Here is a 70,602-nt window from a genome sequence, read left to right as displayed (position 1 = left end):
GCCAGAAGAGGCCATTGTCCCCTGGAACTGGAGTTAAAGATGGTTGTGAACTGCCATGTGGGTGCTGGGAACAGAACCTGGGTCCTGTGGAAAAGCAGCCAGTGCTCTTAACCGCTGAGTCATCTCTCTAGACCTGCCCTTTTATTTTCGAGTTGTATGTTTTGGTTATAATTGCTCCCTAGCCACTTGTAATACTTTTACTGTTGCTGTTTTGTCTTCATTTGTGATGAGCAGGAATTCTTCATTTTTAATTAGGTCACATAAGGGTCTTTTTTTTTTCCCTGAGGTTATGATTTTGTGTCCTGTTCTCAAAATCTCTTGGTTCCCAGATGTGCTGTTTTCTTGTCCAGACCCTTTTCACCTGGACTCTTCCCTTGTTTCCCATTTAGACCTCTGATCTACTTAGAATGAGTGCTTATGCCCTGTATGGCCACGTCCTGTATACATGGAACTAAGTTCCCCTTTATTGGGAAGACCACGCTATGCAATTGCAGCAGGGCCTTTGGTCAGTCACGTGTCCATAGCCTTGCACAAGTCTGGCCTGGGCTCCCTTTTGTACAGTTGGCTTCTTTATCTGTGTGCCAGCGCCACCCTGCCAGCTTAGGTTGTGAGACCTCGACACCACCTTCAAAGGAATCGCAGGAGCTGTCACCTCAGTGGAGACAGGTTGCTTGCAAACCGTTTCCTCATGCTAGGAAACAAGCACAGCTATGAGGCACAGGGAAGGTGAAGCTGGAAGATGGAGAGAGTAAGACACATCTAGATGCGGAAAGAGTTGTTCTGAAGAGCTAAAGATGCTGCTGTGTGCTTGTGTGTGTGTGTGTGTGCTTGTGTGTGCAGCTGCATGTGTGTGCATGGTCCACACACATGAGGTCAAACTTTGGGTGTTGCTCCTCAGATGCCAGCCACCTTTGATTTTTTTGGAGTTATTTTTGTTTTGAGATAGGCTCTCTTACTAGACTGAGGCTCTCCCACTTAAACAAGGCTGTCTGGCCAGTGAGCCTAGGTAGTCACCTGTCACTGCCTCCCAAAACTAGGATTATATGTGCACTCCATCATGCCTGGCTTTTGTGTGTGTGTAAATTCTTGGGGTTGGAACTCAGATCCTCATGTTCATACCACAAGCAAAATTTCACCAAAGGAGCTATCTACCCAGCCCCTGAAGCTTCTGTTTGTGAGGATTAGATGGGCTGAGGTCATTAAGGAGTGTGAATCAAACACATCTCATTGGAAAATGTTGGCAGGAAGCTGCCCATCTCCTCAGGATTAGTCGTGAGAATACTGAAATTTGGAAGGAGTCTGTGGTCATCTTCTGGCACTGGGCACATGGTGTACCCTCGGGAGCTGAGTGGCCAATTCGGAGAGCAGAGGTAGATGGAGGGAGTAGGTTGAACAGAAGGAGAAGTCAGGTGCAGAGCTGAGAGTTGGGGAGGCTAGGTCTGAAGTGCCTGGGGGAAGAAGCAGGAGGGCAGGTAGGAGCTGAGCCCTGTGCCAGATGGGGCCTCCAAAGGTGGGGAGGGGGGGGGCTGTCTAGGGCCAGCTTGTATGGACACAGAGGGGAAAGCTGGTTTTCTTTACCTTTCCTTCCTGGTAACCTCCTCCAGTGTTAATGGTTAGTGTAGAAAATTAAAAGCAGAAAACACCACCCAATGTCTCTCACATTCAGGGGGTACACCCGTGCCCCAATAAGGCCTTCCAGATTTGGGTCTGAGAACAATTTTCTCAAACAGTCAGAATAGCAGCACACACAGTTGCTTCATCTCCTGCCTCTTGCCTGGTGGATCAGCAAGTCTCACCGTAGGCATTCGACTTCCCTTTGAACCTCAAACCAGGAAAGTTCAGCCATTGGGGAGGGGTTCCTGAGTTTCCTCTGAGTGACCCAAGTGTCTGGGCTGGGTCTTCCTGAAGCTTAGGGTGTAGGTTTTCTCCCTCTTTCTTTCCAAGCTGTCAGTCTTCCTGAAAGGAAGGAGGTGTGACTTCCAGGGTCCTGGTTTCTCAAGCTGGTGACTATTCTTTTTAAAAGAATGGAGAGTGAGTTTCCTAACTGGTGCCAGGTGCAGGACCAGGCAAGAACGTCCAGACATGGCAGCCAGGCAGGGAAGAACACAAATGCTATAAGACAAGGCCTTAGGGCTCTCGGGGAGGATGCAGAAGGCAGGGTGGCAGCTGGCCAAGTGGAAAAGTACCTCAGCCATGAATCACTGGGGACAATGCTCCACTGGTGCCGTACCATTACACGTCTGGCATGCATACAGCTTACAGCTGAGAGTCACAGCAAAAATGGAATAAAGTTTGAGGAAAGAAACTAAATGAAAGTCAAGATGAACCTGGGCGGGGCCACGAGCATCTGTTAATACAGCAGCCTCAGACCAGAGCCTGCTGTATGACCAGCAGTGTGGACACATTGGGCAAGTCAGACTTCCATGTTGGGGGAGGACACAGATGGCTGAGTAAAGATGAGTGCTAATTTAAAACACCAAGTGTCCCAGAGTTCTAGACCTCTAAGCTCATTACCCTGGCTATAGAATAACTGGGTAAGGGGGATGGCTCAGTGGGTAAGAGTGCCTGCTCTGTTAGCATGAGGATCTGAGTTCAAATCCACAGCACTCATGATCAAAAAAAAAAAAAAAAAGTCAAACCTGGGTGTGGCTGGGTATTCCAATATCCCTAGCAATATGAAACAGAGATGGGTAGTTTCTGATAGCTTGATGGCCCGCCAACCTAGCCCAAATGAGAACTTCCAGTTCTACATTGTTGTCTCAAGGCAACAATGTAGATAGCACCAAACGAGGACTTCCTACCCTGGCCTCTGTATGCACTTGTACTCACATGGACGTGTGTACTCATACCCACACACTTGTATATATCACATATGTACACAAACAGAAAAGTGAGTGACTGAAATATATATGCATATGTTCCTACATGGTGTCAGTACACAGAATGGCCTGTCTGTGGCTCTCAGCATTGCTCTAGAGTTGGCTGAGTCTTCAGATGAGAAACATGGGATGCTCCGTCCCCACCCCAGTTCTTTCACACAGCTTCGCTGACAGCATTTTTAACAGCATGCACTCTCCCTGTTGAAGTTGTCCAGTTTGGTGTGTTTAGTAGATTCAGACACATATAACCACCACAGTGACTTTTTTTAGTATTGCTTTTGAGTTTTTGAGGCAGAGTGGCCCCAGACTGGCCTCAAACTTGACATGTATCAGAGGATGACCCTGCACTCTTGATACTCCTGCACGCTTCTCCCAAATGCTGAGACTACAGCCCACCATGCCTGGCAACCATCATAATTTTAAAACTCTTTCAGCCGGTTGGTGGTGGCACACACCTATAATCCCAACACTCAGGAGGAGACAGAGGCAGGCAAATCTCTGTGAGTTAGAGGCCAACCTAGTCTACAGAGTGAGTTTCAGGAGAGCCAGGGCTACACAGAGAAACACTGTCTCAAAAAACAAAAACAAAGCAAAAACCAAAAACAAAGACACTTCCTTTTTTTACCTTCAAGATGGTCTCATTGTATAAATTTGGCTGGCCTCAAACTCACAGAGATCCGCCTGCCTCTGTCTCCCCAGGGCTGGGATTAAAGGTGTGTACCTCCACACACAACTTTAAAACATTTTCTTTATCTGTAAAAGCAGCCCTGAACTGTGTGCTATTTAATCCCTAAGCAACCACTAGCCTTGGTCTCTAGTTTTCTCTGTTCTGAGTGTTTCTTAGGAATCATACAATGTGTTCTTTTGTGTCTGGCTTCTCCACTTTAGGATAGGGTTCAGTTTAGGGTTCATGTTGTAGCATGGGTCAGACCTTCATTCTTTTTATGGATGAATAATATTCCATTGTGGACATGCCACGTTTTGTTTACTTACTGATCGGTTGATAGATGTCTGGATTGCTTCCACTTTCTGACTGTTATGAATAATGCCACAATGGATGGTGACCACAACAAGCTTCTGTGTGGACATGTTTTCATTTTTCTTGGCTATATGTATGCTTAGGTGTAAAAAGTCTGGGTCATATGTGAGCTCTTCATTTAACTGAAGAAGGGCCGTCTATCCTCTGGAGCCATGGCACTATTTACACTCCCCCCAATCAGGACTCTGATTTTCCATACCCTTGCAATGTTGCTGTCTGACTTGCCCATCCTTTCATTCGAAGGTTCCGATTTGTTGGCTGCTGCTGCTTGGTGTAGCATCTTCTTGTGTATTGTTGGTGCCCCTAGAGTTTTTCATTCATTCATTGGGGTCCTTTCCCACCACACACACACACACACACACACACACTTTTTTTTTTTTTTTTTTTGAGACAGGGTTTCTCTGTGTAACCTGGCTATCTTGGAACTTGCTTTTGTACACCAGTCTAGCCTCAAATCCAGATCTGCCTGCTTCTGCTTCCCAAGTGCTACGATTAAAGCATGTGCTGCTGCCACACCTGGCTCCTCCCCCAACCCCTTAAAAGTTCATTAGTTTAGCCGAGCGGTGATGGCACATGCCTTTAATCCTAGCACTTGGGAGGCAGAGGCAGGTGAATCTTGGTGAGTTCAAGGCTAGCCTAGTCTACAAAGGGAGTTCAGGACAGCCAGGACTGTTACACAGAGAAACTCTGTCTTAAAAAAAAAAAAAAGTTCATTAGTTTGAAATAGTCCCAGGCCTAGACAGTCTGGACTCTCCAAACTGCCTTATGTCCTGTCTGTCTGTCTGTCTGGAATGTTTGTCTGAAACATTTGAAACAAACTGAGTTGCTGGCTGTGGTGGCACATGTCTGTATTCCACCACTTGGGCAAAGGCAAAGACAGGATGATCAGTTAAAGTTTGGGACTGGCCCGATTTATATAATGAATCCTGGGCTGTCTGGGGCTACATAGCCTCACTATTCTATCTCAAACAGACAGACAGACAGACAACCCAAACCAAAGTAAGTTATATAGACATATAGGCCCTTTGTATCTAAATGCTTGAGCAAGATTTTTCTTAAAACCCAAAATGGGCATGAATATAATCAGATGATATTCTATACATTTATAAAAAAAATCTCATAATGAGACTCATAATTTTATACAATTAACATATGTTAATAATGTATAAAAATACTAAACCAAAATTTTTCTCTTATGACATGATCAAAATGAGAAAACCAATCTTGATTAAGTACTATGATCTACCAAACTTAGTCAAGCCTGCCAAATTCCTGTCTATTAACTCTTTCTGGCACCAGGGACTTCCATCGTCTCCTGGAGCAGACAAGGACGCTGAGAGCTGGAGAAGAGGATGCTCACCCCAAGGTCACCCAGCAGTCCAGGACAGAATTGCCAGGGTGTCCTGATGCCTTTGTCTGATGCAGGGAAAGACATCATCAGGCTAACTCAGACAGTAAGCTGGCTTGGCAAGAGGACAGTGCCCTTGTCTCGGCCTCATGCTTCTGCACCCTGGCACAAGACACCCTTCCCTTCTAGGACCAAGTGGGCTGCGAGGAAGTGGGAGACAGATCAAGGAATCTCTTGGGGACCTGGGATGTTGGGGAATAGCCAAACGTGTACCCTCCATTTCTACCGTGGGAGGGTCTGTGCTCATCACAGAGCAGGAGGACACGGTGACAGGCAGGGGCAGCTGTGCCTTTGTTGCCTTCTTAGCCCAGCCGCTGGAGTCCGCACCTCCCCTTCTCCATTAGTGACTGTTTCATTGTGGTGATCTGGCAAAGCCACTTAAGGGAAAGCGGCTCCTGGCTTGAGAGGATGCACACCATCACAGTGGAGGAGGAGGAGCTAGTGGCGCTGTGGAGTGAGAGTGTGTGGCTGGGTGCATGACCTGGGGCTGTTTGGGAGGTTGTGGAAGCTTCGTTGGAGGAAGCAGGCCACTGAGAACCTCATGTGCGTGCTGTCATGCCGTCTCTGACATGATGGATGGATTCTAGCCCTTTGGAACTGAAGCCAAAGTCAACCCTTTCTCCCTTAAGGTGCTTTGGTCAGAGTATTTGCTCATAGCAACAGACGCGGAACCAGGGGAGAAATAATGTAAAATGGGGTCTTCTGGATAGCACTGGCAGACTCACAGCTGCTGTGGGTTACCTGCTACCTGCACAAGACTACCCTAGCAACATTCTAGCATGGATGCGTGCAAAGAGGTAGGGTATGGGGGAGTCACTGTTCTTCAGGGTGTGGCTACTGATGGGGTGCCCGTGCTCCTGTGGATAGCCCCGAACCCATGAGATATGGGCAACACTAACTGGGACTCAGTGGGTTTGTTCTTGTTGTTGTTGTTTTGTCTTTTGAGACAGGGTTTCTCTGTGTAGCCCTGGCTGTCCTGGAACTAGCTCTGTAAATCAGTTTGGCCTTGAATTCAGAAAATCCACCTGCCTCTGCCTCCCAGTGAAGTCCCAATTCTTTAGGTGGCAGTGAGAGCCCTTCACATCCTTCACCTGGGCAGCCCCACCCCTTCAGCCTTGTGCCCTGCCCTTTGCTGCACTTACTGTTCAGCTTGGGGACCCACAGCACTGCCCCCAGTGCGTGCCTCTGCCTGCCCAAACCCTCCCTGTCATTGGACATACAGCCCGATCTCTTCTTAAAAAGCTTTAGAATACTTTAGTAGCTATATATTTGTACATAATCATAGGTACAAGAGCATAATCCAATATGTGTACATGATGCGTTGTGCTAAAATCCAGTGTGAACAGCCTTTCTGTTGCCTCAAATGCTTATCGTTTCTAAATGTTGGGGACTTTCGGACTGGTCTAGCTATCTTTCTTTCTCTCTTTCTTCCTTCCTTCCTTTTCTTAAGTTTCTTGCTCTTTAAACAATTTTTAAAATAATTTTATGAGTATGTTTTTTTTTTCTGCATATATGTATGTGTACCACATGTGTGCAGTGCCCACAGAGGCCAGAAGGAGGCATCAGAGTCCTTAGACTCTGTAACTGGAGTTCCAGATGGTTTTGAGCCATGTGAGTTCTGGGAACAGAACTCTAGAGCCTCTGGAAGAGCAGCCAGTGCTCTTAACTGCTAAACCATCTCTCCAGCCCTCTTATACTTATCTTGAACTATATCATTATATTAGTCACTTTTCTTATTGTTGTGACTTATTTGACAAAAGCAGTTTAAGGAAGGACAGGTTTATATATTGGCTCCCTGTCTGAGGGCAGAGTCAGTCTGTCACAGCAGGATGGTGAGTGGTGGGTCACCTTGCACCCACAGTCAGGAAGCAGACAGACAAATGCTGGTTGGTGCTCAGCTCACTGTCTCCTTTTTCTGTAGCTGGCATCTCAAACCATGGGATGGTATTCCACTCCCACCCCTACCCCTCACCTCTACCCTACCCCACCACTGCACCGGCTCATGGTAGGTCTTCTCACCTCTGATGAACCTCTTTGGAAATGACCTCAAAGACACTCCCAGAAGTTTGTTTCCTGGGTGATCTGTAGAGTTGAAAATCAAGATTATCCATCAAGTGCTCCGATCTCCCCAACCCCCATCAGACACCCCCCCCCCCATCACCCGGCAGTTGGTTTCTTATGCTCCCTCTCTGCAATTAGACAGCTGCTGGCTTCCTTTGTTTGTTTGTTTGAGACAGGGTTTTACTGTGTATCCTGGCTATCCTGGAACTCACAGAGATCTGCCTGCCTCTGCCTCCCGAATGCTGGGATTAAAGGGGTGCACCACCACTGCCAGGCTTGGATGCTGGCTTCTTGAGGCTCATGGGACCAACTCGTGTGGCAGCTTTCATTTAAGTTAATTTAAACTTGGATAAAAATAAAAACCCAGTTTCTCATTTGCCCCAGTCACTCTTCAGCTACTTAGCTGCCATACTGGGGCAGCTAACATTTCCACTGTTGCAGGGAATGCTAGACTTTGAGCTCCTGGGGGCTGAGCTCAGTCACTCAATGCTACACACAGAATTTTGCGGAGGGCCTGCCTACCATGAGGCACACGCTGAAGAAATTGCTCTCACGGTGAACCAAACTGAACAGATACGGGATTGCTGCAGGGCAGATGGCCAGAGTGCATCTGTGTAACCTTTTGATGATGGAGCGTTGAGGGAGGGGTGTGCTCAAGAGAATGGAAGCCTAAACCAGCTCAGAAGTCGTCTCATCTGGTGGCAGGCTTCTGTTACTACAGGGTAGGGTGAGGTGGGGTGGGGTGGATGTGTCAAAAAGGTTGCCTGCTGCCCAGGGATTAGTGACAGCCCAGCTCAAGGGGCAATTTGGTGAGAGCCATAAGGACACTGGAAATATCCAGAAAAAGCAAATGGAGAAGCTTGGACTTAATACTGCTGGGACTGACCGAGGAGTGGAGTGCTCAGAGTACAGGAAGAGTCAAAATCACCAAGACAGTTCCTCTGATCCGGGGCCTTATGAAGTATAGGCATCCCGATCCCCCACCATTCTGGGTGTTTTGCACACACGAGTGAACTCACACACCAAGTGGATGACAGACCCTCCTCCCTAGCTGCTGGGGTCAGCTATGAAGCCAACTTTTGGCAGCCATGGAGTCTCATCATTCCTTATTCCCGAATAGACCAACTGTTCAGAACTGAAGCTTAAATGTGAGAAGTTGGGGTTGAGAAAGAATGGCAGGGAGCTTGCCTGTTTGGCATCAAAGCTGCCCTCTTCACTCTGGAAAAAAAACTTCCTGAGGACATGGTGCCAAGACCTGATGGATGAGAAATGAGTTTTCATGATGTATCAAAAATGCACTAAAAGAAAAAGGAACAGCCTCTATAAGTGGCTGCAGACGGCAAGACTCTAGAAGAGAGAAAACATAAAGCATTATGGTCAGGGGTCACCACAACATGAGGAACTGTAGTAAAGGGTCGAATCACTTCAGTGAGACTTTTTGGAAGGATTTATTGGGACCTGCTCTGTGGTTTGGATATGAGTTTGTTTTGTTTTTCGAGAAAGGATTTCTCTGTGCAGCCCTGGCTGTCCTAGAACTCACTCTATAGACCAGGCTGGCCTTGAACTCAGAGATCTGCCTGCCTCTGCCTCCTGAGTGCTGGGATTAAAGGCATGTGGCTTGGATGTGATTTGAGCGCAAGCCAGAAGTTTGGTCCAGTGTGGTAAAGATGGAATCCTTAAGAGGTGGGGCCCGCTATGAGGTGACAAGGTCAGCTTTGGAGGAGATGGGTTAGTTACCAAGAGAGTGGATGAGGCAGAGAGACAGAATGGAGGGCACTGTGAATAGCAGGGTGAAGGATGAGTGTGCAGCCCAAGGAGAGGGGAGCAAATGCAAATGTTGATGGGCTGGCCACTCAGGAAGACTTGTAGCCACTGCCATTTTCCTGGCGACATCCCCCAGATCCTCATTGTGCTAAGAGCCACAGAATTAAGAGCCAGAAATGTGATTCAAACTGTGGATGCAAAAACACAACTCTCACCTCAAAGAGGATAAGAGACAGTTTATTCCGGAGGCAAATATGAGTGGTCACAGCCTGGGAACACAGATGTTGTTTACCTCAGATTCCATGTTCCGGCATATTCTTAGCTCTTTGATTGGTGAAAAATCAGGTTTTGTCAAGTGAGTACTTTCCAAAGAGTTTTTATCTGACATAGAGGTGGGCAAGGGGTGGCTATTTAGGTGGCTCAAGCTAGCCCAAGATAAACTGTAATTAGGCTCTGGACCTGCAACATTCCAACCTCTCCTCATTAGTTAAGTTCTAATCAATCAGCCTTTGCAGGCACAGCTTCTTTCCAGAATTCTCTTTTACAGACCCAAATCCCTCAAGCAATTGCTCAGGTCACATCAAACCATGTGGAGGGCAGGAAGGGCGGGCACTGTGTCAGAGCGAAGAGCTGAGCAAAGACAGACAGACTCCCAGTAGACAGGAAGGCTCTGGAAGCCCTGGGTTGGTGGATGGGGGAAGCCTGATGTGGAATGAGAGGCAGGTGGGGAAGGAGGTGACTGGGAAGGAGCTCAGAGGTTCTTCAGCTCAGCAAGCCGAGGGGGAGCTGTAGCACACGTGTGTGTGTGTGTGTGTGTGTGTGTGTGTGTGTGTGTGTGTGTGTGCTTGAGCACAGGTCACAGCACAAATGTGGAAATCAGAGGACAACTTTCTTTTTTTTAATAGTTTTTTTGAGACAGGATTTCTCTGTGTAATAGCCTTGGCTGTCCTGGAACTCACTTTGTAGACCAGGCCGGCATCAAACTCAGAGATCCGCCTGCCTCTGCCTCCTGAGTGCTGGGATTAAAGGTGTGTGGCACCACCGCTGGGCTTCAGAGGACAGCTTTTAGTAATCATTTCTCACCTTCCACCACATGGGTCCCAAGGATTGAAGTCAGACCGTCATGCCTGGTGGCAAGCACCTTTACGATGAGCAGCCTCGCTGGCCCCACACTGTACTTTGACTCAGTGGGGTAAGGTGGGACTAGCAGGCACATACAAGATCGGAAGGTTTCTGGCTTCCTTTTTCTGAACTCGTGGCATGATTGATTCCCTGAGGGAATCATTTAGCCTTTCAAGTCTTCAATCTTACCTGAAAAATAGGGGGTTGGACAAAGAGGAGTTTCGTTATTTATCATCACATCTTTCCTTTTATGTCATCAGCCTGCTGGGATGGAACAAAGTTTGCTGATCGGCTGTCTTTATGATGTAGGGTCTCGTAGGGTCTAAGGATTCCAGCTGGGACACCAAAGTATTTCTCATGGGAGGCGCCTTTCTGCTGCCCCTTGGTGGGAGGGACCCTCTGGGACCTGGTCGCAGTTGAGACTTAATATGGGGGGCGGGGGACATGCTTTGAGCGGAGTTGCATTTGGGTTTTATTTTTTAAAAGTATTCTTACTGGAAAAGGAATTGTGCACAAGAGAACAACCCAGATGTAGATTAGAGCTTTATCAGCCGAATCAGTGACTCCTCCTTTCCCCAAGGTCAACAGCACTCCACCCACCAGTCTTGGGGTGTGTTGGAGGGGGGTAAGGGGGTAATTGAGGTGGGACGTGCCCAAACCGCTTAATTCTCTGGGCTTCCAATACAAGATTTATGTGTTCATTGTTGGCCAATAAGCGCCAGGCACAGAGACCCCCTTCCAGGGTCACAGTTGCTCTTCCAAATGATTCTTAGACTCATCTCTATCCCAAGAAAGTCACTGAGATCCTCACATGAGAGCTTAAAGACGAGTATTTTGTTTGAGATAGGGACCTGGTTGATTTGCCCAAGTGTTGGGATTGCAGGCGGGGGCTGGGCGCTTCCGTGTGGTAAAGACACATTCTCTAACAACTCAGGATGAACAACAACAACAAAACAAACCATACAAAGCCGGGCTGCCGCTGCACGCTCCCGGCAAGCCTTCCAGCTACCAACCCCGGTACCCACGCGTGCGCTGGCACGCACACTACCACAAACAACTTTAAAAAAAGAAACGTCAGGAAGGTTTATGCTATCAATTGCCTCCGCTTTTTGCTTTTCTCACTTAAAACTAGGTCTGGGCGCTGGGTTTCTGCCAGCCCCGCCGCCGACGCTGCCTTCCCACGGTGGGGTCAGATTCACGGCCACAGTCCCCCATGCTGGGCACTGGTCCATTCCAGCTGTGGCAAGGGGTCTATGTGACCGCCCTCCGCGCTGGACGACCTGCGGGAACTTCCCCAGGCGATCACACGAGGCTGGGCAGGTTTCTTTCTGTTGAGTATTTATTACTTTGGTTTTAAGGCCATCAATCTCTGAAGAAAAAGAAGCCTAGATTGGGAAACTGAGCCTGGCCCGAGGGCGGAGTCGCGCGCTGCCCCGCCTCGTCCCCGCGGGCGGTCCCCGATCGGCCCCCCTCCTAGGAGCGGTGCCCGTCCCCCTGGCGCCTCGTCACCGCCGCTAGGCCAATGGGCTGGGCCGCACGGCCGCGCGCACTCACACCCGCTGTCCCTAAGACCCCGACACGCCGTCCCCAGCGCGGTTCTTCGGCTCTGGTCCAGCCCGCAGCCGTCGGAGTCGCCATGCAGTCCCCAAGCACCGCGCTCTTCTCTTTACTGCTGCTGCTGCTGGCGGCGCCCTCCTTGGCGCTGCCGTCCAGGACCGGCCGCTCGGCCTCGGCTGCCAGCGTCTGCCCGGAGCGTTGCGATCCCACACGCTGCGCCCCACCGCCCACGGACTGTGAGGGCGGCCGCGTCCGGGACGCGTGCGGCTGCTGCGAGGTGTGCGGCGGGATTGAGGGTGCAGCATGCGGCCTGCAGGAGGGTCCCTGCGGCGAGGGGCTGCAGTGCGTGGTGCCCTTCGGGGTGCCCGCCTCGGCCACAGTACGACGGCGCGCTCAGGCCGGCGTGTGCGTGTGTGCCAGCAGCGAGCCGGTGTGCGGCAGCGACGCCAAGACCTACACCAACTTGTGCCAGCTGCGCGCCGCCAGCCGCCGCTCGGAGAAGCTTCGCCAGCCGCCGGTCATCGTCCTGCATCGCGGCGCCTGCGGCCAAGGTATCCGCCCCACCCTGCGCTGCACTCCTGGGTGGCTTCTCACCCTCGCCCTCCCAACCCGGCCTGTCCGGGCCAAGGGACGGCAAAGAACTGTGTGGTGTTCTGAGTATCCAGTTAGTGGGGGAGAGGGACAGGACTCGGGGTGGCTGTGTTTCATGGGCTCCCTTGGACCCAGTTTCTGCGCCCAGCATCGGGTCGTTCAGCGCAACGCCAAGCAGGTGCTTTGCACGCTTTGGTCCTCTCCTGGGTGACCCCGCAGGCGGTTGGGTAGAGCCGCATAACACCTGGATCTTGGCATGTTGATACACGTAGCTTTGGGACCACAAGAACTCTTGTCTGTCGCCTTCCCTTCCTTCTCCCTCTCTGCTGCTGCTTCCTTTCATCTTGGAATTAGCCAGGCAGTATTTTTCTCGTAGATCCCCTTAGTGAAAAACTTTCACTCTGGAGAGATGGGAAGAGGGAACAGCGCTGCCCAAGCCAGCCCGCACTTCCCTCCCCTGGTCTCCCAAGCAAAAACCGGCTTAGAACCCCACCCCGACCTTCTTGCTTCCATTGATTTGAGTTAACTTTACAGAAAACAAAGCCTCACAACTCGTTCTTTGGTTCTTTTGAATGAGGTCAGCCAGGTAGTGGACCACAAAATTTGCCGAGGTAGAGGTAGAGAGAGGCCCGCTAGGGATGATGAAAAATGTCCCCCCACCCCCTCCTTATGTGACCTTTCTGTACCAACAAGAGCTGGAGTGGCAGGGAGGTGGTTGGTGATGGGGTGAAGGAGGTTGGGGAAGTGCCCAGCTTCCTGCCGGACCTTCCAGAGAAATGCTTTGGTTAAATGCAGAGATACACTGTGGAAAAACAGTTAAGTTCAGACTGGCCACTCCAGCGGTGTGGGGACCAGCCAGCTGGGCTGGGTAGTATGCACTTGGCTTCAGTTATAGGGCTCCTGCCCAAACCTAGCACCTCCTCCCTCTGGGCATGTGGTGGGGAGGATAGGAAAGCACAGGACAGAGGGATTGATCTAGATTTTTCTTTATAGGAATATGGTCCCGTATGACCACTTGGGAGTTGGCAAAATTTAACTCACATAGAGTGGTTGGTGTAGGAAGAGGTGGACGCTTGTTTATATTCTTACCACCAGAGCACAGGGCTGGACTTCAGCCCCAGGAACTCAGCCTCATAAGAGAGAGGAAAGTTTTTCCAGAGAGGACTGATCCAGAAGGCTTCCTAACCTGCCCGGTGAGGAGGCATACCCACTAAGCCCCAGCCCGTGTGGCAGGTGAGTTACCTTTGGGCTGTATTTGATCTCACAGCCCCTAGAGGAGGAAGTTTGTGTCATCATTCTTGTCTTACACAAAGCGGAACTGAGGCTGAATAATTTGATCAAGGTCACTCAGCTGAAATTGGAACCCAGGCAGCCTCATTCAGATCAGACCAGAGCTTGACCCCAAGGCTGTAGGCAAGAGGCTTCCAAGGGACTGGAACGGCCATCTCACTCTGGGGAGAAGTGGGGAACAGTGCGGCTGAGGAGTGGACACTTCTTTGAAGTGGAGGATAGATTGGTGTTGCAGGAGACAACTAGAGATGCTCAGCAGTAATCCGGAGTAGTGGCTCAGTTCCCTGGGGAGGCAGGTGTGTCAGACAAGCGGATGTTCTTGAATAGTCGTCTATTTTTTTTTTTTTTTTTTTTCAAGACAGAGTTTCTCTGTGTAGCTTTGGTGCCTGTCCTGGAACTCTGTAGACCAGACTGGCCTCAAACTCACAGAGATGCGCGGGAATAAAGGCTAGCACCACCACTGCCTGACTTGAATAGTTCTTGAGTAGGTGATGCTTGGAGGAGGGTTGTTCTAGTACTGACCTAGAGGAGGAGTGTAGGAGGTAGGGAGTCTGGGTTCCTTCTTCAAGAACCTGAGTGTGTGGCGGTGATGTTAAAAAAGCACGTTTTGGTGAAAAACCCATCAGTTGTTACTGTTTGTAGCTTCACCTCGTGCCCCCCCCCCCCCCCCCCCCCCCCCCCCCCGAGTTACTAACACCATGTGAAGCTGAGTCAGTTAAGGCCTGGAGTTCACAGAGACCAAATACTTGGCTGGTTGAGTTGTCCCGAGGAGACAGGTCCCTCATTAGCCCAGGCCAGGGAAGAATGAGTGTGGTGGCTTTGGAAGGGAGTGTAGAGATGGAGGTCAGCCATCCTTCCTACTTTTTTAAATACTTGTTGCTCTGTATTACGTCTGACATAATATGTCTGCCTACCTGGTACTTAGGCACTGATAGTTATGTGGGTGGATGGATAGAGAGCTAGGAGATGCTTGGCACACACAGCTGACTCCATAGCTTTGCTTTGCCTTTAATTCCCAGCTGTGTCCTGAGGTACCTCCGGGACCAGACTCTGGGAGCCAGCTACCTTCATTCAGCCGGATCCTGGCTCCAGCTTTCAGCAGCTGGTGCCCAGAGCAGCTAGCTCATTTGATGTCACAACTGAATAAGGAGAATTGGCTGCCTGCTCCAGTGTGAACGGTAGATGGGAGTGCTGTTGTAGCTGGGTGGACATAGAGGCCTTTTTGGAGAAGTCCCACTGAGTAGAAGATGAGGGGAAGCACTGTGAGAACATGAGGTCAGAGAGGTTCTGTGAAGCAGGATCCAGGAGGAAAGCTCAGGAGCCAGGTGGGGATGTGGTGGGAGGAGATGTCCCAGGCATTGCTTTGGGAGTCCTGGTAGCCCTTTGGATGGAGAAAATGCCATCATGCCGAATGAAACTCTTGTTTTTAAGTCAATTAATGAAAACATCAGAGAACATCTCTTGCTTTGGAAATAGAGACAAATTATCAGTGCTGCTGCGTTTGGCTGAGAGGTACACAAGTATACAGAGGACAAGGGTCTGTTATTATGGACCAGGAATGTGCAAAAAGAAAGTGAGAATAAATAAATGGGTGTGCTGGTTCACGCCCGTGATTCCAGCAAGAGTTCCAAGGGTTCGAGGCCAGTTTGGGGCGACAGACCCTGTGTCAAATAAAAAAAGTTTTGATCACTATAGGGTAGCAGAACAGGGTGCTGTATAATTCATACTTCTGTACCAGGCGTCTATTTACCAAGCCTTTGGTCCTCCCAACACTGTCTGTGTTGTCGTTCCCCTGGTACAGCTGACCATCACACAGCAGCACATTGAGCCCATGCATGGATCCGGAGTCCATTCATAACCACCACTCTGTGCTGTGGACAGAGCGACGGAGATTATAAACCAGATCCAGCTAAGTAGCAGCTCATAGCTGAAATAAACCATGCTCCTGGTGGCCATGGCTGTGGGATAATGAGGGATGGATCTCTCCTTCTGTGGGCACAGGAGTCAGGGCAAGGTTGCCTTCAGTTACTGGCCGAGGAGGAGCACGGTGTTAGAGCGGTTGTAGTAAAGATGTGTCTCCAGCCAGAGTCCCAGACTGTAAACCGTTCTTGGGCAAGAAAGGGACATTCCAAAAGACCAACCACAGTGTGAGGTGCTGCAGAGGTCTGCTAAAGAGCCAGGAAGAGACTCCCCAGATAGGAGAAACCTAGTCCATCCATTCCTCCTGTTGTACCCTTCAGGAAAGTCCAAACATCCAAGACATCCCAAAGGGACAAGCCTAGAGCTTTCCAAACCTCAGGTGGGGGCCGAGAAGGCCTGGAAGGGGAAAGCTACAGCTTTTCAGAAGCTCTTACTCCTGGCTCACCCCAGAGCCTCTCTGAAGGCAGAGGCCGCAGAACAGAATTCTTGGAGGCATAAACTATTTGTAAAACTGACTTTATTTAGGTGGCTCTCTTATGTGAGCCTTGAGCAGATTGTCACCGTGAGTTTTAGTGCCTGGCCTTGCTGGACCGCAGAGATACAAGAAGTAGCCCAAAGTCCCTGCCTGAGGGAGCTCACAGTGAACACAGTGGGGATAAAGACAGTCATTCATTACTGGAGCTTGTTTCCTTTTGTCTAGTGAAGTTCACGAGAATCATTTCTGTCTGCTATTGGCAATTGGAGGTACCTCTTGTCACTTAAAAAATATGCATACAGTGTGGGGACTAGGCTCCACCTTAGGGCAGGGTTGGTAGAAAGAGTGTGTGGGATTCTGTCACCTGAAACTGTCTTCCTAGCCTTTATACAGCTTTTCTCCTGGGCTTTCCTTATTGCCCGATGGATGGTTTGCTAAAGTGTTAAATTAGTAAGGCTTGATAAAATTAGTAAGTTAACAGGATCAAAAGCCAGGCATTTGGTTTACTTTATCCCATCCCAGGGAGCAATAAATAGATTGCCTTGGAACTTAAAACCATGATTGGTCCGGGATGGCGGGGCTGTGAGCTATCTGGCCAGATGCCTCAGCACGGCGGGCCCAGTTCTGAGTTGGTTTGGAGCTGGGTGATGCTGGACAAATTTCGTGCCTTGGATTCAGACATCAGACTTTCCATGAGCTTACGTTTCTCACGAACAAATAGCTCTGGCCCTGCGTGCTGTGAGGGAGTGGTCACGCTTGGCAGTGATTTGAGGAAGCCTTGAGTACCGACCCCTGGCTCTGGCCTGTGTGGGTCCAGACTGACCAGTACCAGCCCCTTCAGGACCACAGCAATGAAGGGCCTGGATCCACGGCTTCTGAGATCCCTGTGAACTAGAATGGCTTACAGGTCTTATAAGGAAACTGGTCTATGAAGAGATTGTGGTCCTGTATCTATTTCAAAGGTTTGGATGCTCTAAGAGATGCGTTTTGCTGTCCCTTATATTATGATGGAAAAAGCCAAGGTTGGCGCTGAATGGATGCCCCCATCCTGTGCTTAGTACCTTCATGTCAGCTTTCTGCCAGCTCATGAATATTTCCGGGAGACAATGGGAGTTCCATGCCCACTCCCCAGAACCAATGCCAGAGAGTCTGGTAATTCTTTGTTCTTTTTCCGTGACTTTGAGCCCTGCCTCTTAGTCCTTAAGGTTGAGATCCCCACTGAGCTACTTCTTTTGCTTTTCCACTTTCTCTGCCATTAGAAAAGAAAAATGCTTCCAACAGAGAAACCGAGAGGGTAGTAGACATTCTGAATACTTTCCCTTAAAGGTTCTCAGAAACAGCTGGAAAGTTGGTGTGATTCGGCCCTGTTAAATGATGGGTGTCTAGAACCACAGGGGAACGTTAGTCAAGACAGCGTGCTTCAGAAACAGACATAAGCGGTAATGATGAGGGATGTGTATGGTGCTGGGGGGTTGCAGAATTCAGCTGTCAGAGTCAGTGATGTAAATTCTAAATTCATCCAGTGCGTTTACTGAACAACTACTGTGTATGCAGAAGTATACAAAATAAAGGGAACGAGAGGTCAGATCGACTGGCCTTTCCTATGGAGCAGCTTTTACGATGCCTGACTGTGGGCTCGGTTTCTTTCTGAACTTCTCTTTCTGGATGTGGGACGGGTGTCCTCACCAGTAAAACCATAATGGAAATAAGATTGTTTGCCCACACCTCTTGGAGCTATCAGCATGGAAGGACATTGTTTCATGAAGCGTTTGGCATCATCTGGTGCCCTTCTAGATAGAACTCCATCCTGTCAGCTGTAATGACAACCATTGACGTCATCGTCAAAGCTCCAATGAGGGAGTCATCTCAGAGGTAAAGTCTAGAATGTCTTTGGCCCATGGTGCTGCGAGCCACAGAAATATGAAGCAGGAATTCAGCTGACTATAGCAAAGGCTAATACTTGGAAGAAGCAGGGCTCTTCCAGAGGAAAAAGCCAAGCCTTAGGGAGTCTTGGTGACATTAGCCGATACCTGCAATGATTTTCTTGTGCCCTATGGCAGCTTTCCCAATTGATTCTTTCCCTAAGAACTTCTAAACAGTGTAGATTGATTATTCCTTGGGCATATACAACTAAGGTATTTGGATACAGTCATGCAGGCAAGGCTTCCTGCTTCCAGGCTTTCTGCTTCTTCTTTTTAGCATTAGAATTCAGATGTCTGCCTTCTGCAATTATCTCCTTTAGCAAGCACACAGAGCCAGGGCCAGCTCTGGGCAAAAGCATCCAAGGACAAATGGCAGACAGAATAAGCTCCCCAGACCACCTGCTAGGTAAATATCCATACGGAGACACCGCCTAGGCCAGGCTTCTTGTGCAAATTAAGCTCAGATTCCCCTTTCTCTCACAGCCCAAGTGGCACCCTTACTTAGAACAAAAGGGTTTTTACATACCAGGTGCATCAAGCTATGAGGCAGGCTTCCCATCTACCCAGCAGACTTACCCTGCCCGACCAGAAATCGGCAGGGCCTGAGTATGGACACGGGTCACTGGGTGGGGGTGGGGTGGGGTGGGGTGGGGTGGGGAGGTGGGAACGGGATGGAGAGAACTTAGAACTATGAGAGGACAGGAGGAGAAGGGACAGAGAGGAACTAAGTATGAGAATAGAATTGAAACTGTGTAGATAGAATTTTGTCTCAGAAGAATAAAGTGAATGGACCTAAAAGCTTCGTGTAATGAGATTCATTTGCTATCCCTCAGATTAGTAACCCCCACCACTCATGGGAGAAATCTCCTCAGGGCAGGCTCCTGAGGGGAATTTGATACCATGGGACACTTTGGGTTGGTGAGTGGGTGGGTTATGAAGGATGCACAGAAAAGGGGTGATGGAAGCATGTGTCATGAGGCTGACATGGAGTTTACTAGATTGGAAAGGTTCTCTGGGCTGAGGGAGTCAAGTGCCAATTTCCCATACCCTCTGATGGTTCCAGTCATTACCTAATCGTTGATCTTCTGAAAAGTATGCAGCTTCCTTTGAATTAAGAGCTGCATGTGTGGGAAACCTGAGATGGAGTATCTCCCTGAACCTGGAGCTCATAGACTCAGCTAGACTGCCTGGCCAGCGAGCCCCCCGGACCCTCCCCAGTGCTGGGATGACAGAGGTGTGCCACTGTGTCTGGCTTTGTCACCTGGGTGCAGGGGATGGAACTGGACCTCATGCTTGTGCTTCAGTTTACTGACCTGGGCATTTCCCCAGCCCTTAGGACATTGTCTTTACATACATTGTCTCATCTGCCCTTCATGGAGCTGGTGACATGCAGGACATGACAGTTGATCGACCCTCTAGGTCCTTTTTGGATCTGGCCTGGTTTTGTTTTTATGTTCTGGAAATCCTCATAGGGAAAAATGTGTCATGCCTTAAGAAAAGAGGGGGAAAAAATAACCCAAACAGTTTGGGAGTTTACAAATGCCCTATTATTTTGATTGCTAGGACAGTTTGTTGACTTAGCATATTTCATAAATGGTCCTGTACAGCATTGCTTGGCAGCAACTGCTCCCTAGCCACGGGACAGTCACATCTGTGCACTGAATTCTCTGGGGGCTGGTGTCGTGGTTGGAATTTCTGATAACTCCCAAATTTGAATAAGCCATGTCTTCATGAGTCAGAGCCTTGTGCAATATTCCAGACCTCAGGAACGTCTTCTCCCCTAGTTGTGCAATAAGCTCTCTAGATGCTATGCTGCGTGTGCAGTGAGCCGTGTTTGTCTCCGCGTGGATGAGATGTAGAATTCCCTTCCACACAGTCTTGGGCAAGACGCTACCTGCTCATCCAGCACTGTGGCACCTCACGCCCTGTGACCGGAGATGAGTTCTCTCTCTGGTGCTGGTACTCAAAGGGAGAGTCATCACTCTGTGTGGGCAGATGGACGCACAGCGCTGCTCTTGGGGGTTGCCTCAGTAGATGGCTGCCCACAGATGTGGGAGAGGGAGGGCTCATCCAAATCCGGCAGTTACAGCTGCTGCTTTCACACACACACACAGTGAGCCACCTGGAAGTGGAACATGATATTCTTGGGCCAGGATGGGGGAAATGTCACCAAACCACGGTGACCTAAAAAGTGACCACTATTGTTCTAATTGTGTAGCAGATCTTGTCTTCTTGTTCCTTCATGGACACCCAGGAAGACAGTGGCCTTAAACCCTGCCACCTAGCTGAGGAAACAGAAGAGGCTCCAAGAGATTTCATTCACCCAGGGCCACCCAGGAAGGAGGAGAGAGTCTGGATTTGAACTTGGCTCCGCTTCACTACCAAACTGTTTGGGGGACTTCCTTGACTCAAGTGTGTTGTTTAAGAGCATGCTGATTAATCTTCAAATATTTGGAGCCTTTTCCAGCCTCTTCCCTTTTATGACTTTCTGGTTTAGTTCCATTGTGGTCTGAGAACATGCTTTGTGATTTCTGTTCTCTTGAGTTCATTAGAGTGTATTTTCTGGCCTTGAATGTGGTCAGCCTTGGTAACTGCTCCACATGGGCTCGAAGAGCATGTGTTCAGCTGGTGTTGGCTGGAATCTTCCAGATAGATCTTCCAGCTATTAGTTAGATGGAGCGTGTTGGCAGTGATGTTCAGGTCAACCGGACACTGATGTTGTACCTCTGCTGGCTGGCAGGGTCTGAAAGTGGGATGGATGCTGAAGAGCCCTCAGCTGTGGTCTCTATTCTGGGACTCCGTTCTAGAAAACTGGATCTCCTGAGGCCCCGCCTCCACCCCTGGATGAGTTACTGACTCTGTGTGTTCTGTTTCCTGATGTGTCGCACAAGGACAAAGATACTGCCTGGGGGACATCAGCAGGATATTGTGAGGTCAGATAAAGTAATGAGATAGTGAAAGGGCTTTGTCAACCAGGAATACAAATGGGTGATAGATATCTGGGCTGCTAGTCAGCAGTTTCAGACTCTTCCAGATCTCCTGCTAGGAAAAAAAGGAAACAAACAAACAACAAACAAACAAAAAACCCACCAAGACCAAGGCAGAAAAGATGAAAAAGTAAGGTGCATACTTACTGGGTCTCTTCTGGCCATGGTCATTGTCAGGAAGTACCCGAGACTGGGTACTTTACAAAGAAGATAGGTTTATTCTGTTCACTTTTCCAGAGGTTCAGGCATATGCTTGACTCTGGTAGAGGCACCTTGGTGGGGGCACCATAATGGTGGGAGTGTGAACTAGAGAGATCATGAGACAACATGGAAGTCAGAGAGAGACCAACAGAGGCCAGGCTTGTTCTGCCATAACAACTCTCTTGTAGGAACTAACCAGGAACCCAGGAGAACTGCCTTAACTCCACCTAAGGGCCAATCACCCAGACCCCCAGTCATCCAGTTGTCCTGCCTCGTAAAGGTCCCACACTACCTCCTCACAGCAACGCCCAGGGGACATGTTCAAGCCACAGCCGCTCATCATTGCCAGCATGGGGATCTGCTGTGCTTTCTACTACACATCTCTAGCCACACCAGCTCCTCATTTTTACATTTCCTTGGCTCTTGTGGACCAAGACACTGCCTTGTGGAGATACCAGAGGCTGGCCAAAGCCACCAGCTGATTGTAGGGAAGACAGTCTCCCAGAGCATGCAGCCTGGAGCTGAAAGGTGCTACAGACCCTATAGTCCAGTTCTTCACTTCAGAGATGGGGAAACTGAGGCACCTAAAGGGAACTAGATTCTCACAAGTTGTGCTATTAGACTTGCTAGGGTCAGAGCCTGGGCCCTGGCAGCCCTAATGACCTAGCTTCTGCTGCATGCCCTCAGTAGGTCAAAAAAGTCACAATTAATAGTGAAACGCAGAAGTAAGCTATTCAATATGGCCACATTGGGAAGAGAGACAAAACAGTCCAGTGACCCTTCCTAAGCTTATGTCTGACATGAGGTCAGATTTAAATAGAGGGCAAGAGGTAGACAGCTCAGGCAGTCCAGGTCACGGTGTGGTCCCACCCATTACTCACCCATCACTGTCTCAGCTCCAGTCTCTCTTGCAGGATGCTCTGACATGTCAGAATTGTGCGAAATTTCTTTGCTGAAGACAGGTTCCTCCTCTGTCTGGCACCAGGCTTCTCCGTACCCCATCTTCGAGCATGAGATGCCTGGGGAAATTCTAACTCCTTGGGGACCATCCTTTCAATAGTCTGATAGCCAAAGGTAGGGACACAAGAGTCTCTTTAGAATATCGTCATATCTGGGGCAGGAGAGATGGCTCAGTAGTGTGAACTGCTCTTGCTGAGGACCCAAGTTGGGTTGTCATTATGCTGGGTGACTCACAACTGCCTGTAACTCCAGTCTGGGTAATCCAACACCCTCTTCTGGCCTTCACATGCACAAACCCGTACATACACACGTAATTAAAAATGAAAATAAAATCTTAAAAAAAATGTCTTCATCTGTCGGAACAGTTATTGTAACCATTGTGTATCTATGAGCTTGTTGGTGGGGGCTGATGCTATGAACCTGTCTCAGCCCTCTCCTTCCTCTGGAGCACTTGGGGGAGGCTGGGGTCCACATGAGGCATATCCCCTGAGGTCTGAGAAACAGTGGGTGTTTTCACTTAGTCTCACTTTTCAAAATGTCACTGAAGAGATTTTTTTCCCCCTCTCCTTAAAGAGAGACTACAAAGCAACCCGTGTGGTAACTGGTTTCTCCCCTGAAGCATTTTGAGGCCCTTGAATGCTAATTACAGTGCACTTGCCTCAGGGAAAAAGCTGCGTGAATATCCTAGTGAATGAATCAGGGCTGAGCTGCCTCAGTGTCTTAACCTGTGGTTTGAGCTTCTTCAGGATGAGCCTGCTTTCCCCTCCGCGGACAGACTTGTGCCTTTGCTGCGTATTGTTTAGCCATGGTCTGGCACCTTGGTGGGGGCACCATAATGGTGGGAGTGTGAACTAGAGAGATCATGAGACAACATGGAAGTCAGAGAGAGACCAACAGAGGCCAGGCTTGTTCTGCCATAACAACTCTCTTGTAGGAACTAACCAGGAACCCAGGAGAACTGCCTTAACTCCACCTAAGGGCCATCTAGACGTCTGATGATGATCCATTGCACTCTATCAGCTTTTGAAAATCAGAAGCATAAACACATCAAAATACACAAGGAAAGAGATTCGTGTTCCTGCATTCACCAGGGAACACAAGCTTGACCCCCTCCTCCCCTCACGGGGCAATGGTTGTTTTCACTTCTAGGATGGGCACTTTATGTTCTTGGGTGTTTTCCTGCCTTGAATTCTTTTAGGATACACGGTAACAAATACGGTAGCTGGAGAGGAGGGATCCGTGTGCTGTAGCCCATGGTGTTTATTGTTAAACTTTCTCCAAAGGGTTGCTATAGTATTTTGTCACCAATGATGGAATTTCTTTTTACTTCTTCTTTTTTAATGTGTATTGTGGGAGAGTATGAATGTGTTTGGGGGTGCATGTTTGTGTACCCATTTGTGGTGATCCAGAATACGGAGGTCAACCTCTGGTGTCCTTCCTAGGTGCCGTCTACCTTGTTTTTGTGAGACTTGGGTCTCATTGGCCTGGAGCTTGCCATGTAGGCTCGATTGGCTGGTCAGTGAGCCCCTGGGGTCCACTTATTTGAGCCTCCCAGGACAGGGATTACAAGCACCCACCACCAGGGTTCTTGTGGATTCTGGGGCTTGAACTCAGGTCCTTACTGCTTGTGTGGCAAGCACTTTACTGACTGAGATATTGTCCCAGCCCAGCTATGGAATGTCAGCCTCTCAAGTCACGGAAAGTCAACAAGAAATTCCCTCAAAGGAAATCTTCATGATAAATGGCAGACGTTGGTTCAGAGTCAGCTGTACTGCTCAGTGGGCAGGTTTTCCTGTTGCCAGTCGGGTGCCTTCAAGTTCATCTCCTGTAAGGGGAAGCAGTGTCTGGGGTGGAATGAGCACTTCAGAAATTTGGGTTGATCTGGGATAGGTGAGTCGCGATCACAGACCATCTAGGCTGAAAGGGCTTGGGACTGTCACAGCAGTCAGTCATCCGGCTCATCACTTGTGGTTTTGGTGAGGAGCCTGGAACAAGTGAGGGGTACAAAGGTCCAAGGGCATTAGCCCAGTATATGACAGAGAATGCAAGTCCCCAGATACCTAGCTCTGGGCTTACTACATGGAACCTTCCAGATGCCAGCTCTTTCCAGGATATGGATTAAGGCCAGACTGACTGTTCTGTTTTGAAAATCGAAGAATGTGTTTATTCAAATGTTTTGGACATATGTAGGAGTGTAATGTGAGCCACATAAATTCAGTTTTCTAGTTTGAGAGTTCTATTAAAAAAATAAAAATAGGACATTATTTTCATTTTAATGGCAACATTTTCAAGACATAATTCACATACACAGTTTTATATGTCCTTAGAGCTGTGGACTTTTCACCCCTAGTTCCAGGACTGTTGGTGTGTTGTATGTAACAAGGGTCGGTTGAAGAAAGAAGTCACACTTTTAAGGCCTATGTGGCAGCAGGAAGGTCCAGCCTCTTCTGATGGGCTGCACTCCGAACAGCCGTCCAAAGGTGTATTTATTAATAGTTACACAAAGTTGTTTTTTGGGTAAAGTATTTCTTCACACCAAGGTCCCTAATCTAATCTAGATGTCTCTCTAAAGGAAGCATCACAGGCCCTTATGACTACTCCTTTATGGTGTGTCGTTTGCAATACACAATAACCCAAGAGCCTCAGAGGTGTGCTAGGGTCATCTTGTGACCAAAGTCATGGGATGGCTGCAACACCTCTTCAGTAAAACAATTCTACAAATCACAGAAAACAATCACTGTTTTCTACAAAGATTCTTTCCTGTTTACCACAATGATTCTTCAAGGTCAAAGTACTTATAGAAAACAGCTATTCATCCTAATGTCTACCACAGATACAGCGACCCTGCTAAATTCCTACAACACAGAGCGTTCTCATCAGCTCTAAAATAAGCACAACAGTCATTAGCAGTCACCCCAGACTTCCCTTTGCCTGGCTCTAGTCAGCTGTAGCAGCCTACTTCCTGTCTCTGGGAATTCCCTTTCTTGAGATATTTCCTATAAGTGGTCCCTATAACATGGTCCGCTGGGACTGACCTCTGACAGTTGGCATCATGTAATCATTTTGTGACGAAAAAAAAAAAAAATCTTCCCATTGTGTGATTATGGGAAGCCATCTCTCCCTGCTGGGGACGCATAAATCCCAGCCCTGAAAATCTAAACTGTTCAGGCAGTATTAATGTATTCGTGGTTTTTTGGGAGGAGACTGGTAACTGAACCATAGGAAGCCAGAATTATAAGGTTGAGAATCCAACGTTGAAAAGATCAGGAAATGTACCTTTCAGATTTATTAGGTCATAAACTTTCTTTGTAGCTGTAGAAAGGACGGCAGAAATGGTCTAGCTGCTTCCCTCATCTGACAGACAAGTTAACTGAGGCCTAGAAAGAGGAAGTGCCTTGTTTCTGGACCCAGGCCCCCTTTCCACTTCTTGCTTGAGACATTTCCTTTCTGGTGTATGGTTCAGGTTTATAAGCCTCCCTTGCTGTTCGGCTTCTCCATGGGAACAGCAGCTCATTGGCAAGTGGGCATTGGTGCATCTCGGGCCTCTTCTTGGAGGCAGGACTTTTCCCATCTCTTGGCTCTAGCCCCAGCTCTCCGGCCTCTAGACCCCCTGGGCCCCACCTCCCAGCCCTGCCCTAGAGGTTGGAGTTTCAGGAACTGAACAGCCAGGCAGCCCCAGACAAAACAACCAGAGGAATCATAGCAGGAAGACAGCTGAGTCAAGACAAGGGTGAAGGTCAGGACTGGAGCCAGATGCTTATCAGGGGAAAGTGGATGGAGGTGGTGTGGGCTGACCTGTCTGTCAGCTGCCTCCCTGCAGTTAATAATAGACACATGCTCTCCATTCAGAGACGTCTAAAAAAGACAATCAACCCCAAGCATTCACCACGGGCATGCGAACAAGGTTCCCATCATTTTCTTATTTCTTACCCTTGAGACTAAAAGTAATTTTTCAATGAAAGTGTCATTCAATGTCGATACATGCTTCTGTAAAAGGCACCTTTTCCCAGGAAAGCCAAAGCTACAAAACTAGGTCGAGCTTGTGAGTCACAGCACAATTAGGGGCTGCAGGCCAGCTGGCCGGGTGCCCCCAGTTGGGTCCTGATGTGGTCAGTTGGGGGAGATAGCCTCAGGCTTGTTTGGGTGACCCGGCCCCCTTTACTTCACCTGCTCTGTCTGGACACCGGGCACTGCAGCCTCATCCTGGCCCCTGCAAGCAGTATCTTGCACCATCCCAGCCATCACAGCCTGAGGTCTGGCATAGGGCAAGCTTTTCCCACGTGGAGCCGTCTGGGAGACTGTACCGGAAAGAGGGGCTGCCAATGCTTGGAAGTGCCAGTGTGGGCTGGAAATCAAGGCCAGGCTCCCTGGCTCCACCTCCCCTTCCTTCTTTATTCATTAGGAGGAAAGAAAGAGGTCACAGGAAACTCTCAGGAATTTTATGCAAAAGACAGGGGCAGAGCCCACCTTTTTTGGGGGGGCGCAGATAAGGTCTCATATATCCAGGTTGTCCTTGAATTTACTATCTATTTAAGGATGACCTTGAATTTTTGATCCTCCTGCTTCCACCTCCTGAGTGTTAGGATTACAGATCCTCTTCTATTGGGGATTGAACTCGGGGCTTTGTGTGTACTGGATGCTCTGCCCACTGAGCCACATCCCTAGTGCCCTCATCTCCAGTTTTTAATCATGAGAAATAACTGAACCAGGCGTGGTTGCACAAGTATGTCACCCTAGTATTCGGGAAGCAGAGGCAAGAGTATTGCCACAAATTCAGCCTGGACTACATAGTGAGACCTTGAGTGTCCTCCCCCCCTCCCCCCCCCCAAAAAAAGGAGAAAAAGAAGATGGCCTTGCCCTATGCCAGTGGACAAAATCCTCATTACATGAGCTTCACCCCTGGGACACCAAGGAGCGCGTCTCCCCTGTTTCCTTCTTGTGTCTATCTGCAGGCAGTACTGGATGATGATGGCGCAGGGTTTTGTTTTCAGGTTAATCTTAGACCTCCGCCGCGGTTGTCCCTGCTGCTGCTCAGCCTCTGCCCTTCCTGCGTCTTTTCTCCGCCCAGGCCCGCCTCTCTTGCCTGTAGCCCGTGTTCAACACCCCGGACTTTACAGTCACAGCCCCACTCAGAAAAGGGGTTCTGGTTTCCTGGAGTGTGTTTCTCTGCCTTCTCCCCTCAGTCCCAGCACTCACTGGAGCCCTGCTGACTGAGGCTGGCATTGGAATTTAACACAGTGGGGCATACAGAACACAGCCATCCAGACTGAGTTTGAGGCTTATGAACCTGGTGGGACGTCTTTGCTGTGATTACTGAGTTATACTTTTTCTTATTTTTCTTACCTCCAGGCACATCTGCTTACATCAGAAAGCCCCATCTCCAACTTGCTTTATACCCCATCAAGCCTACAGATTTCCCTGACCCTCAGAGAAAGCAGTCCGAGTTCACTGTCAGAGGAGGAGCCTGGCAAGTTTCCCTTGGGCCACGCCTCTTTCCTCGGAGCTTTCCAACCCTCCTCCCCACTCTGCTCATCTGGACTTTTGCCTTTGGCCTCTCAGGCCATTCTCCAATTCAGCAAGAACTCTCACAAAGGGAGCTTTTCTTGGGGACAAATCGTCTGTTCCCCTCCATGATTGTCCTGCATACTCCTCCCCATCTGTTCCCCTTCCTGATTTTGCAGCACACACCACCCCCCACCAGCTGCTGGTTCTGGTTCTGTCTCAACATGCTACTCATACCTGCCTTGGGTCTCAGTTGCCTGTATTTCTACCCTGACAAGGAAGGTCACAAGGTGTGGACTCAGTGTGCTGTGTGAGGATGTCAAGGTGTGGACTCACAGTGTGTTGCGTAAGGATGTTCCGGGCACTTTCTTCTTCCTTCAGTGACTGGCTGGTTCCGGCAATTGATGTTGCTGATTTCACCCTGCAGGTTGCTCCTTCTTGCTGCCCCATGTGTCTCATTCAGTGCACGTCCCCCCAGCAGAGAAGTGTGTTGAGCAGTCAGGTGTTTGCCAGGCAAGCCTGAAGACCTGAGCTGACTCTCAGCACCCATGTAAACGAGCCAGGTGGGGTGTCACACGTGTAATTCCAGCACTGGAGAGGTGGAGACAGGATAAGCTGGCCAACCGAGCAAAATTGGCAAGCCCCAGGTCCCAGTGAGAGACCTCATCTCAAAACAAACCAACAGCCGGGCGGTGGTGGCGGCGCGCGCCTTTAATCCCAGCACTGGGGAGGCAGAGGCAGGTGGATCTCTGTGAGTTCGAGGCCAGCCTGGTCTACAGAGTGAGATCCAGGACAGGCTCCAAAGCTACACAGAGAAACCCTGTCTCAAAAAACCAACCAACCAACCAACCAGGTGATGGATGTTCTGAAGGATGACCTCCGTGGCTTACCTCTAGCCCTCGTGCACACATTTCCATGTGCGTGTGCAGACTCACAGAGTGGGGGGCGGGGTGAGCAGGCAGTGCAGGTATGAGGGCTGCGGCTTGAGGTGGGAGTGCTGGGGGCTTGGCTGAAGTTGCACTCCAGCCCCCAGCTGCCCTCTTCTGCCCTGGAGTCCAGCACAGATGCTACCCTGTGATTGGTGCAGGTGGGAACACTTGCAATGGGTCCCTGGAGTCGGGGGAGCTTTTCTCCTGGGCCTATGTTGACTTAGTAGCTAGCTCTTTGTAGTTACTTGTCATTAGGTCATGCTTCAGACTGACCCAAATATGAAATACAACACAGGCCTCTGGGGCAGCCCGAGGTTGAAGAAGAGGACATGCCTGGTGTGTACCCACGTGGCTGTAGGTTCTCAGCAGGGTGATCTGATCGTCTGTATTTAAGATCTGCTGGCATTTGAAGGCTGCAGCCCCAGAGGCTGGACCTCCCATGGTGACTGTTGACTGTTGGGAAGGTGATGGTGACAGCTGAGGAGTGCGTCCTACCCCTTCACACACTGGACCTTTCCCAAAGATCACTCCCGGTTTCCTCCACACCCGCAGGGGGCTTGCTGTGTGTGTCTGCGTTATTTCTAATGGCTTTGCCAGTGCGAGAATGCTTACTTGTGTCTGTGGGAGCCCGGGGAAGTTTTTTTTCTAGACTCCTGGGCAGGACTTCAGGCTCACAGCAGCCAGAGTTGCAGGAGGCTCCTAGATAATGGCTTCTGGACCTCAGGCGGTCAAGGGATCAGGGTGGTCAAGGCCCTTCCAGTGTGAATGGACACACATTCCTCACTGGCCTCTCCAACTTCTGTCCAAGGCATTCTAGTGCCTTGAAATGACTTGTGTTACTTGGCCAGGCCTACATGGCTGAAGGAAGCCAATCTGAACTTGAAATGCCAGAGAGGAAGACATGTTGTCCCTTCATGGGCTTGCCCAGGCCCTTTCATCCCCTTGGCCTCCTGCTGAGCAGGCCCTGGCGTGACCCTCGTGTGTTTTTCCTCTTTCTTCACACCTCTCCTTTCCTTGAGTCTTGGTTTCTGTCGTAAATGACCCACACTTTTATTTGAAGTCTTTCAGATATGAATTCAGGTATGACTGCCTGTGTTAGTATTGGAGTTGAAGAAATTGGGGGGAGGGGATTGATTTTAAGAGCTAGTAAGTTCCACCCAGCGGAACTCTCTTACTGTGAAGTAGAGGAGCCCCAGCCTGAGGAGGGGGTCTGCCTGTGGTTCTATGGCTTGCCTCTGTCTATGGGCACTTCCTGACATTGCAGATCACCAAGGACAAGGAAGGCCCTTCGTCTCCCAGCAGATGTGAGCCCCTGTAGATGGTCAGTGGGCTCCCTTGGCTCCACAGAGTGAGCCTAGACCTCTAGAAACCCTAGCATGGCTTTAAAAGTCAGAAGAACATCAAATGCTGGCAGACTGACACCTTTGGGCATGGACCCATCTAGTCACACAGGGTGCCGTAGCTACAGTCAGAAGGGTCCCACCTGTTTTAATGCTCTGCAGTCGCTGCCTTGAGATTCTCAGTCTTTTGAACAAAAGCTTCATTTTCATTTTGCCCTGGGCCCTGCAGATGATGTAGCCAGTGTTGAATGTAGGACAGGGCATTAAAATGCCAAGGATTTGATCAATCTGTACTTGCAACTGATTTGAATTTGGGGAACAGGCCGTTCCCTGGGAATAAAGGAGGATTCATTTCTTTTCCCTCGAATACACTGTGTTCTGTTTCCCAAATTAGCTGTGCGTATCAACTCTGCAGAGAAATTAGGTGGCGGGATTGTTCTTGCTGGAAGTGAAGGTTGGGCTGCTGGATTTGCACCCTGGCCCGGATCTTCCAGTTCAGAAGTGTGAATTGGCTTCCCACAGTGGTGTGTGCTGGAAGAGGTTGAAAGAGCTGGGGCTAGGGATGGAGGCTACGAAGGTAGAATGCAGAGATCAATGGGGAGCCTCTGTGCATGGCTCAGTCTCCTGCTTTGCTTCTCTCCAGCTCTGAGGCTTTTTGGGGGGAGGTGGGGAGCAGGTGCTGGGTTTCCTGTAGCACAGGCTGGCCTGGAACTTGATAGGTATCAAGGATGACCTTAGATTTCTGATCCTCCTGTCCTCGTCTTCTGAGTATCGGGATTGCAGGTGTGGTTCCACCATGCCTGGATTGCTGCGTGGTACTGGGAACACAAGCCATGGCTTCCTGCATACTAGGCGAACACTCTTATCAGTTGAACGACATCCTTAATTCAGTTCTGGGGCTTTGAGCAACACACTTTCCTTCTGTATAGATTCAGGCATAAGAGCCACCCTGCAGGCTTTGAAGAAAAACTAGAGGAAACATCTGTGTCTAGCATTGTACTTAAGCCCATAGTCTTATTGGCTAGTATTGCCTAGTATTTTACTGCCAATATTGAAGGCTGGGTGGGATTTGACTAGCTGTAGGGAAGAATAAAGTATTCCAGGCAGGAAGCACAATGGGTGTGAGTACAGAGGGCTGGAGTGGAGCCCCGTGTTTGGGGGACTGAGAGGGAGGAGACTAACATTCTTAGAAGATCCGGAAACACAGGCAGAGCCCCTTGGAGCTGTTGTAAGGCACTGGCCCCTAGTGTTGGCAAAGCAAGAGCTAGCTGATGATGATAGCGGAGACCTTGGCTTGGGCAGTAGTGCTTCTCTGTGCAGTATGTCACTCTGGGTAGCTGCTGTGTGACAGAAGGATAGAGCCTGTGACATCTTTGTTAGGTTTTTGTCACTGTGACAAAATTCTTGCTGCGAAACTCGAGGGAGGAGAGTGGTTTTTGTTCTGTGTCATTTTTTTAGATGAGATCTTAGGAATCTCAAGCTGGCATTGAACTCAGTATTGTAGCCAAGGATGACTTTGAGTTTCTGGTCCTCTGTCCTGCCTGGAATGCTACCAGCAACTGCACCCGGTAACCTAGGGCTTCCTTCATGGTAGGCAAGCAGTCTGCTGACCGAGTTACACCCCCAGTGCCAAGGGAGGAAAGATTTGTGGTGAACTGGCTCCGTTTCAGTGGGCTTGTGAGACACTTGCAGGAAGGGGATGCGGGGAGAGAGGAGGCGGGGAGGAGGATGAGTGGGAGAGGACAAGGGAAGATCTGGAGACCTGAAGATGCACCCCAGTGGTCTTCTTTCAGCCAGGCCCCATCTCCTACTATCCCCCAATGATGTCACCACATGATTACTTCATCAGTGGGTCAGCCCATTGGTGAAGTCAAAGTCTTTCAGTGATTGGATCCATCACCAGTTGGAGACCAAACAAACCTTCCTTCAGCATATGAGCCTTGAGGGGGACACTTCATGTGCAACCCATAATACTCAAGCAGCTGCAGCAGATGAACTGTTTTACCTCTACACACTTTCCACATGTTAGTGCTTTGCAGTAGCCCTTGCACTGGGGGCTGCCAGGGCCCCTTGTCCATGGGGCCCTGTTTGGGAGATTTCATTGTGTCTTCTCTGCTCTGCGTCTTTCACACCGGGTGTAGGGATTCAGTGGTATTGGAAGTTCCCAAACTTTCCTGGCTTGTGACAGTCTCAGTGTATCTGAACTGTGTGTTCCTCTCCTTCCTAGAAGACAGTATGTCACAGTAAATTTTTTATTTATGGCATTCCCAGGCCAAAATTATACCAAAGAGTTCCATTTGTCGAGCATGATATCCAAACAACTTATTAGTAGTCATTAGGGAAAAAACAATTACCTTTCATTTCACAGTCACCACTGTTTCCCATGAAGGGGATATATGTCCCTCTTGATGACTCTTCAGGTATCCACTTAGAGGAACCAGAGTTAGCTGAGGGAGTCTCACTGGGGGATTGCTAATCAGATGGCTCTGTGGGGCGTCTTCTTGATTGCTAATTGGTAGAGGAGGGCCCAGCCCACTACGGGCAGCACCATTCCTAGGCAAGGGGTCCTGGACTGTGTAAGGAAGCTAGCTAGGGAAGCCAGGTGGGAGCGAGGGAGAGCATGCCAGGAAGCAGTCATTCCTCCACGGTTTCCTCATGAGTTCCTGCCCTGATTTCCCTGGATGGTGGATTGTAACTGTAAGACGAAAGAACCCATTTTCTCCTCAGGTTCCTTTTGGTTGTGGTATTTATAACAACAACAACAACAACAACTGGAAAGCAAATGAGACTAGTGGCCCTTGATCTTCCCGGTATCAGAGTCCGTACTGCTTCCACAGTTTCCAGTGCTGAGTCATTTCTCTGTGCTCTGTTCCTTTCATCAAAGCAACTGCCGGTGGCCTCACCTTGTGGGGATAGGGAATCATCCCGGGAATGTGGTGACACACAGTTTTGAAACTGAACAAACCCTGAACTCGTTTACAAGATGTCCACTAGATACTGCTGTCACCAGGAAGGAGGAGTATCCCATAGATTTGCCGTGTGCTCTGGGGCGCCTTGTAACAGATAGTGAGAATCATGGCGTTGAGCTCATCATGACCTTCTTCTCTATGAGTCCATTCTCATCTCTGCATGCCATTCCTGCCTCAGAGGTGAAGGAAACACAGATTTTCATGTACCTAAACCACATACCTCCTGTATGTGTATTGTTTTGAGAGCTACTCAAAAGAAACAAAAGCAAAAAAGTCCGTCTGTGATTTTTTTTTTCATTTTTACTGTAACCAGTTTTTGTAAACATGATCATATGAGCATGTATGATGTCAGATAGTTAGCTTTGTGTTTGTGTGTCTTCAGGCTTCTCATCCATGGATTCAGTGGGCCACACAATGGCTCTCTCTCTGGGTATCAGTCAGCTATCGTCAATTTATTTACCTTTTTTTTTTTTTTCCCTCGAGACAGGGTTTCCCTGTGTAGCTTTGCACCTTTCCTGGATCTCACTTGGTAGCCCAGGCTGGCCTCGAACTCACAGAGATCCGCCTGGCTCTGCCTCCCAAGTGCTGGGATTAAAGGCGTGCGCCACCACCGCCCGGCTATTTACCTTTTTTTATTTACAGACGTAGCCAAGTGGGCCAGGGGCTGCTGAGGATGAACAGGAGCTTGAAGTCCTCAACATCCAGCTTCCAGTCTAGCATGGTTAGGGTTAGAATGGACTGTGTGACTCTGCCCTCCCTCTTCAGGCAGTGCTGAGGATGGAACTGAAAGCCTCTGGTGGCTAGCCCTGCCTTCTACTCACTGAGCCACATTACCATGGTGATGTCATCATCATCTGTCACTTATCTGTCTGCCATCTATCATGTATATGTTCCCTCCTACTGTGTGTGTGTGTGTTTATATATATATATATTTTTTTTCTTGTATGCATATACTATATATAGTTAACGCAAATATCTCTATATATTTAATTTTCTTACATGCACAGAAGAAACTTTTATCTGTACTGACCATGTGTAGGCTTCCACCTTGTGAAAATTCCTTAAACAGTAGGATAGTGACCATTTACATGACATTTACACCGTATTGGCTACGTTTAGATATCTAGAACCCACTTACCATGCGTGGGAGGATGTGTAAGTTGCATGAAACACACCACGCCCTTTACTTAAGGAACATAAGCATCTGCTGAGGCTCTTGGAACCCGTCCCCCATCAGGCTGAGGGTCAGTTTCTGAACTTGGGGTCCTGTTCTTTTCAGTAAACATTCTGTAATAGGTATGGAAGCTTCTCCAAACTGTGTGTTTCTCTCCTTCCTCATAGAAGGAAGTTGCTGAAAGTAGTTAATACTCCCCCCTCCCCCCAAAAGGAAACAAAAAGACAAACAAGACTGAAAAAGGCTAAGTTTGATGGAGCACACCTTTAATCCCAGCACTCCAGAGGTAGAGGCAGGCATAGTTCTGTGAGTTGGAGGCCAGCCTGGTCTACACAGTGAGTTCCAGGACAACCGGGCCTATGCTATGTACCTTGAGTCAAAAACATAAAGAAATAAATGAAAGTGGTTAATACACACTCTCCGTAAACCTCCAGAGATGATGGGTTTGACATTTATGAAGTGGTGTGCCTAATAGTTTATAAAGGAGAGAGACAGGTCATTTGCTTTCTTGGGATTGAATCCTGGCAGCCATGAGCTCATAAAGTTATAAGAAATTGTTGGCTTTACTTAATGGGCCATTTGTTGTGTTAAAATCAGTAATACTAAATATTTATTAGCTAAGTGGAAAGATTTATCTCTGTAAGTTGCTGTGACTCATCTTTCTGCTTGCTAATCCTGGTTATTTAGAATTTTCTGTTTAAAAATGAAGTCCTATTGTAAGTCATTCAGGTTTTCTGTCCTGAGGCTCACTATGTACGTTAGAGGCCTTTACTGCCGACACACATTTTAGAAGTAGGTTATCAGTTTCTACCAAGACTCCTGAGATTTTTCTATGGGAAGTGTGTTTTAATCTGTACATCCTCCTGGGGAGAATTGAAAATGTAGCAACTTTGAGTCTCCAAACAGCAAGTCTGGTATTTCTCTGCATTTATTTAGGTCTTATTTAATTTGTTTTGACACTCTTTTGGAGCATTCAATGAACAGTTCTTGGACAACCTTTGTTAAATATTTTCCCAAGGATTTTAATTCTTTTGATGTCGCTATGATATTTTAAAGTTTTTTTGTTGCGATTATTTATATACAAAAATCTAATGGATTTTGTATATTGATCTGTTTTCTTATGGCACTGAAACTCACTTATCCTGTTATTTTATTTTTATTTCCTTTCCAAACTCCATGCCTTTTATTTTCCTCTCTTGCTTCACTGTAGAGGCATCCCCCAGTCCCAGCTTTCTGCTCTGTATAGCCATGGAGCAGTTAGGAAGGGCCTGCCGCAGCCCCATAGACGTCCCTCCTTCTAACTTTTAGGCTAAGGGAACAGTGCAGAAAGAGTGTGGGTGTCCAGCACCTCAGGGTATGCTGGACTTGCTGCCTTCTAGTGGGTTGCTCCTTTGGGGTTGAATGCCCACCTGGATTGCAGTTTGGGCTAGAGCATGTATGACCCAACCGCTGGCCCTTTTCCACAAAGCTGTGTGAGCTGGGAAACAGGCACAGGCTATGATCACAGGTCACCCTTCAGACCAGTGCAGGAGTGGCCACTGTAACACTGTTGAGCTCTAGGACTCACTTGAGTTTGCATAGGTTGCACCTCTGTCTCCCTCCTATCCCTCTTCTTTGATTGATGTCCAAAGTGCTCACATCTGCCCAGAGCCTCCTGAACAGCCATTCTCTTCTTAAGCTATATTCTGTGGCTTCATCAAGCGCTTCCTGGGCAGGGGTCATGCATTCTCATTCTGTGAAGCAAACACTGAGCTCTGTGGGTTTGGTGGGTTTTTTTGTTTGTTTGTTTGTTTGTTTTGTTTTTTTGAGACAGGGTTTCTCTGTGTAGCTTTGGTGCCTGTCCTGGAACTCTCTCTATAGATCAGGCTGGCCTTGAACTCACAGAGCTCCACCTGCCTCTGCCTCCCGAGTGCTGGGATTAAAGGCATGTGCCACCACTGCCCAGCTGAGCTCTGTGTTCTTATCGTCACTTTTTTTTTTTTCCTGATAAGGGACTAAGCTTAGAGGAGTAGAGTATGGTGATGTGACTGAGGCCACGTAGTAGCGGGTGTGGTGCCCAGAGCCATCAATGACCATTAGAGTGCAGAGCTAGTGTTTGGCATTCTTCCCCTGATGAGGGGTCTAGATGCAGCGACCTCCAGCCCTCTGCATTCCCAGGGAGAGCAGGTTTTGGCAGAGCCAACCTGGCTTCACCTATAGGGGGTGTCTGTCTGGGTTGACCATTTCATTTCACAAGGAGGTTGGAGGACTGTGGTGGAGACCAGAGCAGAGAGAAACGGGGGGGGGGGGGTAGTAACCACCCTGCTTTACATATGAAGGTGCTCTGACACAGCAGGTGTAGAAGCCACACGTCCCTTCTTGGGTTGACTCTTGGGTTGATGTTGACGTCTCTTCTCCTTGGGTTGACACCTCTTCTCCTTGGGTTGACGGTTCTTCTCCTTGATGTCTCTTCTCCTTGGGTTGATGTCTCTTCTCCTTGGGTTGATGTCTCTTCTCCTTGATGTCTCTTCTCCTTGGGTTGATGTCTCTTCTCCTTGGGGTGACGGTTCTTCTCCTTGATGTCTCTTCTCCTTGGGTTGACGTCTCTTCTCCTTGGGTTGACGTTTTGTCCATCTTTGAGCAGTTGTGGGTCCTCCTGTGTTTAGCTGCTTCTGTTCAGTTTCTACATGGATGTCGACCAAGCGACAGTAATGGGAGTCGGCAGCTGACTTGTCGCTGTCTGTCTCTCCTCTCTCTCCGCTCCTTCTGCCTCATCTACCGAATGGGAGAGCCCTGCATCCATTCCCAGAGCCACAGGCTCTTTGTCTTGATGCTTCCCGTCAGGCTGCATGTTCCAGCCATGAACCATCAGGACCAAACCACACACACACACACCACTCATCCTGGTGACAACGGGCCCATTTTATTGGTGAGAAAATGGAGGCTACCCTGTGGACTTAGGATGGGTCTCAGGTCTTCATGTGCCTAGGCTAGATCCTTCTTGTAGCTTTTCTGGTGGACAGACCTTGGAGCCACTTTCCCTGCTCTGCGTGAGAAAGGCACCTGCTTCTCGTTTGAGCCTGAAAAACCCATATTTATGTTCATATTTATGTGGGCAGATCGTCTTATACCTAAAATGGCACATCAGAAAGGAGAAGCGAGTTAATTATTCTTCAAGGCAGGAGTCCCACAGCTGTGCTTCTGGTGGTTTCAGAATACCACGTGCCCTCTGGTTGCTGGCCAGCTGGAGTTAAACCTCCACTTGGTTCTTGCCCAGGAAGCTGGTCCCAGGAAGCCCAGATGCACTTGTTTACAGCTGTCCCTCAGTGATGTTTGCCAGACTCTGTGTTCAGAAGGAATGTGAATGTTCTACTCCCATAGTTCCCTCTTTTATTTGGGTGTTCAGGGGACACACCAATTAATCACAACTACATAGAGACCAGGGAGAGGAACTGTGGTAGTTTAAATAAGGACCCCCCCCCCACACACACACACCACCACCACCACTACCACCACAGGCTCTGGTACCTCAGCACTCGGGTCCCCGTTGGTGGCACTGCTCAGGAAGGTCTTGGTGGTTCAGCCTTGCTGGAGGAAGTGCATCACTGGGGATGGGCTTTGAGATTAAAAGCCTCTCACCACTTCCAGTTTTTTTCTCTCTCTGGTTTGTGCTCGTGGTTGAGGATGTGAGCTCTGGGCTTCCTGGTCCTGCCACCCAGTCTGTGATGGGCTCTCATCTTCCTGGAATGTAACTCCTAATAAACGCTTCCTTCCGTAAGTTGCCTTCATCATGGTAACCAATGAGAAGCAGATCCATGTGATGGCCATTGTGAAGTGGAAAACCTGTGTATTTGATGAAACCATGGAGTTGCGGGGGAGGGGGGCGCTTCCCAGATGTTCCTGTTGTTTATGTTCGTTATTAAGACCATTTGGTATTCATGGGGAAATCCTTGCCTCAGTTTCCCCAAATAAAATATGGTAACAATACTTACTTTCAAAGTCCCTAAGAAAATAGAAAGTTAAAAGGCTTTGAAAGCAGACATATTAAGATGCTTCTGTCATGAATTTGTCAAGTTAGTTTATCTCCCTAGAAGATGTAGTCCTTTTCCTGAACCTGAGAACATCACACCGTGGGAAGAGAGATCAGATTTCTTGGCTGTGTCCAGCAGCTTAGGGAGGGGAACCATGCTGAGGAGGAACAAGAGAGCACTGGAGGCCTCGTTGTTTTTGGAGGCACCCTTCCAGCATGGGAAGCTGGTTCCTGCATGTCCCTTTGCCCAGCTGGAGTACTGAAGACCTCAGGGAAACAGGAATAATCCACAGATGCCCTGGAACTTCTGGGGGAGCCTGGTGACATGCAGCTGTGATGGGTCACAAGAGGACTGGAAAGGTCCCAGTTCTTAGTCCAGAGCCTAGGGAATGATGGTTTCCCTTCCACAGAGGGGTGTGTGTGTGTGTGTGTGTGTGTGTGTGTGTGTGATGTTAATATACAGATGGGTATATGTACACATATACTCATAATGCTCATGTGTATGATTATACAAATGTGTATGTACAAATGTGCATGTGTGTATGAACATGCAAACGTGTATATGTGTGCATATGCTCATATTTGTTCTGTATGTGTTCGTGTCGGCATATGTGTGGAAGTGCATGTGTGTGTGTGTGTGTTTGTTTGTGTGCCTGAGTGTGCGTGTATGTATGTGTGTGTTGATACTTCAGTGCATTGTGGCACCCTCTAACCCAGATCTTGTTCCAGGCTCCAGCACAGGCCCAGCATCACTCAACTGTCTCCTCTTTGCTTTGGTTCTCAGGGCAGGAAGATCCCAACAGTCTGCGCCATAAATACAACTTTATTGCCGATGTGGTGGAGAAGATCGCCCCTGCTGTGGTTCACATTGAACTATATCGCAAGTAAGGAGCGCCTTCCTTTTCCCGTAATGTCTGAAGCTCTCACTAATAAATGACAGAGCTATTTTTGAAGCACATTAAAGTGTCAGGAATGTCACGGGGTAGATTCCTATATTATGATAGAGTTCCCTGCCTTAGGAAAATTTTCCTATTTAAATCTATAATCTTGGCCCTTCTTTTAATAACTCTCTAGCTCTGAAGAGATTCCCAGGGAATATTTTCTAAGTGGAATTTTTGATTCATTCCAAAAAGTAGCTTCGTGTTATTTTTAAAACGTTAAACACTTGCTAGATGTGCGTGGGCTGCTCTTGCAGAGTCTTTTCCTTGTGTGTGTTTGTGAGTGTTTTGAGGTGTTCAAGCTCAACTAATGTCTGTTTCAGGCTTCCCTTTTCGAAGAGGGAGGTGCCTGTGGCTAGTGGGTCTGGATTCATCGTGTCCGAGGATGGACTGATTGTGACAAACGCTCACGTGGTAACCAACAAAAACCGGGTCAAGGTTGAGCTGAAGAACGGAGCTACCTATGAAGCCAAGATCAAGGATGTGGATGAAAAGGCGGACATCGCCCTTATCAAAATTGACCATCAGGTGAGACGCTCCTGAGGCCCGAGTGCCTCCCCAGCCTGCACAGCCCAGCTTTCAGATGCCAGGCCTGGAGAGTGAGCACACCCGGGTTCTTTGGTGCCCTGGAGCATGCAGCAACGATGCAGAAGCTGTAAGGCCAGACAGCTCTCACCAGAGGGGCCTGGGCGGGAGAGGAGGGACTCAGGAAGTCCCTGGAAGAAGCTGGCTCTCAGATCAGAGGTTTTAAGTTTAATTAATTAGTTAATTGGTAGCATTTTATCTTTATAAAACAACAGACTCTAAAGAAGTTAATGGGTAACTGGGGAGAATAGAAACTCCTATTCCTGATGGTGAGGCATCTGTTACAAAGATATTTGTCTCCATATACATAACTGGAGGTGTCCTGGATTCTCAGTATGTATGCAATGGATTTAAAAAGATTTTTAAGAATTATTTCTGATCATGTGTTGAGTTTGTATGTGAGTATGTACTTAGAGATGTTGGATACCCTGGAGCTGGAGTTACAGGGTTGTAAGGCACCTGACACTGAATCTCTGTGACGCGGGGTCTCTGCAAAAGCAGTGTGTTCTTTCAGCCGGAGTCATCTCTCCAGCTCCTTGTTAAGCTTTCTATACTCAAGGTTTTGGGAACCTTAAGACAAAATTAACATCTCCTCCTTGAGCCCCTTAGAATCTTTCCTGTGCTGATGCACACATAGCCCACTGCAAAAGGGCTAGAATGCAATATCTGTCCAAATTATGATTCTCTATGAGCACGTGACTTTGAGGCAGGACTAGGGTATAGAACTAAGACACAGTGAAAGTGAGCTCAATCTGAGAAATGCTTGTATGAATTTGCTTTGGGTGTTGGGGGGTGTTTGCAGCTCAGATTCTACTTCTAGTCTTACCTGTATTAATTAATTTATTTTTAATTAATTAATTAGTGTGTGTGTGTGTGTGTGTGTGTGTGTGTGTGTGATTTTTGAGACAGGGTTTCTCTGTGTTTCACTTTGTAGACCAGGCTGGCCTCAAATTCACAGAGATTCACCTGTCTCGGCCTCCCAAGAGCTGGGACTAAAGGTGTGCGTCACCACGCTTGCATTTTTTTTTTTTTTAAATTAAAGGAAAAGAACATTTTTTTTAAAAAAAATTTGATATTCTGTTTGCAGTTATTTTTGCTCAGCAAAGTCTCATGTAGCACAAGTTGCCTTCAAACACATTTTGAAACTTGTAGGTGGTTTTGAACCTTTGATTCCCCCGCTCTACCTTCTGTATGTGAGAATGCAAGACCAAGGCCAGGTTTATACAGTATTGTGAATCAAACCAGAGCATTGTGGGAACTAGGCAAGCACTCTACCAAGTAGGCCACATCTTCCAGCCTTGTTTAGCAAAGTCTTCACACCTGACACTAAATCCAGTTCTTACTGGATCACCAGCAGAACTTCCCACTCCACCTCATGTAGATCACATGGTGATGTGATCTCTGTTTGCACAGTGGTGAGAATGCAGTTTCTGCTTTCTTCCTGTCCTCAGAAATTCCTTTAGATGGAAGGTAGGAGGGTCAGTGGGAATTTTGCGGTTGGTGCAGTAAAAGACACCCGCCTGCCCGGTAGTTAATGAAGTGTAGCTCTTCTTGTGAAGCTCTTGCTTGCTTCTCATCTGACTGTTACCTATGAAATCAGTTAGGTGTGAAGTCCTATTGTGTGCTCTGGCTATTGGATAGAGACAGCTCAGTGTACTGTTGGGGCAGTAGGATGCTGGGTCCTTTTATCCTTTTAAAAATAGTATCAGGCATTCTTTCAGAAAAACCACAGGACCAAGCATTCACCCCCACACCTGGCCCATTCCCTTACCTTCTCAGAGGCTGAGTAGGGAGGACAGGACTGAAAGGCTGTAGTAGACACAGGCTCTGTGCCCATGTGGGTGACTGACTTTAGTGAGGTCACAGTTGTGTGTTATTTCTGCTAGGTTACTGTGGAATTTCTATCAAGAGTTCATCTTTCTAAATGTGTTTATTTGTTTCAAGATAGTTGGGCCAGGCTCTGCCTCCACATCTAACCTTTCTCTAATATACAGGGTAGCTGTGTTATTCCCACTTTATAAAGGAAGATAAAATGCTCAGAGAATGAGCCTGCTCCTTATCGCACCTAGCCTCCCCAGAGCCAGGCTGCAGATCCAGGTACCCAACTCCATAGGGACAGAGCCTGGCCTTTATACATGGGATGGAGTAGCACGACCTTAAATAGGTTGGCACATCCTCATTTAGGAATGCTGCTAGCAAGGTGTCTAGAATGTGGCGGTAGCTCCGGAAGGAGGTTGGCCAGAATAGCCCAGCCAGTGGCCACATGTAGGACCTTCAGACCCACTGAGTTCATGGAAGACAGCCAGCATTGGGGGCCTCCTGGCCATCTGCAGGCAGGGCTCTGGCCTGCGTGGTGTGTGAGCTGTCTCCTCAAGTAATTTCATGTTTGGAATGCGTGGGTGCATACCATGTGACTGCTTCCAGCCCAGGGATATTCTTTTCTGATTTTGAGCCAATATGGAGACAGGAGCCTCGTGTCACCTCTGGCATATCCAGGCAAAATGTGAAAGCTCTCACCAGAGGAGCTGTGTGAAGGGTTTCTGGCAGTCCTAGGAGTCTAGCTCTTTAGCCAGAAGCCTGATGTTTGACCTGTGCTGCACATCCCCACCACACAAGGATGTTTGGAAATGTAAAATTGAACTGACGTAGCTCTTGAAAATGGAATTGAAAATGAAAGGCTATTACATTGCAGATGCCCACATCAAAGCCTGATTTCTGCCGACTAGCCCCCCCCCCCCTTTCCTGTTTGTCCCTGTTCTGATGAAGGTTATCTGTGGGGAGAGTCTGGCCTGGATTGTAACATAGCTTGATTTGGAAAGAACTGGCCACCCAGGTGAATTGAGTTCCTGCCGAATTTACCCCTCAGTGTGTAGTGTGATCAACGTGTGGTGGGCAGTAGATGGGAGGGGAGCTTGCTTGGTATTGTGTCCTCTTAGGCAACAACAAAGAAACAGGGTGTGGAAGGTCAGAAGAGGATTTTGGGTGTGGTGGTGCATACCTACAGTCCCCGCATTTGAGGAGGGGGGCAGGGATGTGAAGGCAAGCTCAGGAGCTTAAGGGCATCAAGTTCGAGGTCAGCCGGGACTTCAGGCAGGAAAATCAACCCCCAAGGGTGCTTTGTCCTGTGAGAATCTCATTGGACTTCCCCAGAGCCATTTAAGAACAGCCCAGCGAAGCTGGTGTTGGACCACGCACCACATGCACAAGTCTAGTGACTAATTCAAGGGCTGGTCATCTGGGCCCAGTGTCTCATCAGCATCATGAGTTCGCTTGAAGGGTTCTGTGACTCACCCTGAAATTGTCCTTTTTGAACCTGCGTGTCATGAAATGGAAGGTGCAGTTCAGACCTGATGTCATTGTCCTCTTGATGTGCATCTCCCTTTTAGAGAGCTCACGCCATCCTTTCCTTTGCTGGATCTGCTCCTCCACTGTTGGGGAGCCTCGGAGGGGCTGTGAGCCACAGTGCCTCAACATGGCCCAAGTAGGGTGAGCACCTAAAACTGCACGTGGTGGTTGCGTGCTGCTCACAGAAGAGGACACAGTGTGTAAGGCTGGCGGCGGCGGCGGCGGCGGCGGCGGCGGCGGCAGCGGCGGCGCAGGCCCTGCCCGAGCAGCTTCACTTCCTCCGGCTCGGAGCCCTGCCTCACATCTCTAAGGGCTTAAAGCTGCTTGGCTTGCAGTTGCCAGAGAGCTTTCTGGGCTTGTGACCAAAGGACTCTTTTGTTTCTCTCTGCTGAGCTGACACATGTGCATTCACTCTGCTGGCTGCATTTTGAGACCCTAAAGGACTTAGTGGGAAAGGTTCACATGGGGAAGCTTTGTGGGCCAGACTACTGATCCACCCCCTTGGAGGAGAGAGGGTGAGCCCTGTGGGTCTTCCCTCAGCCTCATAGCTGAAACTAAGGATCCTCAATGGGGTCAATGTTGGTCTGGAGGTTGGGGGGCGGGTGGGGATCACACATGTAAACATTTTAATGGAAAGCAGCTTTGAGGGCAAACTAGTTCAGCTTGGGCTACAAACTACTTCCAAATGTGTTTAACACGAGCCACTGGCCATGTGTACAGAATGTTTTTAACTTTTATCCAAAGGCAGGATTTTTTTTTTTTTTCATTCTTTTTCCTGAGCAGTTTAAGAGGAAGATAGAGCCATGAGAGATGGAGGGAAACATAGAAAGTGAACTGATCGGGGGTCTTCAGTCTGGAGCAGGAGCCTGGGCAGAAATACCGGCAAGTGTTAATAAGGTAGAAGGAAGATGCCTTTTGTCACACAGCTGTTTTTCCAGCTGTGCTGATTCCTCTGGCCGCTGTCCCGCCCATCCCATGCAAACCCTCTGTAGGTTCCTTTCTTTCAAAGTGTCCTGAACTCCTTAGGATCACCTGACTTGATCTGGAGCCCCTTCCCTCACCCTTCCGCTCCCCTCGCCATCTCCTCACAGATCCCCTGGGTTAGAGCATTCTCTCTTTCTGGCCTTCCCTTGTCCTTCAGGTATTTGGTCACATCCTGCTTTAGTCCCCAGGGACACCCCTTGTCTGACTCACTGCATAAAGTAGTTCCCCGCATCCCAGTCCCCTCAACATCCCCCATCACGGGAGGGACAAGACTCAAGACTCTATACATTCTGTATTTGCTGTCCTCCCTCATTTAAATAGGAATTTGGCGCTACTTACAATTTAATTTTCCATTGTTTTTTGGGTGTGTGGGCTTAGTATGTTGCTCAGAATAGCCTCGAACTACTAGGCTCAAGGGATCTTCCTGTTTCAGCTTCCCAAATACCTAAGATTCAGGCATGTGACCCTGTGCCTAGCTTCCTTTGATTTTGATTTCTGTCTCTCTGTCGCTGTCTCTCTCTCTGTAGGTGTGTGTGTTTAGGCTAGAGGTTGATGTCAGGTGTTTTCTCAACTGCTTTCTTCTTGCCGAACCGGAGCTTAGTGATTTGGTGAGACTGGCTGGCAAGCAAGCTCCCCGGATCTCTTGCCTCTGTCTCCCCAGCGCTGGGATCACAGGTGTGCGCCTCGCTGCCCAGCTTTTTTGTAGGCTCCGAGGACTGAACTCGGATCCCTGTGCTGGCACAGCAAGCGCTTTACTGACCTAGCCGTCTCCCCAGCTCTTCCTTTGTTTTCACACTCTCTTCTGCATGAGGAACACATTTCATTCCACCTTCAGGTCAGGTCGTGGGTGTTGGGCAGCTGTGCTGGCTAGTCTTTTGTTAACTCAGCACACAAGCTAGCCTTATCTGGAAGGAGGGACTCTTAATTGAGAAAATGCCTCCATGAGATCCAGCTGTAAGGCATTTTTTTTTTTTTAATTAGTGACTGATGGGGGAGGGCCCAGTCCATTGTGGGTGGGGCCGACCCTGGGCTGGTGGTCCTGGGTGCTGTAAGAAAGCAGGCTGAGCAAGCCAGGGGAAGCGAGCCAGTAAGCAGCACTCCTTCATGGCCTCGGCATTAGCTCCTGCCTCCAGGTTTCTGCCCTGTTTGAGTTCCCATCCTGAGTTCCTTTGATGATGAACAGCGATGTGGAAGCGTAAGCCAAATAAACCCTTTCCTCCCCAACTTGCTTTTTGTCATGGTGTTTCATCATAGCAATAGTAACTGTAACTAAGACACCCAGCATCTGCTCAGAGAAAAGCCAGGCCCACAACTCCCAAGTGTGATGGATTAAGAGAGACACCATGGGCTAATACCTAGCTCTTCTGAACCAGCTTCAGATGAGGTGGACTGTGCAGCAGGCTGACTGCACACTCTTGCTTCCATCTCCTGGTTTGGGAGTTTGGCCGGATATAGCCTGTGCCAGGGCTACACTGAGCCTGTGGTCTTGGTACCTCAGAGTGCTGATGAGGCAATGAAGTTTCCTGTGGGTTCTTTTCCCTGACGCCAACCACCAGGTAAATATTTGGACACAGCATTTATCCAGGCTTGAGGTGGCTTTCTTCCTCCCCACCAAGGCCTACCAGGGTGCCCGGCCACCTTTGGCCCATCAGTCCCACAGACCTGTTTGAAGTGGCTGAGGCTTAGCCTCTGGGTACTGGTTTCTTTGTTTCCTGAGGGTCCTCTTACTGCTGAGCCTGCTGACAGGGCCTGGAGGCTGATGCTTGATCGTGGAGTTCAGAGCAGGGTCACATGGGTGTGTGTGAGGACTGGGGTTTTCATATCTAAACCTCTCAACAATTTGGCCCTGTGTGTGGAGAGTCGGCCACTGGCGATCTGAGTGAGGAAGGCCCAGGCAGCCTCTGGGGATGAGGCAGGAGCCAGGGAGGCGGGGTGTGACTCACATGGGTTCTCCTCAGGCAACCTGACTGTCAGAGGATGCTGACTAAGCCCCTGGACTCTTCCAAAAGCAAATCAGATAACCAAAGCCTGTGCATCCTGTGGATGCTGTCGATCTTCCCATAAAGTAAACTGGAGCCTGGAGTAGGTTCGAACCACCCCAGAACCTTCCTATCTGGCTTTTGTGTTTTTTCCATTTTGGAGGCTTTTCTGTGACCCCTCTTGCTGCTCCTTTCTGTGGACTTCTCTCCCAGAACTAGGAGGGCTTCTGCAGCAGTTGCCAAAGATGCCACAGAGCCTGTTGATAGGACAAGGCTCCTATTACTGGATTGATATTTACCTTTTTTTAGGGAGGTGAGCATCAATATTTCATGAGGAAAGAAGTACAGACAGGGACGTGGAGGGTGGCTTTTATTCTGCCGTGCCGGCCCTTGGTCCAGAAGTGAATGGCGGCATGGCTCCGTATTGTTCTGACTATAGTTCATTTTGGCATGTGAAAATATTTCACTTCCCCAAACTCAGAAGCAGATCCCTTTGTGTTCTCTGGCCCTGTTTCAAGAACTTCGTTGATGGTTGAGGAAATTCTTTGGCTCCATTTTTCTCTTAATATGGCAATGCCTTTTTTCACTTTGGCACTCTTTGCAGGGAATTAGAGGGAAAATATTGTGGTCCAGGCAAAGCAAGTCTCAGGTCATTGGGATGTCTCCTGTCCTTCTCACCTAGGGGAGACATTGTAGGGTCTATCTGAGTGTTGCGAGCATGACCATGTGTTAGAGTGCAGATTGGCTCATCGGTAGCCTCTAGTCTGTATCTGGCCCTCCATCTGTTTTGTCAATAAAGTTTTATCAGAACACAGCCAGGTCTGTTCATTTATAGAGTCTATGGCTGCTTTCATTCTGTACCAAAGGAGTTGCATACTTGGCCTGGAGACCATGGGGCACGGGAAGCCAGAATGACTTTCTTTCTAGTGCTTCACAGTGAGACTTTGCCAACGCTACTGGCAGATAGAATCCTCATTCTGAGGGAACAGGAAGTGCCTGGGAAGAATGTGCTTCTTCTTCTTGGAAGCACCAAGCTAGGAGAGACACCAAGAGACCAAGAAATGGAGGCGGCGAAGCTGACTTCTGTTGTCTTTCTTTATATTTTTTTTATTTTGGTTTTTTGAGATAGGGTTTCTCTATGCAGCCCTGGCTGTCCTGGAACTCGATCTGTAGACCAGGATGGCCTTGAACTCACAGAAATCCACCTGTCTCTGCCTCCCTAGTGCCGGGATCAAAGGCGTGCACCACCACTGCCTGGCGCCCCTTGTCTTTCTTTTGGGAGGAGTTTGCCTCTGAAAATGAGGCTTTGGTTTTGCCGGACTGAGCAGACAGGAGTGTTAGGTCTGTCCGTTTCTCTGTGGTATTGGTAAAAAGGAATTTACTAGAATTACAAGATGTTTTACAAGTTACTATCCAACTCTAAGCTCCTCTGGGTCTCTTTTCATTTGCTGGTGTCCCTGTGTGTGTGTATTGAACACCGGTCTTGACCAAACACTGTTAGGTTTGTGCATGGAGCAGTGGTGGGCACAAGCCATGGAGCTTGTGGGAGACAGGAGTGGGGTGATTGGCAGCGAAGGAGACAAGGGGAGGAAGGGCAAGAGTCTTCCCTGGGCTGGAAGGCTTCCATAGGTGGTGTAGGTGGGGGAGCTTGTCTGCCGAAGGGACAGTCCATCTGAGGTGGGATGCCGTGAGCCAGTCATGGGGACAGGTGGGAGATGATGGGTGAAACTGCATCCATCATTCTCCTTCTGCGCAGCCTGGAGGTCCTGGATCTTGGACTATGAGCAAACAGTTATTTTCTAGTGAGTTCTTCATAACTTCTAGAACACAAGGCCAGTGTTTCTGCTTAGCTGTTATCTCTTTGTATTGTCTATACTTCTGACTGGCCTTGGCTAGTGGCTTGCCAGCTCCTCTCCTGGGAACCTCCAAGGCCTTCTTCGCGGTCAACTAGGCAGTCAATTTCCTGAGAGGCTCAAAATGGAAAGAGTTCTTAATTATCTGGTCACAGGACACAGTTTCCTTTAACTGATTTCTGAACCCTCCAGACCTCTTTCTATGGCAAGGGAGAGGCAAGACTTTGTAGTGGATTGAGTACTGATTGTTCTAATAAACACACTAATTGAAAAGACACTTGTTAAACATGGCACTGGAATCTCATAGCATGAACACTATAGATAATTGCAAAGCAAGGCATTTCAAGTCAGTTAGCATGACCAAAATGCTAAGCGTTAACTAATATAAGTACCTCTCCCCAATCCAAGACCCTAATGGATCTTTTAAGGTCATTCATTGATTTTTTTTTTCCTAGTTATTTGTTGTGCATCTGCCATGACCCAACACTGCATCAGCAGCCATGCTGAGGTCAAAGGGGCTGATTTATGGAGAAGAATTGACCAACATCCTGTTTCTTCTCCTGTGGGTGCCACAGAATGTAAAGCCTCTGGCTGCTGGCTCCCATATAGAGCTGTTGACATTTTGTGGTCCCAAATAGAGCAAGAGGATATTTGAAGTAGCAAACATTTCTTGATATATCTTACAGGAGACTAAATATTATGGTGGTGTTCATAAACAGTGGGGAGGAAGGAGTTTGCACTTTTCTTGTTTACATTCTTTCTCCTCCTGTCTCCTTCCATCTCTCTCACTTCTTCCATCTCCTTTCTAACCACCTTCTCATGTGTCCTACACCCCCAGACACCAGTAACATGTCAGATGGGGAAATGGATGCTGAAGGCACAGTGACACCAATCTCCTTAGCCTGGACACATTGGTGGTCTCAGTACCCATGTAGCAGGTCCTCCTTTGCCCTGGCCTCTTAGCTCCTTAGTCTCATCCCTCCATTCACCCCAGCCATCCTTGACTCTGTCAAGGTTATACTTTTGATGTCATTCATAACCTTCTTTAATATAAATTCTAAGCATCTCACTCTTGGTTCACTTGGCAGTTGACTATGGACATGTGATTTGCATTTATAAGCCCTGGGCTCAGAAAGGTCCTATGCTCTGAGACCATTGTCCAAATTGGATCCTTGCATATGTGTCTTAGGTACCTAGTGGAACAGTGATGAATGTTGAGTAGACTTGGAGCCTTGGCTCAGGTGCTTCTTCCTCCTCAAGATAGTCCTGGGCTTCCCACTACCCTGCTCCAGGGACCTCTGACCCTGCCTGCCCCTTTTACTTTGTGTAGTCGTCGTCGTAACTATATCTCATGCCTGGAAGAGGCATGGACATTGGGGTTATTGTCACACTTCACAGATCTTAGGGCAGCAAGTTATATAGGGCTTGGAGTGACAGACTAATGCTGTGGGTCACTGGGCAAGGAAAGCTTCTGATCTAGGTACCCAACATATAAGCACAGTGGTGGTAATGCCGAAGCCCGTGAAGTCGCTCATCATCCGTGGGTTGGGCCTTGGAAAGGAGAGATGCCGGGCTTCACTTCTCTGCCCCAGTTGGTACGGTGTGCAGGTTACGTGGCTGTGTGGCAAAGTGAGTTGTGAGGGTTGTGAGGCCAATTGGGTGTCTGCACTTGCCAATCTGGGAATTTCTTTGTTCTTCAAGGACCAAAGCAAATATAAACCATTAAGCTCTGGGGACAGAATGTAGAAAAAAAGGAAAGAGCCTCTGAACCAGGGATCATGTTTGATTTCACATTGCTCTGCAGATGCTATACCTGGTCCACAGCCCGTGGTTCTACCACCCTTGCTGGTCACGGGCTGTGTCTCTCCTCACCCAGTCTGGAATATTCTCCCCTCACCTTTAGGCAAGTTCTTAGCTGGTATATACCCTTTCCCCCGACTTCCTAGCCCCCTCTACTCTCCTCTTTCGGGGAGTGGGGGAATGCACAATTCTCCCTACTGCATAGTTTTAAAGAAAATGAAAGGTTGACATAACTGTTTCCAGAAGGCATGTTGAATCACTCAGTTGAGTGGCAGCCAGTGGCTGCAACATTAGCCTTTGAAGAAAACTTCAGCCAACAAGAGGCCCAGCCTGAGAGCCCCAGCCCTAAACAGGAGTGTGTGGGGCAGCTGGCAAACACAGTAAAACTGCAGACTCAGCAACAAAAATATTTTTCTGTGACTGAGGAACCTGTTGTACTTCTCAAAGAAGAGATAAAGTCGTGATTGACTTGGCTTATTAGGCTTTAAAAAAAAAAAAGCTGGCAGCTTCCCCTTCATTTTGGCTTCATTGGTCCTAGTATCACTCTTCACTTCACGCTTCAGGGAATGAGGTGAGTGCCTGAGCTGGTAGCAGCCGCGGAACTTGGGAAAGGGCCTGCCTTTGGGCCGTCCTTGCGGGACGATGTCGGGTCACGCCACCACCTCACGATGTCCAGACGTGTCTCTCCTCTTGATGCTTCAGAAGTTGGCAAGGATCTTGAGACCGCGTCAGGAGTCGTTTGCCATTTCAGGTCCCCATCACCTTTCGGATTTTACCCATTTAACTCCCGCTAATGGAATTTTCAGCAACAGCCACATCTGGAAAGATCCCTAGTCATCGTAACTGACTGGCCTCAACTCCTTTATTTGTGGAGGAGGTGCAAGTACAAGGTCCAGAGAAACCAATCAAGTAACAGACTGAGTTAATATCGGACCCAGAGCCAGAGAGATGGTTTTGTGGGTAAAGGCGCCCGCTGCACAAGCCTGATGATCCGATTGTGAGTCCAGAGCCCATATAAAGGAGGAAGGAGAGAACTGACTCCATAAAGTTGTCCTCGGACCGACATACATGTGCTTTGGCACACACGTACACACTCACAGTAACACAGTAAAATTTGAATATGCAGGACTTAGCCCAAACCCAGATGTCTGCTTCTCCCGTGAACACGAAACACCCTGGGGAGTGTGTGTGTGCACGTGAGCATGTTTGCCTGATTTTCTCTTCGGCACCGGCTTGTTTGATGTTGGACCTCGAGTGCTAGATGAGCAGCCCTCATCATGGAGTGTCACTTAGCACAGGCTCAGCTCCTGCCCTGAGGAGCTCTGGTAGTCAGGGTTCATCCTCTGCTCACTCATGAAACTACAGTACATGGTGCCTTGAAGCCAAGATCAAGCTTACCAGGGCTTGGCTGAGGATCAGACAGACTCCCCCAAAGATGCTGTGAGATAACAAGCGGGGGCAACCCTTTACTAGGGAACCACTAGCTCAGCTCGTGTTGGCTGGTCCATCTGATGGTTGTTTTTTTTAAAATTCCCTTGTGCTGGGGATAGATCACAAAGTCTCGTACATGCTGAGCTCCACCTCCTCTATTCTCTTAGGTGGTTCTTACTTTTTTTTGTTTTTCAAGACAAGGTTTCTTTTCTCTATGTAGCCCTAAGTGTCCTGAATCTCCCTCTGTAGACCAGGCTGACCTTGAACTCGGATCCTCCTGCCTCTGCCCCTCCTGAGTGCTGGGATTAAAGGCGTGCGCCACCATCTCCTGGCTTATGTCATGGTTCTTTAACTTCTCTGTCATTGCTTTGTTCTGGTACACTGGCCCTTGTCCCCTCCCTCTAGGCACAGATCAGTTCTTTCCTTGCTGGTTGGCATTGTGCTCTGAGCATCTGCATGCTGGGCTGGTGGGCTGGAGGTAGATCTACCACCAAGGATTAGGAGGGAGGGTGGATGCAAGCCTGTCCTTGTGTGTCCCGCAGAGTGCTTATTGTAAACAACTCCTGTGCAGCGAAGCAGGAGGAAGCCCTTGTGTGAGGTGAACCAGCAGTGAGCTTGTCTACTGTGGCCAGGCTCCGCTCATTCACCTGAGCCTTGACTCAGCTGAGACCCATGTCGCAGGCCAGGTCTTGTGGAACCTTTCCCAGGGATAGAACTCAGGTCATCAGGCTTGGTGGCAGTTGCATTTCCCTGATGAGCCATCTTACTGGCCCTCTTTGTCATGTTGCTACTAGGCATCTTCTTGTCTTTGTGTGCTCTCTGGAGTGGTGGTGGCTGTCTTCTAACCATGAGAGCACACTGAAGTTGATGGAGTTGAGGGGAGGATGCACCTGATTCTTCATGTTGTCCTTGAGCTTTTGAAGCCTGGGCACAGTGGAGAAGCCCACTCCTAGCTCACCTCACAAAGTACTCCTCCTTTTTCTCAGGCGTAGTGCAACCCTGGCCTCAGACACATGGCTGTGCTTGCTCATTTTGGATTCGGCTTTCTGTTCCTTGCATGTGAGATAGGCGTAGATCCCTGCAGTATTGCTCTGTGTTTGGCACTGTAGACTGTGCCCAGTTGCCTACAGCAAGGGGATGGACTCTCTTCCTTCCCCTTTTACTCTTGGTCCTCGGTGATTCATCCATGCTCTGCCCATCAGACAGGAAGCCTGGAGAGCTGGACTGGATATATAGGTCCTTGAAGTTTTATGCCAGGCACTGGGAAGACAATTTATTTGTTGAGACCATTCCCTCTCAGGTGGGCAGAGTGTCCTGAAAACAAAGCTCTTGGGCCTGCTTTGTGTGATGGCTATAATTGAACTAGCTAGGAAGAGCCTTCTAGAACCATGCTGTGGGACCAAGCCCTTGACCTACTTCACAACTAGCATCCAGTGTATGGCTGGTATTTAGTAATTTGTGTGGACATGGTAAGCTTGGAGTATATGTCCAGGGCCATTGACACTCCCTTGAGCTCATTCTCCACCTACTCAGGTGACAGTGTGCTTATAACTTGGGCATTATGAGTTCTTTATTATTATTATTATTGTGTGTGTGTGTGTGTGTGTGTGTGTGTGTGTGTGTGTGTGTGCACGTGCCTATGCATATGTGTACAAATGTGTGCATGGAGATTAGAGGACAACTTTATGGTACAGGTTCTTGTCTTCCACCTTGTTGAAGACCCCTCTTGTTTCTGCCACTGCCCTGCACATCCAAGCTAACGGGTCCACGAGCTGTTTGCTGCTTCTCCTGTTTCTGTCTCCCATCTCCAAGTAAGAGTGCTGGGATTACAGATGTGTGGCACCACATGTGGCTTTTTATGAGATTTCTAGGAGTGAAACTCAGGTCATCAGGCTGCCTGGCTGAGCCATTTTCCGGGCCCCCAGGAATTCTTCTCTTTCCCTGGTCACTTTCTTGTTGATGCTGGGGATACCATTTGGCATGAGGCAGTGCTCTGAAGATGTGGTTATACACCTCTCTGCTTCATACCCTTCTCTTCTGCTGGCCTCTTAGGCTACTATTTCTCTCCAGCCTGGTGAGAATTCATTGTGAGAGATTCACCGTGCCATGTCCCTCATCCTCGAAGGACTTGAGTTTTTGCTCCATGTAAGCTGCTGGCCCTCCCGTTAGAGGCTGAGGGCTCCTTCTTGGCTTCATGGTATGGAGCCTCCGAGCTCTGTTTTTCCATCTCATGACTTTATTTATTATTCCCACAAGTTGCATGTTTGTGCCTCCCCAGCCGCGAGGCCAACAGGAGCGGTGGTTCCCTTTCTTCTCCTCAGCCTTTGCAACTATCAGAATGGATGTTTGTCCTGTCTACGTCTTAGGGGAGCTTTGGGTTGCAGGATGGGAGTGGATATGGGAAGTGTCTGTCAGGAGAGGAGCCCGTCTCTTGGAGGGCCTGTGGCTGGTGCTGCTTCAAAGGGAACCCTAGACAGAGCATCTGCAGCCAGGGGCTTGAAGACAGCTTTGATGTGGGCACATGGGAAGCAGCCTGTGGACACAGAACAGAGACCCTGAAGTGTGGCAGAGCGCCTGTAGGTCAAGGCTGTAGCATGGCTGTGCCTTCCAGCCATGTACATTTCATCTCCTCTGTCCTCCCGAGAGTGTGGCTGTCTAGACAGGGATAGAATTAAAAGCTCAATTACTGAGCAGGAATTTGGCCAGCGAAGGCGTAGCTACCGAGCAGACAGGCCTGGGTGAGGATTATGGCTGAGAGTGAGCCCCGTTTGGATCTGAATAAGCCTAAGGAGCCTGAGGCTCACAGCCAGTCAGCCAGCACCTGCAGGGAGCAAGGGCCAAAAGGGCTCCTTAAGGTAGCTTGGCCTCATAGAGCCGTAAATCTGGCCTGGCCGCCAGCTTGGCACCACCTCGCTCCCCCTTGTAGGGATTTCTGCCTGTAATTGGAGTCCAGCAATTAGAATTCCTGCCTTATAGGGATGGAGACCCAAGGCTAGAAGCCAGTTCTCCTGCTTAACCAGGCTTCTCATGGCTGAGAGAAGCGTCTCCATCCTGAGCCTCAGTTTCCATATCCGTAAAATGGTGTGTGTGGGGGGTATTATGCCCCCGAGTCATCAGAGTGCCCTGTAAGATCTTGGTCATCTGGCAGGGAAAGATTCATTCCTTTCATATAAATTGAGGATTTGGACTATGATACCCATCTCCTTACCCTGCCATTATATGTCTGCCTGTTTAGTTTTGTGTTTATAATTACCCTTCAAGATTTATGTAGTTAAGGAGACATGATCATTGGGACTGCCCACCTGGGCAGGTGTGACAGGGTGGTCACATGGGCATTCCTATGGGTTCTCATCATTGGTGTTCACATGGTCACCTCGGTGACAATGGATGAGTCCATTGATCTTGAGCCTGGCATGTCCTCTGAGTACTCTGTAACGCAGAGGCCTTTATCTCCCGCCATTGTAGAGGTCCCTACCGTCTGTCCACACAGCTTCCCCAAAAACATTTGTCTCTTTCCCGGCATCCTCTGGGCCTGAGCTCAGACTTTGGAACAGAAGCACGGGACAGACTTTATGTCCCTGTCATTATGTCCCTGCTGTCTAAGGACCCTGAGGATTAAAGCCTGCATCTGGCTCTCCACCTAGCAGGCAGAGGCAGCGGCTGGGGTGTGGTGTGGTACAAGCCAAATATTGATAATGATTCTCATGATGGACCTTACTTATCTCAGACCTGATAGAGTCCCCACTGTGTAGCTGGGCTCACTGTTCCAAGTTAAACTTGACTCTATCTGTGTAGCTCTGCTTCCTCGGATGTCCAAGCTGACCTGCTGCTGGCCCTGGCTACCCCTTTTGCCTGCCCTTCAGTTATCCCGAAGCCTCCAAGACAGGACTTTGAGGCAGCCCCGGGCCCCAAAGGAATGGTGCTGTCCTGGTGGGCCTCTTCCAGTGTGGCCGAGCACACATCAGCAGCCAGACTCTGCCTCACCCTGCAGTGATTGCTGAGGTCATTCTTGGCAAAGCTTGTTGGCAGGGACTGTTGGCGCCCACCCAGGGTAAACACGTCGCGCTGAGCTTGCTACGTGCCATTGGATGCTGAGTGGGTCTGTTTGGGGAATGCCATAGGCTCTGGCCTCAGGTGACCTTAAAGTGAAAGGGTCAAAGACAGGGTGGAACTGTGTCTGGGAAGGTGACATACACTAGCTTGTTGCAGCACAGTTGCTGGAATCCTTCATTGGATTTTCAGGCACTTGAATATTGGTAAATAGCTGATGCTCAACTGATACACCAGCCAAGCAGGCTGTTTCCAGAGAGCTGGTCAGGCTCGTAATTCATCGGGTTCTCATAAGACACAAGTGAAATCGGTGGACTGTGTTATTCCCACTTCTCAGATAAGGAGTTCCTGCTTGTAAGCTCATGCAGAATTTCAGTTTGGCAGCCTGGCCTCAGCCTGTGCTACAGATGGCTGGTGCTCTGTGGGGCTGCATGGTATCTGAGAGTCAAAAGGTGTGGCTTCTCAAGCTCCTAGCTGGTGAGAACTTGCACTCTCTACATGAGTTTTCTTGTCCAGTATTGGCCTTACTCTCCCTCTCTTTCTCTGTCTGTCTCTCTTTCTCTTTGTGTGTATATGGTGCTCTGCTCTGTCTCAAGTCACCCAAGTCCCTGCAGCCTCCCTTGTCTGCTAAACAATTGTCCCAGCTCCTCAGCAGCTCCGTTCTCTTTGTAGAGGGGATGCTAAAGCCATTGGTCTCTGCCCATCCCATCTCCACCCACACTGGGTCCTTTTTTTTTAGCTTATTCTTTTTCAAGGTGAATGAATGTTAAGAGTTTCCCTTATCAGGCAGCCGGGACTAGCTCTTTCTGAACTCCATGAGCAGCACCAGGGATTGCTGGGCTGTATGGAAAGAACGAAGAAAGCAGGGCCTGGGTCCTTGCTAGTGAAGGAAGGCAGCCTCTAGCCATTTTCCCCAGCCCATCAATCTCAATGGCCTTGGGAGGGTCCTGTCTTGTTATGAGGAATTATTTAGGGCTCATGACTCTGCCCATTATCTAGAGGGCATGGGAGATGGGACTTCTTCAGCTGAATCCTCAGCCTGCCTAGGATGGGAGCATAGGGACCTTCCCAGGGCAGGCAGGAGAGACAGACCAACACTGGGGTCCTGGGTGCTGCCAGCCCCTCTGTTCATCCTTGTGCCATGCCACCACCGGGGTGCACAAGGAAGTCAGTGTGAGTGCCTACCCTCAGGCTTCCTCCCATCCCAGGCCTCTGGAAGGCTGTACCTGTGGGGAGTAGGCCGAGGTTCTTTGCTTCCCCTAAGGCCCCTGGGCTCAGGATCCCTATCTGGGACTTTGACCTCTAAGACCATCTTAAGCCTACATTGTCTCCCTTGTCCTCTGCCCAGCTGCGTGGATGGTTCCAAGATGTGAGACCTAGAAATGGCCTGTCACTTTGTCCCATTTTCCTTGGCGTGAGTGTCTTCTGTTTCATTGGCTCCCTAGTGGCCTGTGGTGTGTGGATTATGGCAGGGGCTTGGCCCTCAGCAGAGGAGTGTTAGCCGGAGCTCAGCCCCTAGGGGCCAGGTCTGCCCTGTGCCCTCTGTATTTACATTCTCTAGCTTGCTAAGTGGAGTGTAGCAATGCCTGCCTGCCTTTGTGCTTGTAGGGAAAGCTGCCAGTCCTGCTGCTTGGCCATTCCTCGGAGCTGCGACCGGGAGAGTTTGTGGTAGCCATTGGAAGCCCCTTCTCTCTTCAAAACACAGTCACCACAGGGATCGTCAGCACCACCCAACGAGGTGGCAAAGAGCTGGGGCTCCGGAACTCCGATATGGACTACATTCAGACAGATGCCATCATCAATGTGAGCGAGCCCTCTGTTCCTTCTGCCTGCTGGGGCGGGGACAAGTTTTTGCCAGAGGAAACTTTCCCAAACTTCCTTGTAGTCTGCATGAACTCTTAGAACTAAAACGAACCACATGGAGTGTAGTCCCAGCAGGGGCATGTGTGTGGGGGTGGTGGTGGTGGTGGTGGTGTCCTACCTGGGGCTGAACAGAGTTGAACTATGGGGTCCTGAAGCAAGTGGGTAGCCCGTCTCCTCCAAGGAGGAGGTAAAAATGGGTTAGGTGGTCACGGTGGGCCTGGAGCTAAATAATCCCATATGGCATATCCCAAGCTTTGTGAAAACGGTCAAGACCCTTTTTTAAGCCACATCTTAGGTGAGCAGAGACAAATGTTGGGGAAGACCCTGCAGTGCTTTGAAATCAGCTGGGTAGAGACATCAGTTAGATGACGACCTCTCCCTTTTGGTTCCATTTCAGTATGGAAACTCCGGCGGCCCGTTAGTAAACCTGGTAAGGCCTTTAAGTTCCTATGCTGTGTTTGTTTCCTCTGTGGGCATGTCATTTTCTTTGCTTTCTCTTTGGACCTGAGCTGGTCAGAGCACATGACGTAATTAACTTTCTAGTGCGCTATGTGAGTGAGTGGACTGTATCTTTGCACCTTACCCCGCCAGCCCTTTCTGGAAGCAGTAAGGCCAGAGGACATGCATGTGTTTCAGACCACAGGTGGATGCCATAAAGTTCTAGCCAGAAAGGGGACCGAAGGTACCTGTAGTGCTGTCAGCGGCAGGAAGGTGCCTTCAGCCTTGAGGGTGGCTGAGTGGAGTTGAGCTGGCCTGGCTTGTCTCCATGCCAGAACCCTCCCTGAATGCCTGTGGGTATGACGGGGAGCCATCTGTTTGCTCACAGAGATCTCACTTAACCTAGACTTTAATACCTCATCATAAAATTGAAGGTCACAGAATGCCAGAGCTGGGGAGTTGTTTAAGAGAGTATAAGACTGAGGCCACCCAACGATACTTCCCGCTGGGTCCCTTGGTGTCAGGAACTGACATGTACGAAGTACACCAAGAGCAATTGATCCTGAACATCCTCACTTGCCCCCACCATGCCCTGGGGCAGCTGTTGGGAATAGAGCCCGAGGGTCCAGGCTCCCCTCAGCATCTCTAGTCACCGTAAGGTCATTGGAAAAGGAGAGCAACGAAGGGTAACAGTCACCTTAGTGACTCAGAGATTCTGGAAACATTCTTCCTGCAAAAAGAGCAAATATTATGGCTTTGAAATCATCTGTACATTCACTTTCCCCCTTACTCGGTGGAACCCAGAGCTATGTGCTACAGCTAGTTGCATTAGCCAGATTTCTCTCGGGATCCGGCCTCTGCCTCTGAGGCTGGAATTACAGGCCAGCTGCCACACACCCCCAACACTTACATGGGTTTCTGGGGATCCCAGCTCCCAGTCCTCTCATCTGCATGGCAAGCTCTTTAACCACGGTGTCATCTTCTCAGCCCACGCTTCTTTTTTTTTCTTTTCTTTTTATTACTTTAATTGTACACATTTGTGGGGTAGAGTACGTGATGGCCAGTGAAGATAGCAACCTCCTCTCAGCCTTGTGTTTTGAAAGTAGGCCTCAAACCATAGCTCAGGCTGGCCAGGATCTCACAGCGATCCTATCTCAGCTGTTCTTGAGTGCTGGAATTACAGGTGTGAGGCGCCACACCTGGCAACACATTTCAAAGACTTCTGTCCTACAGAGTCTCCGGGTCTCATCTTGCTTTTCAGGATGGCGAGGTGATCGGAATTAACACATTGAAGGTGACGGCGGGCATTTCCTTTGCAATTCCATCGGATAAGATAAAAAAGTTCCTGACAGAGTCCCACAACCGACAGGCCAAAGGTAACCAGGTCCGGGCATCCTGGGGACCTTTGTAGGTTCAGTCCTGAGGCTTAGCTGCCCACTGAGGACTTGGGAAAGGGGGAGATGACAGTTCCTAAGACCAGTCCTCTCAAGAGTCAATATATGTTAGCAGGGTGGTGGCGGTGGAGAGTGAACAAAGGGGCTCTCCTAGGGGTTAGGAATGAAGGGTCATGCCCAAGTGTTTGACAGTTTGGAAAGTCCCATTGTAGATCGGGAAGCCAGGCCAGGACTGAACCACAGTCTTTGGGTGCCCCCCTCTGGCTCATGCTACAAAACTGGAGCATTGGAATTCTGGCTCCTGTGTCCCAATACTTCCACCAACTGGGCTGACTTTTTGTCCCTTTGTTGTCATACCAGGGAAAGCTGTCACCAAGAAGAAGTATATTGGGATCCGAATGATGTCACTCACATCTAGGTGGGTAAACAGGACACATAGTTATAGAAATACGAATTTCTGCCCTGTGTTTAAACCTGGGCATCACAAGGCTGCATGGGCATTCTTGAAGGGAAACTATTTCCTTCAGACACCTAGGTTTCCACTTAAAAGTAAGTCACACTGGGGGAGGGGAGGGACTTTTGGGCCTGGGTCTCTTTGTTTTTGTATTCTGACCACCCGGAAGACTCTGCCCTCCTCCCCGAAGGCAGGCCCGGACAGCAGACCGCTGGCTCACTCCTGCACACTCTCGTGCCTGCCTCTCACCACTTCTTCTGTTGAAACTCACATTCCAGGAGTGCCCCAGCACCCACCCCAGCCTGGAGCACCCGCCTCCCCTGCACGCTGCAGCGTGGGGTGTGGCTGCAGGAATGCCAGGGCAGGCCCTGCCCCGGGGTACTGATGACTGATGGACTTGTTTTCCTGAGTGTGGAAGTTGCTGCCTGGGGTTGCCAGGCTCATGCCATACTGGAGGGGGGTGGGGGGGAACCCTGCAGGAAATACAGGAAACCGAGCTGACTGGCATGTCTGAGTCACTAAAGAGCAGGATGTATTGATAGTACTGTTCTACCCAGTTGTCAAAATATTAAGACATTCCATACAGCTTATGAACAATGGTACTTTTCTTAGTGTTGCCAAGGATGGGACAGCTTGCGGAGACTGAAATCACCCTGGTTGTCTTTGGGAGCAGAAGAGATGGAAGTGTGGGTGAAGGAAGCTAGGCTATGGGGTCACCTTTCTGGGTTGTTTTCCCCAAGCTCCTATGCTTTTCAGCGTACTCTCCTGGGTGCTCAGCGCCCTCCCCTTCAGGATGAGGTTAACAGTGTGGGTGTGCCTACTGTATTGATCGTCAGGTCCAGCTCAACCTTGGCAGTGACAGCCAGCTGTAGCAGCAGCTGTCTTATGCTGGTGGCTAATCTAGTTTCTTGCTATTCTATAGCAACTGCTGATGTTAGTAGGCAGGCCATTTTAAGGGAGAACTGGGGGCTGGAGAAATGGCTCAGTGGGTAAAGTGCTTGCTATGGTAGTATGAAGACCTAAGTTCAAATCCCCAGGACCCGTGGACAGCCAGGCATAGAAGTACATGCCTGTAGTCCCAATGTTATTTATGTCAAGATTGGAGGTAAACAGAGGAGAAACCCCATCACAGGCCAGCTAGCCTGATGTGTGCAGCAGCAAGCAAGAGACCCTGTCCCAAACAAGGTACAAGGCAAGGACTGAGGTTGTCCCCCGGCCTCTACATGTGTGTTGTGCTGTGTCAGAGCCTGTGTATGTGTATTGTATGTGTCACGATCAAGTAGATCAGAAGACTTGAAGTTGAGAATAAGAAGGGAATCTGGTAAGTGAGAGCCAAGCTCAGGAAGGCTGTGGGTGCTTCATATTAACACATGGGCTTTTTCTCCTAAGCAGCAAGGCCAAAGAGCTGAAGGACCGCCACCGAGACTTCCCAGATGTCTTCTCTGGGGCATATATCATCGAAGTCATCCCTGACACCCCAGCAGAAGCGTGAGTGAGAAGCCTTTCCCCTTTTTCTAATGTCCGTGCGGCTTGTGGGCTTAGGAGGCAGTGCTCATGTGCTGGCTCAGATGACCATGTCAGCCCACCATTTCCTAACAGCCAGGGCTTCTGCCTGTGTTGGACTCAGGGCTTGCCACCAAAGGAGGTTTCTTGCCTTGGTCATCTCTGGGGTCATCCATGTAGGAAAAGCACCCAGCTGGTGCGCTTGCTGGGAGTTCCTGGGAAGCCTGGCCATAGGGAAGGTTCTGTGGAGCAGGCTTCCTCCTCCCCACAGCCTTCTCTAGTTGTGTTTGTGACTAGTGAAGTCATACCCGTCAACCCCTATAGAAAACAATCAAAATAGTGAAGGAAGCAGTTCAGCCAAAGTTAGGCTTGTTACCTGGACCCCCTTGACATTTAGAAAGCAATATGGACTGAAGCTTGCAGCTATGCGGCCCTGGGGCCAGGCTTGGCCTGCTCCCTCTTTGTCAACAACCTGTGAGCTGAGAAAAAAGAGTTTTTGCATTTTTTTTCATGGTTGGGAAAAAATAAATCCAAATGACACTGTTTTGTGAAACTGTAAATTCTCTGAAATGCAAATGTGCACACGTGTTTTATTGGACTACAGCCGTGTCCCCAGACAAGATGACATCTTGTCTGGAGTGATTTTTATGCTGCAGCAGCAGAATTGGATAGCTAAGACACAGAGACCAAATACTCCGTGAGGCCTGAGCTGTTTCCCATCTGGGCTTTGTGGAACAAGTCTGTACACTTACGTTAGGATGAGGAGGACTGTGGTAGCATAGTTGACTCTGTCATGTAGGAACAAAAGTTCCAGCCACAGCACGAAGGAGTCTCTCTGAATAGAGGCATCCAGCATTCTGGGAGGAATCACTTTCTGAATTACAATGCCATTTATGAGCAAATTGGCTGTGGTCCTAGTACCTGGTGTTTCCATGTCGCCTCTGAGGACAACTGATCATAGTTGATACAAATATCATAGACATTTCTGCAATGAGCATTATTGATTTGGCCTTAAAGAAAATCTTGACAGGAAATTCCATCTACTCTGATTGAAGTCATTTCTGCCTCAGTTCACCACCATCTCCTATAAACCCCTATGTTCTGGGCTTTTGGGTTCTAAACTGTGCCTTTCTTGATGACTGGGAAGAATGGAAATGTCACCATTGTCTCCCTTTGTGTTTCAGTGGAGGGCTCAAAGAAAATGATGTCATCATCAGCATCAATGGACAGTCGATCGTCACTGTCAATGATGTCAGTGATGTCATTAAAAAGGAAAACACCCTGAACATGGTTGTCCGCAGGGGCAATGAAGACATTATGATTACAGTGATCCCCGAAGAAATTGACCCCTAGGCAGCAGCCTGACTTCATGTTCCCCTCAAAACTCTCCAGTGGATGATGCATGAGGACTCTGAGCTGGTGACACAGGACATCCAGGACTTTTTGGTCCAACATTTTGCTTGTTCAGGGAACACCCCTGCCGACAGAATCCTTCTTGATAGTTTGCAGGCGAAACAGATGCAATGTTGCAGGTGCACAGGCAGAAGCCCCACCCTCTGTATGCTATGTATGCAGCGTGCTTTTTCTTACAAGCTTGGGCTATTCCTGCTTAAACAGTCAACATTTGTCTCTTCCCTTAGCCCAAGTTGTCCAACTAATGCAGTTGACTGGATGCATAGGTAAGAGGAAGGTCCTCACAGCCATGGTCTTGGACGTGTTTACACTTTCCTCCAAGTCATCACCCAGAGGAAGTTGATGCCCTGAGACCATAGGTGGGTGACCCTGGCTTCTGAGATGGCCAAAGATGCCTCTTAGGAATCCTGGAACCAGGAGCACAATGACTTTGAGTTTCAGCTATTAAAGTACTTCTTCATACTTGGATTTCGGTGTGCTTCTTTTACCGTCTGGCTGCAGTCCTTTTGAAATGGCCTTGATGTCAGTGGGCTCCTCATTCAGCCACATTGTGCATGCAGGGCTGAGCTTTCAGCCCCACGAGTTATTTCAGTATCTCCCTTTGGGATTTGCCAGCGTTATACAACCCTGTTTGGCCACCTTGGCTCACTGAATGGACAGTTTTACTTTAATCTGGAGCTTGTCAAACTAAGGAGAATCTGTCGATCTCATACATCATGCAATCAGTCAACAACGATTTCCCTGGGGACCTCTGCTCTGTGCCAAAAGGCCTTGCATCTGTCCTGCTGTGGGTCAAGTGTGGAGGACAGCCAGAGCAGGACAGGACAGATGCAAGCCATCTGCTCTCTAGTCAGTCAGGTTTCCCGAAAGCCAGCCAGTTTAGACTAGTGCATGGGAATGGCCTGATCTAAGTGTGCAGAATGCATAAGCTTCTGCAAACACTTATCCTGGGTCCAAAATAAGAGCAAGAACTCCATCCTCCAGAATTTAGAGCAGGGCTCCCTCAGCCTGCTTTCCCACAGGTATAGCCTCCACAGCTGCAGGGTTCCTTTCTTTCTGGGAAAGCTTTACAGTAAGAGTCTGGACAGCGGGACTCAAGAAAACCATTGCATGACTTTGCTTTGACTTGTACACATACCTGGGTCCCCATGAGGAGAATACATAGTGTGTGTGAGAGGTATTGTCAAAAGTCGAGCAATTAGCAACATCAACAAGATAGTCCTGGCACTGGAGAGAGGTTTCTTTGTCCTGACTGAGTTTCCTCTCTCTAGCAAGGTCCAGTTTTGTACCTGGAGAGGCTGTGGAAGGCTAGATAGCAGGGTCTTTGATGTTAGGCAAAGCATACATCAGTTCTGGTCCTTGCATCTGTGGTATCCTGTGGTCCTTGCATCCCTCTCCAGCCTTCTGCTCTCTACTTAGATGATGTAGGCATGTCAGAAAGGATCCAAACAGTGTTGAGGTTCTTAGCATGTGTTCTATGTTCTGTTTCTTAGGGGGAAGGGAGCTTTCAGGTTCATCCTTAGATGTATCGGGAAGGTGTTCCCTGGAAGGTCTGGGGGCTCAGGGGCTGCAGTAGGGTAGTGGACGTGCTGGTGGCTTGTGGTGGGTGGAAGTCATTGTTACCTTGACCAAAGTGAGGTTCATGCCACTCACACTGAAAAACTGGGAGAGAGAAAAATAGTAAAAGGGAATGGATCTGTCTGGGAACACAGCAGATTACACCTAGAGCAATGGGTGGGAAATCCTCAGGCCATGGCCAAGGATGTCTGTGCCAACACAGCGCAGGCATTGCACACACCTCTGCTAGCCCCCTAGTAACTAGCAGTAGGAGCTGCTGCTTCCCCGTTTTATAGGTGTAGAAATGACAACCAGCAAGAAGTAGCTTGTCCAAGGCTACCCTGCTGGTCACTGGTGGGTGTTGGATGAGGTTTTGTGGGCATGTATAGAAAAAGAGGGGCAGTATGGGGACAGCGCTAGTTCAGGCCCCTCTGGCACAGGTGTTTGGGAGTATAGATGAACACTGTTGAGACTTTAGGCCCTCAGAACAGGTCTTAACATCTCTCCAGGACCCCTGCTGTCTTCCCAGCTCACCTCTGTTCCTTCCAGGATGAGTCCATGCTGTTGTTACCAGGTCCGTAACTTCTAACAGGCTGTTATTTCTCTAATATTCTGGCCCAAAGCATGCTGTTCTCTGCCCTCTGCACAGCAGACCCTCTTGTCTTTCCACCATCTGCCTCCAGGAGTGGACCAGTCCTCAGGTGGCCCCTTGCCTAGAGCCCACAGCCCTGGCCTTGCGCATCCTGTGAAGGAGGTCTCCCAGGCTGTCTGCCTGAGAGGACAGGTGAAAAGTGCTGTTGGCTATGGGGAGGACGCTAGTCTCTGTCACGTCTTTTGGTGGTTAATCTTCCCAGTTTGGCTGTTGCTCTCCTGGGTGAAGTCCCTTCAGCGTTCTTACTCAAATTAAGGAACTTTCAAGAAATCAAGAAGAAACCTTAACCCACCCTTGGGGAGAGAAGCAAGGTCAAAGGTGCTTAGAGATTCAGGAAGCTGTGGGTCAGGGGAGGTCATGGTACCCGAGTTCTGTTCTGCAGTTTACTTCAGGACATCCTTTCTGAGCCCAAGCAGGACTAGGTCCATCAGCCTTTCCCAAGACAGAGCCACACGCCTTGTGCAGGCAGACAAGATCCACATCTATGGACAAGCTTGTCTGCATAACAGAGCCCTTGATCCAAAAGGAGTAAATGACAGTTTATTCTGAGCCAAATGTGGGTGAGCATAGCCTGGGAGTTTGGATTTGGTTTGTCCCAAATCGTATATTCCATCATGGACATGTTTATCTGAGTTCTTAATGGTCACAGGACAAAAGAGGTCATAAATCAATGCTGTTGCAAATACATTGTGTCTGTGTGTGTGTTGGGGTGGGGTATGGACAACAGGGGGTCTCTGCTGTTGGCCTCAAATGACATTCTTAAATTTTGGGTTGGTGGAAGCTAGTGATATACTAGTTAATTAATTAATATATTTTTTAAAGATTGTACCTGGCAGTCAAAAGAATTTTAGGTCAGATACAGAAGTGGGTGGTTAATAGTTATTAATGGGACTGAAGGCAGCCAAGGTAATTTTAGCAACTGGTCACATCCACAGCCAAGAGCAGAGAGGGAGCCGGGTGTGGTGGTGCATGCCATTAATCCCAGCACTGGGGAGGCAGAGGCAGACAGATCTTCGTGAGTTCAAGGCCAGCCTGGTCTACAAAGCGAGTTCCAGGACAGCCAGAGCTGTAACAGAGAAACACTACCTTGAAAAACAAAAACAAAACAGAAGAGCAGAGGTGGATGCGTGAATGCTAGTGCTCAGTTCCTTTTCTTATACAATCTGGAACCCAAACCCAGGGAATGATGCCACCCATGATGGGCTGGGTTGTCCTTTGTCAATCAATACAATCAGGGCCATCCCACACAGACGTGCTACTGGCTAGCCCCATCTTGACAATTCCTCATTCAGACATTTTTTCCCAGGTGATTTTTCTAGACTGTCAAGTTGATAATTTAAACTAACTCACAGTTACGTGGACAACTCCTGGGGTCTGAATAGGCGGCGAATGCTGCAGGAGGCATAGATACATGAGTGTGCTCTTCATAACCAGATCCATCATCATTAATCTGTTGTCCCTTCCGAGTGTGTGGAGAGTGAACGTTAACATGTGCCAAGGATTCATTTATTGTGAGTGGAAATGGAAGCACAAAGACCTGGAAAGAGGCAGGGCCAGGTTCAACCCCACACCTACCTGTCTCCTCACTATAAATGTTACCTAGTTTTGTGAAACCAGGAAAGGAATGGCCAGTTGAGGCTTAGACACTGCCAATATGTGAGTGCCCATATGGCTTGAGAGTCCTCACACCATATCGCCTTCTCATTTGCTTGGGGCTTCACATCACTGTGAGTACACAACGGCTTTCCCACGTCCCTGGAGAAATTGTACAAGTCACCTTGTGGCATATATAGATCTGGCTTCTCTTTGGAGCCTCACTTAGCCACACAGCTGGCTCCCAGGTGGGTACACCATGCTCCCCAACCTCCAGCCTAGCAGAAGCGTGAAAGGAGCTCAAACGCCAAGCAAGATGCCAGTGCTTGAATCCAATCATGTCTGTCTTCTACAGGCACACATCAGAGGGGCCGGCCTTTCCAGGGCACCCAGCCTGGCCTTGGGAGAGCTAAGCTGGGAGGTCTGCCCACTGCGTCGTCCAGTGTCTGGGGCCCAGCTGGGCTGGACTCATGGGCCCTCTGGTGCTTCCATCAAGATGAAGGTGGAGCAGGGCCAGGGGAGGGGCCTTCCTGTTTCATTTAGAACTTTGCGAAGCAGTTGCCTCAGTGTGGCGCCCTGCCAAGAGCCAGCGAAGATCAAATGCAGCAAACACTAACACATGCATTTTTTTTTTTCAGTTTAAATTAAAAAGGGTTCATCTTTTGTCTCATGACAGCTTTCTGTCTAGGCCAGGTGAGTAAGCTAGGCATGCGTGCTAAGGAATTCACCAGTCTCCTTGTCTCTTTCTCATCCACCATCATTGCCTTCACCACCAGCCATGGAGACTGTGCTGAAGGTAGTTACAGCCTCCACACATCAAATCACTCACGAAGAGGAAAGGTAGCTGACACATTGGAAGCCATGATGTTGGGCTCCAGAACTGTCTCCCTTAACCTGTGATCCCCTTGGTCTGATTCCCAGTGACATTTGTCTCTGAAGACTGACTTTCTACATTGGCATCTCAGTAGCTTTAAAGAAAAGCTGGCCTGACCCAGGCTTAGGGTAGGTGTGTGACTAGGTTTTCAGATAGCTGGATTCTCACTGTGTTCCACAGGTAGTGCTTCCTGTGCAGGAATCATGGGAGCTGTGGGGAAGGAAGAGGGAGCAGGTGGGTACACCTTTTCTTGTGCAGCTACCCAGGTTCCATGAACTTGTGCAGCTACACAAGTCCTTGAACTTGCAATAGTCTGTCTAGCTTGTAATGTCTACCACATTCTCTTCCAACAACTCATTGGACCTGGACGTGAAGCCTGAAGGGAACCCCAAGTCTGAAGGAACCTCAAGTCGAAGCCCAGGCTCCCTAAGTTTAGACCCCTGGCTGATGTGGAGCTCAGGGAAGGTGTTCTGGGCTGTTGGAAGAAGAAAATAAGACAGATTGTGTGCACAGCTCTGTCTTCCTCCACTGCTCCACAGTCCAGACTCCCCACTCTCCAACCACTCTGCCCTGTTAATTCTTGCTCATTCCTCGATCAGTCACTGTTGGGTGTAAAAACTGAAATTGAGAAAGATGGTGTTGTAGCTGGTTTTAACTATCTAGAGTCATTTGAGAAGGGGATCTTAATTGAGAGATTGCCCAATCAGTTTGGCTTGTGGGCGTGTCTGTGGGGGATTGCCTTGTTGGCCTGTGGGCATGTCTGTGGGGATTGCCTTGTTGGCCTGTGGGCATGTCTGTGGGGATTGTCTTGTTGGCCTGTGGGCATGTCTGTGGGGATTGTCTTGTTGATTGATGTGGGCATGTCTGTGGGGATTGTCTTGTTGATTGGTGTGGGCATGTCTGTGGGGATTGTCTTGTTGATTGGTGTGGGCATGTCTGTGGGGATTGTCTTGTTGATTGGTGTGGGCATGTCTGTGGGGATTGTCTTGTTGATTGATGTGGGCATGTCTGTGGGGATTGTCTTGTTGATTGATGTGGGCATGTCTGTGGGGATTGTCTTGTTGATTGATGTGGGCAGGTGGCCCTGAGTTTTATTACAAGACCAGCTAAGCATGAGCCCATCATTGAGCCAGCAAGCAATGTTCTTCCACGCTTTCTGCTTCAAGTTCCTATCTAAGTTCCTGCCCTGACGTTCCAAAGGACCGTGGCCTGGAGTGTAAGCCACATATCTTTCCTCACCCCTGTTGCATTTGGTCAGAGAGTTTTATCACAGCCACAGAAGGAAGTGGATCAAGGTGAACAGAGGTTTCAAGACCAGTCTTTGCATCAGGGACCAGGGATGGGGGGTAGTCAGGCCATGTCCTGCTCTTGGGAGAGGCACCAGGGTACAGTTGTGCTACATCCGTCCACTGACTTCCCATGATGCCGCAGTCAATGTGTGGATGCTTTTTTGATAGTGGAGAGAGCAGAAGTTCAGAGAGGCATCTTCCCTTGCTCAGGGCACACTGCTACAGAAGCCAGAGGGTAGGAGCTAGCTTGTGTGCCTCCAGGACCTGTAAGCCGGCTCCCAATGCAGTTGCCAAGTTTTCGTCAGGTGGTCTAGGCCCTGCATTCCTGGCTGGCTTAATGGTCAGGAGGTAGACAATCCTGTCCCTGTCGATGCTTTTAGAGGCTGGGAGGGAGTAAACATTCATCAAACATAGTTTGCTCATCAGTAAAAGTACTTAAAATAGTGTCTTAGAAATTATTTTTATGGGGCTGGAGAGTTGGCTCAGTGGTTAAGAGCACTGACTGTTCTTCTAGAGGACTTGGGTTTAATTCCCAGCATCTACATGGCAGCTCACAACTGTCTGTAACTACAGTTCCAGGGGACCTGACATCCTTACACAGGCAAAATGGCAATGCACAATTAATTAATTAATTGATTGAAAAAATAAATTATTTTTATTTTATGTGTATAGGCGATTTGTCTACATGTATGTCTGCACCCCATGCATGCAGTGCCTGTGGAGGCCAGAAGAGGGCATCAGAACCTCTGGAACTGCAGCTGTAGATGTTTATTATGGTGCTGGGAACTGAAGCTGGGTCCTCTGCAAGAGCAACAAGTGCTCTCAACTGCTAAGCCCTCTCTTAGCCCTTAAATAGTACTCTGAGCAATAACCCATAAAATACATATACATTCGTGTATATATATGTAAAATTGTTTTTGAGACAGGGTTTCTCTATGTAGCACTGGCTGTCCTGGAAAACTCTTTGCAGACCAAGCCTGCCCCTGCCTCTCGAGTGTTGCTTTTTTTATTCTTTATGTTGCGCACCTGTAATCCCAACACCAGAGAAGTGAAGACTGGAAGACCAGGAGTTCAAGGCCAACTTTAATGTAAGCAACTTTGAGGCTAGCCTTGGGGAGCAGTACTTAAAATCAATGTTGAGCAGAAAACTCATACTTCATGCACATTTGCCCCAAATGAGAAGTAACAAAGATGTCCTTCAATAGTTAACGAGTAAACAAACTACAGTGTAGCCATACAGTGGAGTTTTGTTCAGTGCCAAGACAGATTGCGCTGTTAAGCTATGAAAAGACAAAAGACAGAGGAAGCCCAAATGCATGCTGCTGGGAGAATCTGAGTGGGAGAAGCCACGTTCAGGTGATTCTAGTTCAGGGCGTCCCAGAAGGTAAGATCAGTGGGAGTTAGAAGTGGGGCCAGGACGGATGCCTAAGGACGCAGAGAGCTTTTGGGTGGGGTAACTCCTTTGCATGATACCATAATGGGGGAGATGCAGCATGATGCACACAGGTGACAAAACCCGTATGAGGGACAACACTCGGGTTTGGGGAGATGGCTCAGTGGGTACAGAGCTTGCTGAGCAAGTGTGAGGACCTGAGTTGGGGTCCCCCGAACCCATGAAAAAGCCAGGTGTGGTGGTGTATGTCGGCAGCCCCGGAGCTGGGGGCAGGGAACAGTTACAAGTCGATCCTAAGGCCTTGCAGGCCAGCTAGTCTAGTCTAAACAGCAAGGTTAAGTTTCAGCGAGAGACCCTGTCTCGAAATAAAGGGGGTGGTAACTGAAGAAGACAGCTGACGTTGACCCCTGGTGTCTACATGTGCAGGCATGTACACCCACATACATTCAACCCACATACATACAACCCACATACACTGAGCCAGCTGTGGTGGCGCACACCTTTAATCCCAGCACTCAGGAGGTAGAGGCAGGTGGATCTCTGGGAGTTGGAGGCCAGCCTGGTCTACAAAGTGAGTTCCAGGACAGTCCATCTCAAAAAAAGAAAGGAAGGAAGAAAGAAGAAGAAGAAGAAGAAGAAGAAGAAGAAGAAGAAGAAGAAGAAGAAGAAGACGAAAAAAAGACAACATTAGAAGTGACTCCTACAGGACACTGTGGCCTTTGGGTGACAGTGAGAGGTTGATGCAGCTGCTGGTGGCGGTTGACAGTGGGGGAGAGAGGGCCAGGCACATGTGGGCATTTTCTATACTGTATATTCAGCTTAGCTGTGAGCCTAAACTGGTCTTAAAGAAACAGTTCATTGATTTTTTTTTTTAAGTAAACAATAAGAGGCGGTAATCAATCCCAAGGGAGGGGCCTGACTGACCCAGAGACTCCACCCCGACCCTCTGTCAAAACTTGTATTGGGCCATACTGCAGATCTAAGACCTGTCCCAGGCGAAGATGAGCATAGGGGGGCTCATTAGAGGAGGAGACTCCCAGCAGGCTTATCCTTGTAAAATGAACCTGAAATAGAAGGGAAAAGTCCCACTGGAATTGTTGGAAGCATGGCAGATG

The 70,602-nt window shown here is 49.0% G+C and overlaps 1 protein-coding gene and 1 long non-coding RNA gene across 2 annotated transcripts; one reads left to right on the top strand and one right to left on the bottom strand.

Annotated features, from left to right (window-relative positions):
• Positions 1-11,800: 11,800 nt before the first annotated feature.
• On the top strand, positions 11,801-62,597 carry Htra1 (HtrA serine peptidase 1). Its single transcript, XM_059265608.1, has 9 exons — positions 11,801-12,381; positions 38,884-38,983; positions 39,361-39,565; positions 56,673-56,867; positions 57,325-57,357; positions 58,627-58,741; positions 59,120-59,177; positions 60,606-60,701; positions 61,901-62,597. The coding sequence occupies exons 1-9, from the start codon at positions 11,910-11,912 to the stop codon at positions 62,067-62,069; spliced, it is 1,443 nt and encodes a 480-aa protein (XP_059121591.1). The 5' UTR covers positions 11,801-11,909; the 3' UTR covers positions 62,070-62,597.
• Positions 36,971-41,466, bottom strand: LOC131913171 (uncharacterized). Its single transcript, XR_009379831.1, has 3 exons — positions 41,394-41,466; positions 37,598-37,912; positions 36,971-37,200 (listed from the first exon to the last, which is right to left on the bottom strand). It is a non-coding gene; the product is annotated as an uncharacterized LOC131913171 (long non-coding RNA).
• Positions 62,598-70,602: the final 8,005 nt, after the last annotated feature.

Source organism: Peromyscus eremicus, chromosome 1, assembly GCF_949786415.1.
Source record: "Peromyscus eremicus chromosome 1, PerEre_H2_v1, whole genome shotgun sequence".
NCBI lineage: Eukaryota > Metazoa > Chordata > Mammalia > Rodentia > Cricetidae > Peromyscus > Peromyscus eremicus.
Note: the sequence above shows the minus strand (reverse complement) of the source record. Positions and strands in the feature narration are given on the sequence as shown.

Excerpts from the sequence above, each read along its gene's own strand:
- Htra1 (XM_059265608.1), top strand. The coding sequence starts at position 11,910 with ATGCAGTCCCCAAGCACCGCGCTCTTCTCTTTACTGCTGCTGCTGCTG. Across the intron at positions 38,984-39,360 it reads CACATTGAACTATATCGCAA|GCTTCCCTTTTCGAAGAGGG; the intron begins GTAAGGAGCGCC and ends TGTCTGTTTCAG. Across the intron at positions 60,702-61,900 it reads CCTGACACCCCAGCAGAAGC|TGGAGGGCTCAAAGAAAATG; the intron begins GTGAGTGAGAAG and ends TTTGTGTTTCAG.